Below are 72,089 nucleotides of genomic sequence, written 5' to 3' on the forward strand. Positions count from 1 at the left end.
CTGGAGCACTGCCTAATGTTTGGCTGTGGATTGCTGCATCTGCTTCCATCTGTTGATGTATCTGGTCTGATGTTGAGGTCTTTGATCCATTTGGACTTTAGTTTTGCATTATTTTACATGTAGTAATCCAATTAGACCACCACCATCTGTTGAAGATGATTTCTTTTTTTTCCCTTGTATATTTCTGTCTTCTTTCTCAAAAATCTAGCTTTGCAGATTGACATTTGGGTCTTCAATTCAGTTTGATTAACCAACCTCTCTGTTTTAAAATCAATACATTATGGATTTTATTACTATAGCTCTGCCATACAGCTTGAAATCAAGGATGGTGATACTTCTGGAAGTCTGCTTATTTTTCAATATTGTTTTAGCTATCCTGGTTTTTTTTTTCCACATGAAGTTGAGTATTGTTCTTTCAAGGTATATAAAGAATTGTGTTGGATTTTGAAGGAGATTTCATGGAATTTGTAGATTGCTTTTTGTACCATGGCCATATTTACTATGTTGGTTTTACTAATTTCTGAGTATCGGAGATGTTTTTAACTTCTGATATTGATTTCAGTTTCCTTCTTTAAAAACTTGAAGTTATTGACATACAAGTCTTTCATTTACTTGGTTAGAGTTATTCCAAAGCTATTTTATATTATTTGTGACTATTGTGAAGGTTGTTGTATCTCTAATTTCTTTCTTAGCCTGTTTGTCATTTGTATATATAAAGGCTACTGATTGTTTTTAGATAATTTTGTATTTTGCCACTTAGCTGAAGGTATCTTTTGGCTATAGGAGTTCCCTGGTAGAATATTTTTGTATTGTTTTTGTATACTATAATTTCATTTGCAAATGATGATACTTTGACTTCTTTTTAATTTGTATCTACTGGATTTCATTCAGGTCTGTCATTACTGGAGCTAGAATTTGAAGTACTAAATAGCATACATACAGAGAAAGTGGATAGCCTTGTGTTTTTCCTGATTTTCTTGGAATTAGAGTTTAGAGTTTCACTCCTTTTAGTTTGATATTGACTATAGGCTTTCTGTATATTGCTTTTGTTATATTTAAGTACATTCCTTGTATCCCTAATATTCCTTTGCCATAAAGCTACATTAAATTTTTTTCAAAGGCTTTTTCAGCATCTAATGAGGAAATTATGTGTTTTTTTTTTCCTTTCAGGTTGTATACTATAGATTACATTGATAAATTTTCATATGTTGAAACAGCCCTACATCTCTGTGATGGAGCCTACATGATCATGGTGGATGATCTTTTTGATGTGTTCTTGGATGAATATTCTGAGTATTTATTTGAATAATTTGCAACAATTTTCATGAGGGAAATTGGTCTGTAATTGTATTTTTATGGTATCTTTGTGTAGTTTGAGTACTAGGGTGACTGTGGACTCATTAAATAAGGTATTGTTGCTTCTGTTTCTAGGAATAATTTATGGAATATTGGCATTAGCTCTCCTTAAATCTGGAAGAATTCTTCTCTAGAATCTATTGGCCCTGTACTTTTATCTTCGGGAAAAATTCATTGACAGCTTCTGTTTCCTTGGAGGTTATAGGTCTATTTAAATTGCTTATCTGATCTTGATCCTACTTTGGAAAGTGGTAGCTATTGAGAAAAATTTCCATTTCATTTAGATTTTCCAATTTTGTATTAGAGGTTCTTAAAGTATGCCCTGACTATGCTTTTGGTATATTTGGTGTCTATTGTTATGTCCCACTTTCATTTCTGATTTTGTTAATTCGATATTCTCTCCCTGCCTTTTAGTTAGTTTGGATAAGGCAGTGTCCATACTGTTGATTTTCTTAAAGAACCAACTCTTGGTTTTATTGATTCTTTATATTGCTCTCTTTGTTTCTCCTTTATTGATTTCAGCCCTCAGTTAGATTATTTCCTACTGTTTTTGATGTGTTTGTTTTATTCTGTTCTAGATCTCTCAGGTGTGCTGTTAAGTTACTAATATGAGACCTCTTCAATTTATTTATGTAGGCAGTTAGTGTTATGAACTTTTCTCTTAGCATTGATCTCATTGTGTCCCATAAGTTTGTGTATGTCGTACATTCATTTTCATTGAATTCTATAAAGCCTTTACTTTCTTATTTCTGTCTTGATCCAATTTTCATTCAGTAGAGGATTCTTAAGTCTCCATGATTTTGTAGGCTGTCTTTTGTTTCTGTTTCCTAGAATTCCAGCTTCAATCTGTAGTAGTCTGATATGATACAGGGATAATTTCTATTTTCTTGTATATGTTGAGACTTGCTCTGAGATCTACCTCCACAGCAACTCACTTCCTCCAACAAGACATCTACCTCAACAAGGCCACTCCTCCTAATAGTCCCACTCCCTCTGAGGCCATTGCCTTTCAAATCACCATAGAAGTTTATTTTGTTAGATATTAGAATGGCTAAACCAGCTTGATTCTTGTATCTATTTGCTTAGAAATTCTTTTTCCACTGCTTTACTATGAGGTGATTAGGTAATGTTTATCTTTGATGTTAAGGGTATTTCTTGTATACAACAGAAGGATGGGTCCTGTTTTTATACCATTCTGATAGTCTGGGTGTTTTTATTAGATTGAGTCTATTGATATTGAAAAATATTAATGACCAATGATTGTTAATTCCTGTTATTTTGGTGGTGGTAGTGATCTGCTCTCTCTCTCTCCTCTCTCTCTCTCTCTCTCTCTCTCTCTCTCTCTCTCTCTCTCTCTCTCTCTCTCCTCTCTTTCTTCCTTTCTTTGGTTTTTCGAGACAGGGTTTCTCTCTGTAGTTTTGGTGCCTGTCCTGGATCTCACTCTGTAGACCAAGCTGGCCTCAAACTCACAGCGATCCACCTGGCTCTGCCTTCCAAGTGCTGGGATTAAAGTCATGAGCCACCACTGCTCTGCTTCTCCTCCCTTTTTTTCTCTGCATGTGTGTGGGTGGGTGGGCACAACATGAACATGGATGTTCTTCCATTGTTTGCTTTTATTAGTATGAGATTATTTATTTTCTATTTTTTCATGGGTGTAGTTAATCTCACTAGGTTGAAGTTGTCTTTCTACTATCTGCTGGAGGGCTGGATCTGTAGATAGATATTGTTTGAATTTGACTTTATCATGGAATACCTTGTTTTCCCATCTATGGTGATTGAAGGCTTTACTGGATGGTAGGACAAGAAGGGGAGGCAGTTGAAATGGCCTACTCTGGCAATCAGATTGGTGAATACCCTAAATGTCATCCTAGAACCCTCATCCAGTAACTGGTGGAAGCAGATGCAGAGATCCACGCATGGGCACCAATCTGAGCTCTAGGGGTCCAGTCAATGAGAGAGAGGAGAGATTCTATGAGTGAGGGACATCAAAATCATGTTAGAAAAACATACAGAAATGTCCAGGTCAAACTAGTGGGAACTCATGACCAATAGCTGTGGAGCCCCAAGGCACTGTACTTGGCTCTCTGCTTAGCTGAGACAGTTGTTTAGCTTGAACTGTTTAGGGGGCACCCCTAGCAGTGAGATCTAGATCTGTCCCTGGTGTATGAGCAGGTTTTTTGAAGACCAGTGCCTATGGTGGGACACCCTGCAGAGACTTGGTACAGGGAGCTGGGCTTAGGCCTGCCTCAACTGAATGTAGCAGGCTCTGCTGACTCCCTATGGGAGGCCTTGCCTTGGAGGAGGTGGGAATGTGGGGTGGTTGAGGGGAAGGCTGGGGAGCTGAAGGAGGAAGGACAGGGTGATCTGTGGTTGGTATGTAAAATGAATAGAAAATTTCTTAACAGGAAAAAAAGAAAAAAGAAGGAGAGGCAGCATACTGAGTCTATGGAAGCTGAACCTACTGAGTTGGAGAGTTACACATGCTATCTGTTCTTCATGCTTGTGTGACCTTCACCTGATCTTCTGACTGTTCTGGACTATCCATGGGCAGTAGATATCTACCCAGGTTTTGTTGGTGGTTTCTTATACTTCTGTAACTTAATTCAAAACACTCTGGGAATTATTCATCATGGGATTTATAGGTCTCCCTTTCTTTTTTGTTTTCTTCTTAAGCCTCACCATTGTTCTGTGTAATGTTTTACTTTTCTGATTTTAATGCTTATGCTCTTACACCTGGGTGCCTGTGCACTAATAATGAACTCCTCTGTCATTTATAGGAGTTCACTGTTGGTAAACAGACCTTTCCTATTTAGTATAACTAGGGCCATTAGTCAGGTCAACTAGTTGCAACCATGGACAGACTGCAGTTGGTGTCAGCTTCTGTAGTTTAGCTGGGATCCTTCCTGTATTTTGAAATCAGATGCTGTTCCTGGATGTACTTTCTGGTTCTTTAAGAGCCCTGAAAACACTCTACAATCAGGGACAGTTTCTGGACAGGGTCTATGATGGCTCCTGGCTGGTCAGTGTTGCAAGATGTCTACCATGGATGACTGGAAGTATAGCTTGGAGTCTACCTGGTCTTCACTACAGAGACTAGCTGTTGTTTCATTCCTCAGTAATATCAACCAGGTAGATACATATCAATGACAAACATTCATGTACTGGTCATCATGAGTCCAAATCCATTCTAAATACAAGTAAACAGGTTGTTGAGTTATGCTGTACTGCAAATGCTTCACATACAAGGAGCCGTGAAATGATGGGGAAACTATATGTTGGCCTCTAACTTATCACCTTTAGTACAGAAACATGAGCCTGTATAACCTCTGTAAAGGAAGATCTTCATGAAAGTACATAAGGAGAAAAGTAGTTCAAAAGACTCATTCCCCCGACTTGTTATAGATATTCTCAATTCTGTGGTCCTGGGGGCGATCTCTCCATTGTCCATGAGTTTTGGAATATTCACAATGTACTTCTCATCTGAATATTGTTATATTTCTAGATTGCTGAATCAAGAGCAGTTTTTTTCTGCTACCTTGGTTGAATCAATTCTGATCTATCATCTCACTCATAATAACATTTCCTTCTACACTTCTGGTGTAATTTCTTCTTAGATTACAATGTTCATGATGAAAATTACTTCTTTATTCAATACTCAAAATTCCAAGCTTGGATCTTAGCATGAAAGATATATAATATATATGTGGTAGTTGGAGCATACTTACAGTCTTTTACTTAAGGCTTCCGTTGCTGTGAAGAGACACCATGACCATGGCCATTCTAATAAAGGAAAACATTGGATTGGGGCTGACTTATAGTTCCAAGTTTTAGTCAATTATCATCATGGTAGGAAACCTGGCAGTGTGCAAGCAGACATGATAATGGAGAAGGAGAAGAAAGTTCTTCATCTTGATCCACTGGCAGAAGAAGGATACTATTTCACACTGGTAAAAGTTTGAGCATGGGAGACCTCAAAGCCCGCCTCCAGAGTGACACACTTCCTCCAACAAGGCCACACCTACTCCAATGAGGCCATGTCTCCTATTAGTGGCATTCCATATGTACCATGCATTCAAACAGGTGAGTCTACGGGGACCATAGCTATTCAAGCCACCACAATCTTTTGCAGCCAACACTTCAAAATGACCCTATTAAGTCTGAAACTTTCTTTGCAGAAATAAAACACATACAAATCTACTCAGCTCATAAATGAAACCCCTGACAGACAAAACAAAGATTGCACCAAAGCACAACTTGGTGACTCCATGGGTTTACTGATGTTATCAGTAACAGTGTAGTTTAGGGGTATCTTACAGAAGCAAGGGGTGACTCAAACCTGTACTAAAAGCACAAGTCTATATAGGTGCTTCTCATGAAAGCCAAAACCCTGGAGCTCTGTGCACAACTTGCAGACAACTGAACAGGTCTTAGAAATCTTAGTTATAGACCTCAGCTGGCCAAGTAGCTTACTTTTTCTATAGAGTTGGAAAGGGTCACTGGTGAATCTTGGATGCTTCAGCCTCCCAGGGCATATAAAGATTGTTTGCTTTCTGATTATCCCAAGCCTCTCAACCTCTCATATTAAAACAGGGATATTTCAATTCAGAGAAAATTGTCATACAGAAGATCCCAACACAAGTAAAAATTGGAAGCTCAGCTCTCAGGGATAAAGGAAAATCATTAAATTTTTTACACTGTGCATCTCTTTGCAGGTGATCAAGACAAGCCTTTACTCTCTGTTTGGCCAAGCCATGTTGTTCCTCAGGGACATCATGTGGAATTTCAGTGTGACTATCATAGTGACTATGACACATTCAAGTTGTACAAAGAACATGGTAATCCTATTCCTCAAATGCATGGAAGCTCATCCACAGGGAAATTTGTCTTGGGTCCTGTGACAACAACATATGCAGGAACATACAGATGCTATGGTTTTAATTACCAATCCCCTGATGAAACTTCAGCATACAGTGACCCTCTGAAGATCATAATTTCAGGTCAGAGATGACATTTGTTGTATCTTTTCATTCCCCAAAATCTCTCAACCCTGTAATTGTCTGAAAAAGTATTAGTCAGAGGCTTGGATTTATAAGGAATATTCAACACAGAGAAATATATAATGTTCTGGGCATAATATGATACACAAGGTCATGCATTTTTCTAGTCCCTAAGGCTTCCTGTGTGTTAAACAAGTGAAGCAAAATTTGGGCTTTAAGATGGAACTCAAATCTTAATAAGTTGACAACAGGATGGGAGAATATCCTGAATTATCCTGGGTCTATAGCACTACAAGTATTGATATAACAAAATAAGGAAAAATTCAGCTGTAGGCAAAACAAATCATCATGAGGGAGACCCCCTGCCACAAACTCTGAACATGGAGGAAGGATCCAAGTGCCAAGGAATGCATGAGGCTCTAGAAGCTGGAAGGCAAAAAAATGGACACTTTCCTAGGGATCAGTAGTTACTATCCCTGAAGATACTTGATTTATGCCATTTGGGCTTTTCAGAATTCTTATCTCCACAACACTTATATTCTTTTTAAGAATCAAATTTGTGGTATTTGTTATGTTAGCATTTGGAAAATAATATGGGAACCCATGTCAAGGGAAAATTAAGAAGCATGGAAGGGATGTTCTGAGAGCAGTAAGTCAGGATGCTAAATCTTCAACATGTTGAAAGGAAACACTGTTCATGATTCTGGATCAGGAATGCCTTACAGAGGTTTGAACCACAGAGAGGGCTGAAGTGTTTCCGTAATTACTGTGGTCAACACTAATTCCTTTATCCTACCAAGGATTATATCTTATCCAAAGTAGCATCAAAAGGACACATAAAGCAGCCTGATTTGAAGATTGCCATGTTTCCTACACTCTCCAATCTTAGAAAAAGACAATAATGTCTATGGAAGAAGGGTTCAAAAGACACATTCTCACAACAAGCCAGTGGGAAAATATTGTGCTAATTCTAGGGTCAAAGAAGTGGGAAATGGACACAAAGATGGAGGAGTCTGTGTCCAGAGTTGAAACAGACAAGAACAAGTGCACTGGAGCACTCACAGGGAGCACAGACCAAATGAGGGGAACCATAGGTCTTCAAGGACACAGAGATTTTGATCAGGTTCATACAATTTTTTTATTCTTAGGCATCTACAGGAAGCCTTTCCTCTTGGCCTTACAACCTCCCCTGGTGGATTTAGGAGAGAAGGTGACACTGGAGTGTCGATCAGAGATTATGTTTGACACCTTCATTTTGACTTCACACAAAAATGGAACAATCAAGGACTCTCTCCAGATTTCTGGTGAAAATCATCTTGGGAGGTCCCAGGCTAACTTCAAAATAGGTTCTGTGACACCTGACCATGCTGGGATTTACACATGCTATGGTTCTTATAATCCCTCACCATATGAGTGGTCAGACTCTAGTGACCCCATTGACATAAAGATCACAGGTAAGAGGGTGCATACACACTTTTCATTCTCTTTGTGATACAGAAAAATATTCTCCACACTAAGAGCTGTGGGAGGTCACAAGGAAAATGAGTGTGGGAAACTTACATGAAGCCAACCTTGGTGAGTCTTTTACTGACATAGAGAATGAAAAAAATACACAAGAACAGACCATTGGTTATAACATAAAGCACAGATACAGGGAGATGCAAAGGAGTCATAAGTAGAGATAAACAGAAAATCACGATTGGGTGAGCATGATATGAACCAGAGAGAATGAAGTCTTTCTACTAACATTTAGAAAATTTTTAACTTCTACCTTTACAAGAAGTCTACCAAGAGAACCAGACATATAATGTGTTATGACCTGAGTCCAAATACTTAGTTGGGCTGGTTCTTAATGAATCCTTATGCCTTCACACAGGTGGTACCCAGGAACTGTTGGGAATTAGTAAACATGGAATTTGTGCTAAGAGAAAAACTACAAAAAGACAGAATCAATCCTGAATGGAAACTTTGAAAATGGAGATGGAAAAAATATAGCAGATATTAAATATTTCAAGACAGAGCTTGTCAGATACATAATATATCTGACTTTCTTGGTAGAATTCTTATAGACATAGAACCCCAAAACAAATTCTAAACCAAATGTTTGGGAGGCAAACAATAGATCACACTTGAGCAGTACACACACTGAGAGGAACAAGAGAGGAAAGATCACCATGGCCACTGTTCAAGAGAAATACAAATGTTTATGAGTTATTCTGTACTTTGAAGTGAGATTAATTAGTGGAAATTGATGGACAATTGAGAATAATAGCATTATTATGATTAATATTCTACATATATAAATATATGTAACAATTTCTATAAACAATTTAAGCACATGAAATGATATAACTTATTTCAATTTCAAAAACTATGAAATATTTCTTAAAAAGTATAAATATATATTATGTATATTGAATGCACATGAATATTTCATAATGATATCAATTGCTAGATAAAATTTATTATGTTATAAAAACATATTTTAAATCACAGATGGAATGAACCAATGAAAATAGAGGCAGAAAATGTAAAAAAGCAAAAACTGTCATAAAATATTTGAGTAAGAAGTGATGTCATAGACTAAATATGATAACATAGAATGGAAGAGAGAAAAGGAGAGAGAAGAGAGGGAGATGGTGAGAGGCAGGAAGATCACAGAAATGGAATCATGAAGAGCGAACACTGAGCAGTGAATAAACACTAGTAAGACACTCTCTCTATAACTGTCTCTGGCTCTTTTCTTCCAGGTTTATATAAGAAACCTTCTCTGTCAGCCCTGATGGGCCCTGTGGTGATATCAGGAGAGAACATGACCTTGTCATGCATCTCTGACCATCAGTTTGACATGTTCCATCTGTCCGGGGAAGGGGTGCCTCTGGGGCAGGGGCTGCCTGCAGTGCAGAGCCACAATGGGACATTCAAGGCCAAATTCCTTCTTGGTCCTGTAATCCAGAAAGGCAACTATAGATGCTATGGCTCTTTCAGTAACTCTTCCCATGTGTGGTCATCCCCAAGTGACCCATGGTACCTTCCTGTCACAGGTAAGAAAGCCTCATATAGATCACATGTCTTGTGACTAATGAAATACTAAAACCATGTCTGGGAACCATCCAATTGATAATATAGAGAAAGTATCATGGGAAACTACAGTGAAGGATTGCTGTGCATGCTAGTGTCATATGTATATGTGTGTGTGTGTGTGTGTGTGTGTGTGTGTAAGATATTTATATACCTACATATGTGTACATATGTAAAAAATATGTATATAGGTATATATGTGTATGTATATATCTGACACATATATATATATGTAAATATGCATATCTGTAGACATACATGTACCAATAATTATCAGAAAAAAGAAGCTATCAACTTAAGAGTGGTATGGGGATATATAAAAGCTTGGTGGAAAGGTAAATGAAAGGGCCTGGAGACAGGAAATAGAGAAAGAAATGGACACACTTATATTTCAGTTGAAAACCTTTTATAAAAGACATGAAACTTGAGATATGATATCAGATTACAAAATGATAGACAAGGATCCTCCCAAACACTCCTTATATGACTGCACCCACAGTGGGAGATCTGTGTGTCCAGGCAGATATAGAAAGAGGTCAGGACAGACTCATTAGGGATGAGGTTCACATCAGTTTGGAAAGAGCAGAGATGGAGCAGCCCTCCTGAAATCTCACTCACCCAGATCTCCCCACAGCATTTCACTTGTATCATAACAAGCCATGATACTTTCTCTCTATTATCAATCCAAAGAGAGAGTCTACACCTAGAGGAAAACCACACAATGGTACCCTGTGACTCTAAAGGTTCAACACTAAGTGGTTTTGTGGTTTCTGGTCACTGTCCAAATTTAAAAATAAAAAAAAAAACATTCCATAGAGGAAGGCAGACAGGCTCTTGATGAAGTGTCTTGTAAACTCATCAAGAAAGTGCACTTCTTGTATAGAATTGGATTCCACAACTAGTGAGTAATTGGTCCCTCTTCTCTACTGTGGAAACTTAGGAACCAAAATCTCCTTGGCTCATTTTTTTTCCTCAGATCCATCCTGGCTCATTAATCTTGACATTGTCATCTATGCTCTCTGATTCTTGAACCCTGCGACATTTGAAGTTGTTTAAGAACAGTATGAGAAATATAAGGACTATCTGTCTCGAATTTTTGTACCTAGGACATTCTGCAAGTGAAAAATAGAGTAAATTTTACTCCCTTCTCATAATCAATGAAGTTCTTCTAGCTCTGTTCCTCATAGAGAGGAGGTGATGGTGCCTGCAAAAGGAATCAAGCAAGCAGAATAGAAGATTTTATATAAAAATACTACTTCTGACAGAATAGCCTTGACTTCCCTTTTTCCCTACAAGTGAATTCAATGTCTAGTTCAAGGTGTTGTAGAAGTAGAAGTTGCAAAGCAGCTTAGCTGAGCACTGGTGTCAATCTCAGATGGAGAAACTGAACACTTGATTTACACATAGGGTCCTGCAGGTTTCTGCCAATGGCAAACTGTAAATATATTCCTGGATTGTGGTCTTCTCCTGGGCCATAGTCAATTTACGAGTAACAACACTCCTAACACTGACTCTCTTCTGAATAGTTATCAGTTGTCTACAGTACCTTGATAGGAGTAGGACTTCATGTTCACCTCCACTGTCTATGCTGGGATTTTCTCTACCTTGAGCTTGCACTGTTCTTGGGGATGCAGCAACATCCTCTTGTGGAGTTCATCTATGCATCCACCCTACTGTGTCCAGAGACACTTCCTCTGTAGTTATCCGTAGACTCTTTTTGGAATTTCTTCTTCCATCTCTTTCACAATGATCCCTGAACACATGGAGATGTGATGTAATGGTCTCATTTATGGACAAGAATCATAAAATCTCTTATTCTGTGCAGCTTGTCCAGTAGTGGCTATCTGTATAATTACCATCTACCATAAATATAAGTTTCTGTACTAAGAGTAGAGAAATGTGTGAATATATGGGTCTAATGATAAGTCATTATGAGTCAGTATAATACTGTGTCCATTTAGCAAAATAACAGGAGTAGGTTCTCTATCAAGACTCCGGTCCTGTAGAAACATTATAGTAATTATCCATCAATAAATAAAAATTAAGAAATCTATCAAATTGGAATCCCAAGATGTTCCTCTTATGGGTTTCACATATTCCTCCAGATAACCACTGGAACCTGCATATTCTGATTGGGTTGTAGGTGACCATGATCCTTGTCCTCATCATCATCCTCCACTGTTATTGTTGTTCTGGCATAAAAAGAAAGTCTCAGGAACAAGCTAGTGAACATCATCTGAGTAGTGTGAGAAACCAAGACCAGAGAAATACAGGTATGTGTTCTTTGTTTACCAAAGGATACTTTCACCAAGACAAGAGGACTGAGGCAGGGTTTTCTAGAGAGGAACCAGAGCCTTGGCTCTTTCCCTCAACTCTCAGAACACTGAGAAATTTCTGAATGAAAATTCAGCATTTTCACATCAATTGCATACACTGATATCTAGGACAAGGTTTTACGAGAGAGATGGGGGAAAGAGAGATAGAAGAAGAGAGATAATGTTGAAAAGGGAATTATTAAGGTAGATCATGGGTGGGGTGGGACTGTGAATATAGAGAGGCAGAACACATGACTCAGCTTTGAGGAAAGTGAGGAACCTTGTGTTTTAAAATACATCTAACTAGTACATGGGATATGGAATGAAAGGGCATTGCTTATTATGTGAGTTTAATTACATCTGTCACCTAAAATTGCAGCCATCATGGACCAAGACTCTGAAGTGAGAGCAACACTGAACAGACAGGTAGGTTCTCCTGAGTCTGCTCTCTTCCACACAGTCTAATATTCCTCTATTCACTGCAAGTTTGTGTTCGCTGCAAACAATATCACTTGATGTTTACCTCTTCCTAGGACCCTGAAAGACAAGAAGTTCAGGAGGTGACATACTTAAAATTTGATCAGATGATCTTCAAACAAATATTGGCCACTCCCAATTCCCAGATTCATAAGGAATTTTCTACTAATCCAAGTTTGTACATAGAAGTCAGAAAATGATAAATTGAAATCAAAGATTGTCTGTACCCCCATGAGTTCTCCAAGATCTGAGGAAGTTTTCTGTGGAGTCCACAGCCCTTTCTCCAGGAAAGACTTATAGATGTAGTGAAATAACAGCTGAAATCTGAGACAGAGGTCTCTAACTTTGGGACCATCCTTCATTATTCTCATATGTTTCTCAAGATGGACTTCCTTTACTTACAAAGTTTATGGCCCTCACAAACCACTCAACAGAAATCAAACTCTAGTGTTTAGTCCATGGATCTCTATTTCATTTCATGCTGGAGACCTCTGAAACCTGAGTAGCTATAAATTCTAAACTTACTTGAAGCTGTAACCATGTTGGGTATTTCACAATTCCCAATCAACAAAACTCACTCTTTTGTAAGTATATATGAGCAATATATTATAACTTTATACAAAATAATGGGTCTTATCACAGTTTCTTTTATGTATGTGTATTTTGATCATGTTCATACCTAATTACCCTACACTGACTTTCTTCCACACCTACTGATATCCTTCAAGAAGGCTACTCTTCATATTGCGCCTTAACATATGTTGTTTTTTGTATTCCAGATACGCTTTGTTAATGTTTTTTTTTCTCATCAGGAGCATGATGTATTTGTTTCTTTAATATTTCAGTGTAGACTTCCCCTCAATTAAAACATTTTCTAAGATGTGGTTAAAGTAAGACACATCCTCTTTCTCACATCTTTCCATTACTATGCTGCTGAAAACTTTGTGCCACTGAATTAGAGCATTGCTTTTTGGAAGAAGACTCACTAATTCTCAAGAAATAAACAACACTTCACATGTCTCAGGAGGACCATGAAACATGCAAGACTCACAGATTCAAAATCATGTTCAATAATGTTATAGGAGTAATAATAATAATACCTGAGGAGAGGAGATCCTCCAATTAACCAAGCTGCCTGCAAGTCATGCAGAAACATCCAGGAATGAAGTTTTCATAAGTTATCACTCGCAATAGTGTGCAAATTTGTTGGTGCAGCGTTGAGTCACCCATGATCCCATATTTACCCCCTGATCCATGATCCTGTAAGTAATCCTAAACCTTGTTAGTTCAATTTAAACATATCTGGGTGGATCATTTCTTGGATCTGTCATTAGTGCCTGTCTGTGATCAACAGATGTTTTCTCATATCTCCAAACAAAGAGTCACTCAACACATTAACAATCTTAGATATGGTTTCTAGAGCTGTAATTAAAAAACATGACCAAAGATAATTGAAGGACAGGGTTTCTTGGCTTACATACCTCACATGTCTGAGGTCGTGGTCCAATGAGGGGAGGCAAAGCAGGAACCTGGAGATAGGAATCGAAGCAGATGCCTTGGAAGTTCATCATAGGTTGGATTTTTTCTTATAGTTTACAAAGCATAAGATGGCCTGCCCCAGAATGGCACCACCCGGGGGGGGGTAGGCCTAGCTACATCATTTGAGAATCAAGAAAATGCCCAAAGGATTTGCCTATAGGCCAAGCTTGTGAGAGTATTTTTTTAAATGAATAGATCTTGTGTCAAGATGACAAAAAAAAAACAACTAGGACATTGCCCATATATAAGGCTCTCTTTTACTGTAGGGAAAGAGAGGCAGAGTGGATCTAGGAAAGAAAGGAACCTAAGTTAGGCTGAACAGCATTGAGGGAGGAGAAATTGGACTTGGTACAAATTGTATGAGAAAAGAATACATGAAAATTATTTAAAAAATCTTGCCTGGACTATGAGATGAATCTTTGTTTTTGTCTGTTGTTTTTGAAACAGGGGGGTTGCCAGCTGACCTCTGACTAGTGGTCTTACTGTCTCAGTCTCCCGAGAGTTAAGATTACAAGGACTGTGGGCATCCTGAAGATTAATTTTACATCTCTTTAACACAAGTTCCCTTCCAAGAATGCAGCACAGAAGTAAATTTGGGGGATATGTATGATATAAAAGTTTCAGGGGTCCCTACAAATGCTATGGCTGTCAGAGAAACCCACCGTAGGAGGCAAGAATGAGACTTGGTTCAGTATTACTTAGTAATCCTGGCTAGTTTAAACTTCTAGAGCATATTTAAACACAATACAATTTGGAAAAAAAAAGATGTTTCCTGGTGTAATGCAGTAGTCAGTGCACAAAATTAAACTCAATGTACATGTTATAACTTCCAAGAAGATGGGCTCTAGAGATTGTCTGTATTAGTTTAAGGGTCTGAGGAAGGATCTGAAGTGGTCACAGTCATAAAAATAGCTTGCAAGCTTAACATTCTTAGTTTTCTTGATGATTTGTAGGTGCAAGGATTTTTTTTTTTTTGCTCACGAAATCTCCTCCTTTCTAATATTTAAAGAAAAATAGTGTCTATAATAGAGTCCAAGGTTGCATTCATTACCTCTATGACATGTTTAATTAATTTAGGTAACCATAAGAGAATTATAAGAAATTCTAACAGAGCCCTCCCACAAAAAAGAGAGGACAGCCATCTTAACCATGATGGCCATTCATAGGTCATTTGAGAATGTTGTCTATCTCTACACAAATCATTATTTTGCCCATCAACTGGATTGGAAATCTGACACATTAAAGCATGTAAAAATGCTAGAAAATCTATTTAGTTCTATTTTTATTGTGGTCCTCAATTCATACATCTCTTGATTTATTTCTGCTATTTTTGCTGCAATATTAGTAGTTTCAATAATCATACAAACCATCTTTGAGACTTCTGTATTCCAGTTTGTATTTCTGGGATTGACAATAAAGGAGCCACTACATGATAGAGTATTACAAAGCAATTAACATGATATCACAAAATTGGAACTAAAAAAAAAATTCATCCTAAGAGAGGTAATTCAGACCCAGAAAGAAAAAAAAAAACATGTTATGAACTCACTTTTAAGTGAATATTTGCTGTTTAGTAAATAATAGTGGCCCTGGCCAGATGTAAGCTAATGAAGAATAAACACAGCTGGAGAAAGTTATCCAACTACCCCAAATGTACGGGGGAAGCTGTGCCCATAAGATTACATGTATACATTACATGGGAATGCATGGTAAGTGGGGAGAATCATAGCTGTTATTGCACAAGAAGTTTACAACAAGAAACAGCCAATTCATTCTAAAGGCAGTAATTCCATAACGCCTTGCATGATGGTTTCCTCTAACAGAACCCTTAGTTCTGATAGGTTGACCTTCTGAACTCTAGTTGTCACCCACTGTATACTCCCATGGTCTTTTGCTACCAGCAGCTATTAATAACCCATCATATAAAGAGAAACAAAAACCACATGCTCATCTCATTAGATGCATAAAAGACCCTTGGCAACGTCCAACATCCTTTCATCATAAAAGTTCTTGGGAGTTTAGAAATTCAAGGGTCATACTCCAACATACTAAGGAGAATTTACAACAACCCCACAGCCAACATGAACTTAACTGGAAAGAAACTAAAAACCATTCCACTTAAATCTTAGGAACAAGACAAACCTGTTCACTCTCTCAATACCTGATGTGGGATGTTCTGTATGGCAAATGTGTTGCTCTGATTGGTTAGTAAATAAAACACTGATTGGCCAGTAGTCAGGCAGGAGGAAGTATAGGTGGAACAAGGAGGAGAAGAATTCTGGGAAGTAGAAGGCTGAGTCAGAGACACTGCCAGCCACCACCATGACAAGCTGCATGTGAAGATGCCAGTAAGCCACGGGCCACATGGCAAGGTATACATTTATAGAAATGGGTTAATTTAATCTATAAGAACAGTTAGCAAGAAGCCTGCCACGGCCATACAGTTTGTAAGCAATATAAGTCTCTGTGTTTACATGGTTGGGTCTGAGTGGCTGTGGGACTGGCAGGTGAGAGAGATTTGTCCTGACTGTAGGCCAGGCAGGAAAACTCTAGCTACAAACACCTATTCAAAATAGTACTTGAAGTCTTAGCTAGACTAATAAAAAAACTAAGGAACTTCAAGGGGAAACAAATGGAAAAGAAGAAGCCTCTGTATTCACAAGTGATAGGATAGAATACATACCTGAACTGAAAATTTCCACAGGGAAATAACTACAGTTGAATTACAAAAATTTCCCCAAATAGCTGGATACAAAACTAACTCACAAAAATCAATAGCCTGCCGCGGGGGGGGGGGGCAGGGGAGAGGTTGTGTCACATGCCTTTAATGCCAGCATTTAGGAAGGCAGAGGCAAGTGGATCACTGTGAGTTCAGAGCTAGCCTGGTCTACAGAATGAGTTAAAGAACAGCCAGAGCTACACAGAGAAACTCTGTCTGGAAAAAAAAAATAGCCCTCCAATACACAAGTGACAAAAGTACTGAAAAAGAAATCCAGGTACCACACCCTTCTCAGTAGCCTCAAAAATATGAAATGTCCTAGAGAATCTCTAACCAAGAAAGTGAAAGACTTGTATGATAAGAAACATCTAGACATTAAAGAAAGAAGCCAAAGAATATAATAAAAGAAGGAAAGATCTCCCATGCTCATGAATTAGTAGGAATAGCAGTAAAAGTGGCCACCTTACCAAAAGTAATCTACATTCCATCAAAATTCCAACAGAATTCTACACAGATCTTTTTTTTGGGGGGGGAGGGGAAGGTTTATTTCATCTTACAGGTTATATATAGTACCTCAGCGAGGGAAGCCTCAGCAGGTGCTAAAGCAGGAACTTAGAGCAGAAACTAGGGAGGAATGCTGCTTACTGGCTTGATTCCAGTCTCACTTTCAGTTTTACCTTTCTTACAGAAAACAGGCACAGGAATCGGGATCTGTCCCTGGTGCATGGGCAGGCTTTTGGGAGCCCGGTGCCTGTGGTGTGAATCCTTAGTGCAGTGGAGAGGGATTTGGACCTGCCTAGGCTCAGTGTGCAGGGCTCTGCTGACTCCCCATGGGAGGCCTTGATTTGGGGGATGTGGGAATGTGGTGTGGATTGGGAGGGAGGGCTGGGGGGTTAGGAGGAGGGAGGAGGGAGGAGGTGGGAATTTGGGTGGTATGAATTCTACACAGATCTTAAAATGACATTTCACCTTCATATGGAAAAAACAAAAAAAATCAGATTAGCTAAAACAATCATGAACAATAAAAGAACTGGTGGAGGTCTCACTATTACCAATTTCAAGTTGTGCTGCAGAGCTATTGTGGTGAAAAAACATGGTATTGGTATAAAAACAGGCATGTTGGACAATAGAATTAAGTTTAACAGCCAGAAATATCTCCACACAGCTGTGAATATCTGATCTTTGCTAAAGAATCCAAAAACACACACTGGGGAAAAGACACCATCTTCAACAAATGGTACTGGCCAGTCTGGATGGCTACATGTTGAAGGATGGAAATAAATCCATACATATTGTGCTGCAAAAAAAACTAAACATGAAATGGTTTTAATTCCTAAACAAACAAACAAAAAAAACTGTAGGTACACTGGAACTGATAGAAGAGAATGTGTGGAAGAGTCTTGAACTCACCTGCAGAGGAAAAAACTTTCTGAAGATAATGATGTTAGCACAGGAACTAAGATCAACCATTAAAAAATGAGACCTCATGAAACTGAGAAACTTCTAGACGACAAAGCAAACCATCATTCATACAAAGTGGCAGTGTACAGAATGGGAGAAGATTTTTACCACCACCACATATGATAGAAGATAAATGTCTAAACTACAGAAAAATAAATTAAAAAAAAACAACATGGGAAAAAAAGAATTGAAAAAACTGCATATCAAGAAATCATTTTAAGATGGGGTACAGATATAAACAGAGTTCTCTAAAGATTTAATTCCAATAGCTGAAAGCAGATAATGGAATATTCAATAACCTAGCCATCAAGAAAATGCAAATTAAAACTACACTGAGATTTCATCTTACACCTGTCAGAATGGCTAAGGTCAATAAAAAGGAAACAGTTGATACTGGCAAGGATGTGGATCAAAGAGAACCTCATGTATAGCAAGTGGGAGTAAAAACTTGTACAGCCACTATGAAAATCAGTGCAGTGGTCCCTAAAGAAGATGGGAATCAATATACAATTCAAAACATAATATCTCTTTTGAGTGTATACTCAAAGGATGCTTCACCCTAACACAGAGACATTTGCTCAACCATGTCCAATGCTGTTTTATTCAAAAACACTCGAAACAACCTAGATGTAACTCAACATAAAAATGAACACAGAAAATATGGTACATTTATACAATTGAGTACTAATGGGCCATTTAAAAATGAGGTCATTTTAATATTTGCAGGCAAATGGATGGAACTAGAGAAAATAATCCTGATTAAGGGAGAACAGAACCAGAAAGAACAATATGGTATGTATTCATTTATATGAAGATATTTCCTGTTAAATCAATGATAACCAAGCTACATTTTGTAGATCACAGAGGTTAGGTATAGACTATAGGACTAGTGGAAGAGATCTATCTGGTTAGGAATTGAAAATAGAATATAGTTATGGAGGGACAGCAATAGGAGAAGGTGTGCAAAGGGTGGACAAGGGAGGACTATGGGGAGAGATAGCTAAAATTAGGGACTTTTTAAGGGGTAGTATGGAAGCTTCCTAAATATAGACATATATGAAGCCAATATAACTTGAACTGCCAAACAATGGGAAAGACAGAGTCCCAACAGGACATCTCTTATCCCAAACTGAAGCTTCCAGTAGCAGAAATGTGTTACATCTAACTGAGATGTTGGATAAAGTGGTCCCATGAGAATCTCCAAATTACATAGCCTGTTGCCAAGACTAAAGGTTGCTCTCAAAACATTGACAGCAAGGCCATATTACTGAAGGAAGTACATGACTCATTGAACATAGAGAAGTCAAGATGGCGAGTAAATAGGGCCTTCACTCCTATGTACCAGCACCTTTGCCATAGGAATGTACTCTACATACTACCAAAAGAAAAATATAAACATCAACCCAGCCACAAAACCTTTGATTTACATTGGTGTCATGCCTACAAGATAAGCTACGGCAATATTGGCATAAAACTTGCAGGAGTATCAATATCTTGTTTGACTTAAGGCCCACCCCATGTGATGGAACATATAGCTGACACTACTTGGAGGACCAAGAACCTGAGACTAGATAGTTCAGAGTTCAAAAAAAGAAAAAGAAAAAACAATATAATGAGTTCTAATGACAATCTGAGATCAGTGCCTTGCTCAACCATCGTTAGGAAAGCATCCTCCTAAAAACAGATGGGAACAAACAGAGAGACCCACAGCCAGATATTATGCAGAGAGTGAGAGGCCTTGGAACACTCAGAACTAGATGGGATGTCTCCATAAAAACCCTCCCCTTGGAGCTCAGTGAACACAGAGGGAGAGGAGACAGAAAGGGTGTAAGGACCAGAGGGGATGGTGGACACAAAATAACAGGATACTCTAAATCATGTTCAAAGCTCATATGAACTCACAGAGACTGGAGCACAGGTCTTGCACGAGTCTTCTGGCTATCTATTACAGGTTTCAACTTACAGTTTGTATGAGACTCCTGAGTGTGCAGACAAGTGAGTCTCCAGTTCTTGGGCCTCTCCTTAGGATCTTTTACATTTGTTTCTTTGTCTTGTCCAATTCTGATGTGATAGTTTTTGTTTTCTCATTATATTTTATTTTGTTGTATTTTCTTATTATTCCTTAGAAATCTGTTTGTACTCTGAGACAGAAAGGAGTATATATGGATGGGAGAAAATGTGTGGAGAAACTAGGAGGAGTAGAGGGAAGGAAAACCATAATCAGGAAATATGTGAGAAAAAAATCTATTTTCAAGAAAAAGAAAAAGAATGCTAAAATTTCAAATGTTATTGTCATAAGGAGGTTCACCTCCCCTTGACATCTTGAAGCAACCTTGGAGCTACTGAAATATATAATCTGTGTTCTACATAATTTATATATTTATTACTACTGGGGGAGTATGGCGAGGGAAGGGGTAGGGTAGTGGTAGAGTGCTTGCCACAACACGTGGGTGTAGGTCAGTGGACCATTTTGTGGAGTCAGTTCATGTCCTCCAGCTTAAGTGGATTCCTGGGATGGATCTTGTGTTACCAGAGTTTACATGTCAAGTGTTTCAATCACTGAACTGTCTCACCAATATCCAAGTAATTATTTTTAAAACTAGTATTGTGGACACACTGGACCATTTCTCTTCAAGAAGCATTACAAGAAAGCTGTTGCTGATGCTTCAGTGTTTCTTAAGATGAAGGTTTCAGACCTTGTTTACTTCCTTCATGACTAGTGTGACACAATAATCCTACGAGTGCAATAGTGGCACACATATCTAAGTGGTAGATAATAGTTGTCTAGTTGAACTTAAGGTCTACTCAAACACAAGGAACCATTGTCTGGTTCTGGAAATCTAATAAATATCCAGGGCTATTGAGATCATTGACCTTGGAGTAATCTACAACTGCCACTTTACTAAATAAACATAATTCAGAATATTCTGAAAAGAGTTTAGTCACAATCCTATCAGGACAAAAGGAATGTGTCCAAACAACTTTGATAAAGGAATATTCAACACAGTGAATTGTATACTAAGGTGGGCATGAAATTATCCCCTGAGGACATGCATTTTCTAGTCTGTGAGTCCTCTTGAATGTTAAATAAATCAACAAAAACTTGGGTTCATGATGGAATTCAGGTAGTGAAAAGTTGACAGAATGGGACACTATCCTGAATTTCCCTAGGTCTATAGAACGTAAAGTTTCATATAACAAAATTAGGAAATATACAGTAATGTTCAGTACAAAGCATTATGACAATGACAACCTACTGAAATCATTACAATGAAGGAAGTGACTAAGACCAAGAAATTTGTGATGCCCCCAGAAGCTTGAAGGCAAGAAATGGGTTCTCTAGAAATTTGAGCAGTAACATATCCCTGAAGACACCTGACATTCCATTTGAGCTTTTCAGAATTCTGATCTCCACATCACTTGTGTTATTTTAATAATCACAATTGTGATAATTTGTTATGGTAGTATTTGGAAAGAAATACAAAAATCCACAGAAAAGACAAATTAAAAAAAACAGGAAAAGGTTTGGCAGACAGGAGTAGAATCATGATGTGGATTCGCCAACATATTTGGAGGGGACAACGTCCATGATTCTGAATCAGGTCTGCCTTATAGAAATTTGAAACTTAGAGAAGACAAGAAGATATTTCCTGTTACCCACACTTATTACTAATTCTCTTATCCTGTCAAGGATTATACATGTTGCAAAATATCATAAAATGAATTCATAAAAGAGCATGTTGTTAAGGTTGTCATGGTGTTTCATTTCAGCAATAGAAACCCTAATAAGACAGAAATTGTTACTTGCATAGTGGGATATTGTTGTAATAGACCTGACCCTGTCTTTGGAAGGATTGTGGAAAGACTTTGGAACTTTGGGTTAGAAAAGCCATTGAGTAGTGAGTCTTAAGTAGAATGTTCTGTGAGAACTTGGAAGGTGAGAATGTTAAGTTTGAGGCTTGGCTTACAAAGTTTCAGAGGGAAGTTTAAAGACTATCAGGGCCATTTGTGATTTTAAATTAAGGTCCTATGGTTCTGGTTAGCTGGGCCTCAAGAATTTGCTGTGATTAACAAGATACCAGACATACTACAGTGAAATCTTTATATTACTTAGACAATTGATGCTGGTTAGCTTAAGCTAAGAAATTAGAAGTGATTAGGAAGAGACCAGCATCACTAGTGAAAACTTCTGGGAAGTGTTTCCTGAAAGTAAAGAGGTGGCCAAGGTTGTACCTCCTGCTGTCAGCCAGACTTGGTAATGTGTAAGTCACCCAGGTGGTATTGGTTTTGAAGGCATGAAGGGGGCACAGAGAACAGCTGAGGCTTGGCACTGTGAGAGCCCAGGAGAGGCCATTGGTGAAAGATGCAGCCTCAGGGACAGTTGAGGGCCCAGGACTGAAGGGGCCACACAAAAAAATTGAGGTTTGGCACTATGAGGAGAGCCTATGAGAGGCTATTGGTACAGCCCAGTAGCAGCAGAAGACCCCAAAGTTTTGGGGATGCCAGTACCATGGGAAGATCATTGAGAACAGCAGTCTAGCAACACAGTGGAGCCAGCCAGAGCCTAGAAGATGAGCTGTGTGTATTGCAGAGGGCAGAGCCAGAGAAATTGACCCAAGCCCTTTGAAAGAGACCAGAAGATAATGCGTGATTGGAATTTTGTCTTGCTTTGATTTGATTATGACTGTGCCCTGATTCTTCCTTCTTGAAGTAAGAATGTATTTAACTGGAGGCCACAGTTGAAATACTTTGAAATTTAAAAGACTTTGGATTTTAAGAGATTGGATATTTTAAAGGAACTGAATGGGTTTGAATTTGTTAATACTGTAGGACTTTTAAAGTTATTTAAGATCATGGGGGTGAGTAAGAAAGGAAGGGTTGTGGCTTCATGGTGACATGTTTGAGTGTCAAGTTGACAAGAGGTCGGTTTTATTGGGTGGTTTTGTGTGTCAACATGACACAAGCTATAGAGTCATCAGAAAGGAAGGATCCTCAGCTGTGGAATGCCTCTTTGAGATGCAGCTGTAAGGCATTTTCTCATTTAGTGATCAATGGAGGATGGCCCAGCCCATGGTATGTGGTAACATTCCTGGGCTGCTGGTCGTGGGTTCTGTAAGAAGATAGGATGAACAAGACATTGGGATGAAGCCAGGAAGCAGCACCCCTCCATGACCTCTGCATAAGCTTCTGCCTCCAGAGTCCGGGCCTGTTTGAGTTCCTGTCCTGACTTCCTTCAGTGATGAATAGCAGTGCTGAAGCACAAGCCAAATAAACCCTTTCCTTCCCAATTTGCTTTTTGATCATGGTGTTTCATTGCAGCAGTAGAAACCCCAAAGTCCACTCACACAGGGACACATATTCTGCAACAAAGCTATACCTACTCCAACAAAGCCAAATCTCCTAATAGTGCCACACCCTATGAGCTTATGAGGGCCAATGGCATACATTCAAACTATTACATTAGTGATTAATAAAATCCTAAAACTATGATGGAGAGAAGGAATTGGGGAGCTATAGAGAAGTAATTCTAGAATTCCTTTTGTAATATATATAATCATGTATATATATACACACACAAACTGTAGCAACTGATTCAGTAAGGTACATACATGTGTATGTAAACATATACCTATAATATTAATGATCAATGAAAAAGAGACTATCAACTTAAGGGGTGTGATAAGGCTTGAAAGTTGGAGGAAGTGTATCTGGGAGAGGGTGGAGATATGAAATGGAGCGGAAAAGAGATATAATTATAGTTAATTAATTAAAAAACTTTATTTGAAGTGATGGAGTTTGAGAATGGGTGTCAGATTACAAAATGATAGACAAGAAGCCTCACAAACTATCCTTATCTTGCTTGGCCAGCCATACTGGAACATCTTTGTATTCACACAGATACAGAAAACAAGTCAGGAAAGACTCATTAGGAATGTGGTTGGGATTATTTGGGGCAGAGCAGAGATGGAGCAGCCCTCCTGATCTCTTACTCACAGTTCTCTCTATAATATGCCTTTTGTCACATCACAATGTGAAATCCATGGAAAGTGCCATCTCCTCCAAGTAAACCACATAATGGCATCCCATAATACTAAAGGCTCAGAACTAAGGTGTGAAGTGTGTGCTGGTCAATGATCAAATTCAAAGACTTTTTCCGTAAGAGAAAGACAGATAGCATCACTGACCAGCTCTTGCTCACCCTACTGCTGTGTTCTCTAGTATATTTATCAAGAACCTGCCCTTCCTACACAGAACCAGACTCCAACACTAGTGAGTAAATGATTTCTCTTCTCTATTGTGGAAACTTGGGGACCAAAAACTCATGGGTCTATGTTTTATGTCAGCTGCATCACAGCTTTGTAGTCTTAGGGTCATTTCTCCACTCTCAGTCACAAAATCTGCAATATCAGAAGTTTTTTAAGTGAAGTTTGGGACCTGGAGTGATTATTCTTTTCTAATTTTTGTACCTAAAACTCCTGCAAGTAAACAGTATAGGACATTTGAATCCCATCCAAGGGAAAATGAAGTGCTACTTCTAGCTCTGTTCCTCCTGGAGAAGGGGTGGTGAGGCCTGAAAAAGGAAGAAAAACAGATGGGAAGCTTTTGTAGAAACACTATCTATAAAGTAATGGCCTTGACTTTAATTTTTCACTTTGGGGGTATTTACTGCTTTATTAAAAGGTGTAGAAGTTGCAGAGCAGATTAACTGAGCAGTGGTGTTAATCTCAGGTTAAGACACTGAACATATGACCTGCACCTCATGTCCTGCAGTTTTTTGCAAATGGCATAAGGCTGATGAGGTGAAACACTCATGTATAACTCACATGAACTAACAATTATTGACAATTTAACTGTAAGAGATAAAAGTTGAGGATTCATGGTTTCCCCATATGCCAAGTATAAGAAATGCTGCAGCATGATAATGGAGTTACATCAGTACCTGACCTCAACCTTCCCTGCTCAGTAACCCATAGGATATGAAGGACTGCCCGTCCTTAATTTTATATGCTGAGGTCATAAGGGCACATAGGCAAAGCATAAGGCAAATTCTAGTACAAACAGTAACAGAGCCTAGGGCATCTGAACAGATCTTGATTTCCACCATTCATTGTGTGCATGACACATCTTATATATTTTTTTCTTTTTATTTATCCCTCTCTTTTTATTTATACCTCACCTCCCTACTTACTTCCAAGACCCCACCATCACCACCTACCCAAGATCCATTTTCTTCAGAAAACTGCAGGCCTCTCATTGATGTCAACTGAGCAAGGCTTAACAAGATGCAATAAGACTTGGCAAAAATCCTCATATCAAGCCTGGATGCGGCAACCCAGGAGGAGGGTCCCACTAGCAGACAAAAGAGTCAGCGATGCATCTATTTTTCCCACTGTCAGAATGCCAACAAAACCCCAAGCTAAATAACAACAGCATTATGCAGAGGGTCTAGCTCACATCCAGGCTTGTTGGTGGTCACTTCAGTCTCTGTGAGCCCCTATGAGTACTGCTTAGTTCATTCTGTGGGCTGTGTTCTCCTGGTGCCCTGGTCCCCTCAGGCCCCTACAATCCTACGTCCCTATCATCTGTTTGGTTCCCTTGCTCAACTTAGAATTTGGCTGTATTTTTTCCCATCAGCTGCTGTAGGAAGACTCTCTGATGATAATTGGGATAGGGACTAAGTAAAGTAAAATATCATAAGGAATCATTTCATTGACATTTTTGTCAGTTATATTTGGGTATACCCTAGGTCTCTGAACCTTTCATCCAAGCTTTGTCAAGCATGGGCTCCCTCTAGTGGCTTGGCTGCATTGACCCATGAGGTTGGAGGGAACAGAAGCAAGGAGCAAAGTTCAAGATGGCTGTGGGAACCACGGAGACAGCTCTCTGAGATACTGCTTTCAGTGAAACAGCTCAGATTTATTTCAGAGTTTAAGTGATATATAGTATTGGGGAGCCTGGTGACAAACCCTAATTTGCATTAAGTGGAATGCTCCTACCACAGGCTTCATATGTGGTAGTAGAGTCCTATAGCAGAGTTTTGAGAATAACTCCTCAAGCAGGAAATCTGTGACAAGGTTCAGGCTAAAGACAAATCAGATATCTGGTGTAGAGACAGCTTTCACATAAGGTCAGTCCTCCAGGCCCAGAGACATTCTCCAAATAAGGGCAGATAGAGGCAGGAAGTTTCACTGGGGAGGGAGGGAGTTTCCTTTTTGGAAAAAGCTGCCAGGCCATGAGAGACTGCAACCTCGACCAGCCAGCAGTGCCTTCCAACAATGAGGAGAATGCAGCATGAGCAGTAAGGAGAGATAAGGTAACAAGACGTGAATGAATGAGGATTAAAATTAATGGGTAATTTAAGTTTTAAGAACTAATGGGACAAGACTAAGCTAAGGCCAAACTTTCATAATTAGACATAAGTCTCTGTGTCATTATTTGGGAGCTCATGGTACAAAGAAAGACTTGCTACAATATGTATTATCTCTGGGCATAGGGAAGAATCTGGCATGGTCTCAGTCATACAGATAGCCATTGGGCTATTAGCCACCTCTGTTCCTGGTTTGGGAAGCATGGGAAACCCAGGATATATAGATAATCTAAGTGTCATCTGGACCATTAAGTATTTCTGGTCCTGCTTGTAGGAGGTTGATATGGCTTGGCCCATCAGATAACATAGATCACCATGCTGTTAATCATCTCCCAGGTCCCAACCTTTTAGGTGGAAATATAGGCTATGCATCTCTCTATTTGAAAAGACAACCCTGCATGCTTAACATTCTTGGTTATCCTAGTGATCTGTGGGCATATGGGGAGCTTAATGCTTCCAATATCCCCTCCTTTCCAATTTTTGAAAGAGAAATAATGGTTGAAATAGAGGTCAAAGTTGAATACATTAATTCTATGACTGGTCTAAATAATATAGGTAAGTATAGGAGAATTATAAGAATATCTAATGGAGGAACAAGGAAAGGGGAAAGACATCTTAACGATAATGGCCATTCAAAGGTCCCTTGAGAGATATTGTCTTTCGCTTTATGTAAATAATTATTTTGACCATCAATATTATGAGAAAATCTGACATATTTAAGTAACATTTGCTGGGAGGTTAGATAATCAAGATTATGCTTTAGCAACAAATGATCTATTAATGCTCTATTTTTTAGTTGTGGTCTTCAATTTACCCATCTCTTGATTAATTTTTGCATTTTTTTGCTATAATATTAGTAGTTTTACTAATCATACAGTCAATCTTTGAGAACTCTCTTTGTATTCCAGTAACCATTCCTCAGATTGGCAGTAAAAGTGCTATTGTGGCTGCAACCATTACAGGATCCAACAAATACAAACAATCATCACAGTTTTGGGGGGAGAGGTCTCTTAATTTTATTGATCAATTGCAAAGATTTACTTAATTAGCCAGGCTGGATGAGAATTCTGGAGTCTGACCCCAAGCAGGTAATTTCAAGCATATTTAAACACAGTACAATTTTTTGAGGGTGGGTTCTTGATATGATACCATCTCCAGTGCAAAATGAAGTATAATGACATTGAAACTCAACTCAATGTACGTGTCATTTCTCCCAAGAGTGTAGGCCCTAGAGATAAGCTGTCTCTAATAGTCTAAGGGCCTAAGGAAGGAGCTAGAATAGTCTCAGTCATAAAAATAGCTTAGAGGTCATTTGGGCTATTAGCCAACCCTGCTCTGGGTTGTGGGAGCCTGAGGAAGTTCCTGGCTCTATAAAAAATGTAAGGGTCATCTAGACTATTAAGTGTTTGCAAGTCTCATTGTGGGAACTTAGTATGACCTGGGCTTTCAGATAATACAGAGATGATAGAGACTGTTAGCTAACTCTGGCCCTGTAGTAGGAGAGTCATATGATCTGACCCTTCAGATAACAAAGATCATCATTCTATTAATCATACCTAATTCTCAGACTTTGGGGAGGAAAAATAAGTTAACCATCTGTTTCTTAGAAGAGATAATCATGGATAGTTAACTTTCCTGGTTTCTTTTGTGGTTGCTGAGAACAAGGACCATTGTGCTCCCAACATGCAATCATAAAAAAATTTAAATAAAACATTTGCAAGAAAATGGATACAACTGGAAACTGGTATTCAGAAAGGTAAATCCTACATACTTCAATATATGAAAGCTAGATTAAAAATTATGTTTCTATATTTTTAATTTTTATTAACTTTTAAGGTCAGGTAACATATTTATCAAATATTTACACATATGTGTCATTCTCTGTGTGTGTATGTATGAGAGAGAGGAGAGAGAGAGAGAAAGAGAGAGAGAGAGAGAGAGAGAGAGAGAGAGAGAGAGAGAGAGAGAGAGAGAACTAGTTCTGTATTTTTTATGATGATCCCTGGAACTTGTAGAGACATATGTGATATAGAGAAGAAAGAAGAATAAGGATGGTGGAGAATAATGAATGGTGGGTGACAGAATTCATATACTACCTAAACAGAAGAGAGAACAAACTAGGAGAAGAATGGAAACCAGCGAGAGCAGGGGGAGACTGTGATCTAAAGTCTTCCAAGAACAAATTCAGTCATTTCTCAGACTCTTCAGCCCAAGGGATCTTAAACAATATACAGAGATGAACAGCCATCTTGGAACATCTACAGAAACCCATTTCAAGACTTAGGGATGATCACAAAAGAGGGACAATGGAAGAACATAAGAGACAGAGGGTGTGAAGGAGTACTGTGAAAGTCTAGTTTCTAAACATGACGTGACTATTATTAAAATAAACACAGCAGTTGTGATTACCTAGGGGATCAATAAACATGAATATGCAACTGTATCTATGGTGTGCTGATGACTAACAGTCCTTCTGGTATATTCTCAAGATTAGTTCCTAGAGCTAGATGAAGTGGTGACACTTGTTTTTAAAATTTATAGGCAATCGTAAATGTGAGTGTTATCTTGGTTTTTCTGCTACTGTGATTTTTAATTTAAAATGTCAACTTGCCACAATTTATACTCACTTCAAGATAAAGTCTGAGAGTTTGTCTAAATCACAAGAGTTGGCCTGTGGGCACATCTGGGGTGGAATTTTACTGTTTAGTTGGTGTGAGAAAACTTGCCCACTATTTAGGGAGTAGCAACATTACCTTGGCAAGATATCCTTAAATGTTTCAAAGTGAAGAAAACAAGCTAAGAATAAGCATGAGTTCCTTAAGCTCTGATTTTTAACTATAGATACAATGTGGTCAATTTTCTTTCTCAAGTGACTCTCTCTGTGACTCCACCAAAATGATGGCTCTCTAATTGAAATGAACCTTTTATATTTTAAAAATGGTGAAATAGAAAAATGGTAATGCACTCATGTGTTACCAGCATTGAGAAGGCTAGAAGAGAAGGAATTCAAGTTTGAGGCCAGTCTGTTCTTCATAAGTGAATTCCGTTATACGCTGGGCTGCATAATAAGTCCTACCAGAAAAAATAAATAAAAAGAAATTTAAGGTCAAAATAGAGGCAGAAAATTTAGCACCACTCTAAATTTTCTGAGGAAAACCATCCTACATGGCAGAAAAATAAATAGAAGAATTCTTGATCTCTTCTAATTGTCTATACAAGAGTAACTGAGAATTAAGTATTTAAAGAACAAAGTGTTCATTTTGCCTTTGAAGTAACACATATAGAAATATGTGGTCAGGAACTCAGACCTCATACATCCTGTAGGTTAATCTACTTATCAGAATTATTGGTTGTTGTGAACACACACGGACAGGAAGCTAACTGGGCTGAGTCTGTATCAGAATAATGGCCACACAGGACACCACCATCCTGTTCTCACTAACTGCTCAAATGAAAGTGGGCTACCAAGGAAGAACAGACTCCCACAAAAGCTAGACCCACTCTTTACACAAAGATGAGTTGACGCCTGTGGTAACCAAGGATAGTCTATTCTCCTTAGCATTCTGCTGAGGGAGCTGTAATCGGTCTCAAGGTGTGGAGCTTGGCTGCCTCTGTTCGATACTTATCATACTGTTTGGGTTTCATGATGACTGTTGAGCTTCTGGCAACGAGAGACTGAACAACTGATACTTAAAAGGGACCCTCAAGACTGCTCATTTTGAAAAAATGTTTTATTGATATATAGACATACAAATAATAGCTAGAGCTATTTTAAAAAAGACAGGCAGAGAGACAAACAAATGAAAATGGAGGAAAGATGGGTGATAAAGAAATTATTAAAAGTAGATAAATAAATCACATATACATACATGATTGACTGACAGATTGGTTGATTGATAGAATGAAGAGGCTAGATAAAAGATGATCAAATAATAGATTATAGCTATATACATATAATGGATAGAGAGAAGACAAATGACAGACAGACAGACAGATAATAGCTGATAGATACAACATGACTATAGATCACAGAGATATAAATAATTGGCATATCAAACTAATGGGACACATTGAAGTTGTTCATAGCACTAAGTACCTAAATAAAAATATTGTAGAGATATAATACCAGAAACTTAACAGCACATTGAAAATTATAGAACAGCAAAAAAGTGGAGGGCAAAAATAACCAAACCCATGGCAGAATTTAATTAAATAGAAACAAAATAAATAAAAAGAATCAATATAACAAGAAGTTTCTTAATTGAGAAAATCAATAAGATTGACAAACACAATTCCAAGTTAGATAAAACACAAAGAGAGAATATCCAAATTAACAAATTAGACCTGAATATAGGAAAATAACAACAGACACTGAGTAAATTCAGAAAATCATAAAGACATAGTTTAAAAACTTGTATTGTACCAAATTGAAAAGATAAAAGAAATGGGTAATTTACTCAATATATACCACTTACAAAGTTAAGTAAAGATTAGATAAGCAATTTAAACAGACCTATAACTCCTAGTAAAATAGAAGCAGTCATTAAAAATTTCCCAACAGCAACAAAATGCCTGACAGCAGATGAATTTAGCACAGCATTCTAACAGAAGTTCAAAGAAGATCTAATTCCAATAATCTTCAATTATTCCACAATATAATATAAACAAAAGTAACATTGTGCAATTCATTTCTGAGACTACATTCGCCATGATACACAAACCACATAAATTCCCAATTAAAACAGAATTGCAGACCAATTTCACTAAGAAAATTGGGTATAAAAATACATAATAAAATACTTGCAAACTGAATCCAAGAACAGATTAAAAAAGTTAATACACTATGATCATATAGGCTCCATCCCAGGGATGCTTCAACATATGTAAATTGGTAATTGTGATCCACCATATAAACAAAGAAAAAAAACACAAGATCATCTCATTCAGTGAAGAAAAGGCCCTAGGCAAACTCCAACTAAGTTTTATAATAATGTCTTGGAGATTTGGGGGCTACAACGGTCATACTTTAACACAATAAAGTCAATCTACAGCAAGCCCATAGAAAACATCAACTTAAATGGAGAGAAATGAAAAGTAATTCCAGTAAAATCAGGAAAAAGACAAACTTGTCCACTCTCTCAATACCTTTTCAATATACTGCTTAAAGTCCTAACTAGATCACTAAGACAAATGAAGGAGATCAAGGGGATACAAAAATGAAGAGAGAAGTTAATGCATCTATATTTGCAGATGATAGGATAGTATACAAATGTGACCTGGAAAATTCCACATAGAAAAGACTACATGTGTTATAATTTTCAGCAAAATAGTTTGATACGAAATTAACTCATAAACATCAGAAGTCCTATTATATACAAGTGACAAGTGGACATTACTGAGAAAGAACTACGGGAAATAACAACTTTCACATTAGACTCAAGTAATATAAAATAACTTCGAGTATCTCTAACCACGCAATAGAAACACTTGTAGAATAAAATCCATCAAGTCATTGAAGAAAGACAGAATCTTCAACAAATGGTTCTAGTCAAACTTGATGACTGAATATAGAAGAACTTAAATAGACCCATACTTATCACCTTACACAAAACTAACTCCAAATATGTAGCATGATCATATTCAACAAATGGTGCTGGCACAGCTGGGTGTCAACATGCAGAAGATTGCAAATAGATCCATATCTGTCGCCATGCACAAAAGTCAAGTCCAAGTGGATCAAAGACGTCAGCATAAATCCAGCTACACTGAACTTGATAGAAGAGAAAGTTGGAAGTAGTCTGAAACACATTGGCACAGGAGACCACTTCCTAAATATAACACCAGTAGCACAGACACTGAGAACAACAATTAATAAATGGGACCTCCTGAAACTAAGAAGCTTTTGTAGAGCAAAGGACACAGTCAATAAGACAAAACAACAGCCTACAGAATGAGAAAAGATATTCACCAATCCCACATCTGACAGAGGGCTGATCTCCAAAATATATAAAGAACTCAAAAAGCTAGACTTCAAAATACTAAACAATCCAATTAAAAAGTGGGCTACAGAGCTTAACAGAGATTTCTCAACAGAAGAATCTCAAACGCCTGAAAGACAATTAAGGAATTGCTCAACATCCTTAGTCATCAGGGAAATGTAAATCAAAACAACTCCAAGATACCATCTTACACCTGTCAGAATGGCTAAGATCAAAAACACTGCAGACAGCTTATATTGGAGAGGATGTGAAGCAAGGGGAACACTCCTCCACTGTAGGTGGGAATGCAAACTTGTATAGCCACTCTGGAAATCAGTATGGTGGTTTCTCAGAAAATTGGGAATAAGTCTCCCTCAAGACCCATCTACACCACTCTTGGGCACATACCTAAAGAATGCTCAATCTTACCACAAGGACATATGCTGAACTATGTTCATATCAGCATAATTCGTAATAGCCAGAACCTGGAAACAACCTAGATGCCCTTCAACTGAAGAATGGGTAAAGAAAATGTGGCACATATACACAATGGAGTACTATTCAGCAGTAAAGAAAAATGATATCATGAAATTTGCAGGCAAATACATAGAACTAGAAAATATCATCCTGAGTGAGGTAACCCAGACTCAGAAGGACAAACATAGTATCTACTCACTCATAAGTGGATACTAGATGGGAGGGAAGGGATGGCCAGACTGCAACCCACAACTCCATAGAGGCTAACTAACAGGGAAAGACCCTAGGAGGGACACATGGATGAGCATGTGAAGGAGAAGTGGATGAGATCTACATGAGTAGACGGGGAGGGGGGGCGTGGCAGGCAAGGAGTGGGGGATGAGAACATAAGGAAATGGGAGAATTGAGCTGGAACAGGGACAGAGTGGGAGGGCAGGGAGGGAGTTACCATGATAGATGAGGACATCATGGAAATTGGAAGAGGCAGGGTACTGGGGAGGCTCTCAGGAATCCACAAGGATGACCCCACCTTGGACTGCTGGCAGTGGTCTAGAGGGTGCCTGGACCGGTCTACTCTGGTGACCGATCTAGCAACTACCCTAACTGTCATCTAAGAGCCTTTATCCAGTGAAGGATGGAAGCAGATGCAGAGATCCACGGCCAGCCTCCAGGCTGAGCTCTGGGAATCCAATTGATGAGAGAAATGAGGGATTCTGCAGGCAGGGGACATCAAGATCATGATGGGAGGACGTTCAGAGATGACCGGCCACACTAGAGGAAGCCCATGAACTGTAGACTGGTGGCTGTGGAGCCCTCATTTGACTGCACTAGGCCCTCTGGATATGGAAGATGGTTGTCTGGCTGGAACTGTTTGGGGGGCACACAGGCAGGGGGATCGAGATCCATCCCTGGTGCATGGGCAGGTTTTTTGGGAATCCAGTGCCTGTGGTGTGATGCCTTGCACAGCCTTGGTGCAGTGGGGTAGGGGCTTGGACCTGCCTAGGCTCAGTGTGCCAGGCTGTGCTGACTCCCCATTGGAGACTTTGATTTGGGAGATGTGTGGATGTGGGGTGGCTTGGGAAAGAGGCTTGGGGGGTGGGAGGAGGGAGGAGACAGGATCTGTGGGTGGTATGTAGAGTGAGTAGAAATATTCTTAATAAAGTAAAATGAAAAAAAAAATTAAAAAATTAAAACTAGGAGTTAAATATCAGGGTAATAACCTGAAAGATCAGAGAAGCAAAAGAGCAGCCACCAGTGACTTCTTACATCTATGCATCCTCTGACTAAATAGTGGTTGAGATCCTGTACCCACTTGCCTTATATTCCTGTTTCCACCTCCCTAGTGCTGGGATTAAAGGTGTTCACCTACACTGCCCATCTGTTTCTCTTTTAGACTGGTTCAATCTTGTGTAGCCCAGGATGGCCTTGAACTCATGATCTTCTTGCCTCCTCCTCCCAAATGCTGGGATTAAAGGTGTGTGTCACCACTGACTTGGCCTCTATGGTTAACTATCGGCTAGCTCCACCTTCTGCTTTCTAGGCAAGCTTTTTTTTTGTCAGAACACAAACAAAATATCATATAATACAAAGGTTCAAAGACCTCAATTAAAAAAAAAAGATATATTGAACCTGAAAGAAGAGAAGCTGGGTAATACATTTGGACACATTGGCATAGGAAATGACTTTCTGAACAGAAATGCCCTACGAACAACAATTGATAAGTAGGATCTCTTGAGATTGAGAACCTTCAACAAAACAAAGGGTACCATCATTCAGACAAGGCAGCAGCCTAGAGAATGGGAAAGGACATTTTCCAACTCCACATCTAATAGAAGACTAGTATCCAAAATACATAATAAACTCAAAAAAACTAGATATCAACAAAACAAATCACCCTATTTTAAGATAAGTCATAGATATAAACAGAGAATTCTCAAAAGAGTTATCAAAAATACCTGAAAATCACATAAAGTGATGTTCAAAATGATTAGCTATTAGCGATATGAAAATCAAAATTACTTTAAGATTCCATCTTACAACTGTTAGAATGACTAAAATCAATAAAACAAGTAACAGTTCATGTTGATAAGGAAATGAATCAAAGAAAAAACTCATCTATTGCTGATGGGAGTGCAAACTTGTACAGCTACTGTGAAAATCAGAGTGTTAGTACTTCAGGGAGGTGTGAATCAATATAAATCAAGGTACAGCTATATTAAACTTTGCCAAGGACAATTTTAAGAGCCATGCCATATTGCCTGCCTGTGTTAAGTTTCTGTTGTCCAGTATTGAGCCACTAACCAGAAACTTTTGACATGCCTGAACAAGTCCAGAGTTATGAGAAAGTAACTTAACATTTCCTTATTTTTCGGGTACACTGACCATTAGTAACAATGTTTTGTGGTTGGGTTGCTTGGCAACTCAAGAGTCCCCTGATCTTTTCCCAAAGAAAGCTTCCTGGTCTGCTTACTATAAAACCCACCTGAGAAAAATAAAATTTTGCAGCTTGATCAGAATACTGTCTTGCTGTCAACTCTTTGTGTCTCTTGACCCTTTCATTCGCCATTCTCCCTTCTAGGGTCTCTGCTAAAGATCCTGCTGGCCAGGACAAAACTTAGGCATATATCCAAAGATATTCTATCCTACCAAAGAGATGCTGGCTCAGATATATTCATTGCTGCTCTATTTATGATAGATAGTATCTGTAATCAACATAGATGTTCCTCAACAGAAGAATGGATGAGAAAAATATGGTATATTTAAACAATGAAGTATTACTTGGCCATTAAATACAGGGGCCATCACAAAATTCATAGGTGAATAGATGGAACTAGAGAAAAACCATTCTCAGTGAAATATCCCAGACACAGAAAGACAATATGGTATATGTTTGCTTGTATGTGGATATTAGCTAGTAAGGCAATGCTAACTAAGCTGCAATCCATGGATCCAGAGATTAAGTATAGACTGGGGGACTGGAGGTAGAGACACAGTGGGAAAGGGCAATGGAATAGATAGTAATGGACAAATGACAGGGGCCCTAGAATAGGATGATCAAGTGGGGATGGAGAATGAAGGGAGAATAAAGGAGGGAAGGTGGGGAGAGGCAGCTAAAATTAAGGGCCATTTGAGGGGTAGTAATACCTAATACAGTAGAAGCTTCCTAAAATATATACATATATAAAGGCAATCTAAATAAAATTGTCTACAAATAAATGGAAGAAACAGAGTTCTAACAGGATATCTCTTGTCACCAAAAGACTCTTCCAGTACTATAAATGGGCCAAAAGGGTCTCATGGCAATCCAAACAACCCAAGCTGTAATGAACACAAACTGACAGCAAGGCCCTAGTGCAAAAGACATCACAACTCATTGAACATGGACAAGTTGATTTGGTACCTACATAGAGCACAAAGGTACACAAAGATACTCTGCCCACTACTACGCACAAACACCAACACAGCCACTAACCCTTTGATATATATTGTTGTCATGACTACAGGCTATGCTAGAGCTTTGGCAACAGAAGGTTGTTAGAGTAACCAACCAATGTCTGGTTTCACTTATGACCTGGTTCACAAGATGGAACCGGTACTGAACACTGTTCAGGAGACCAAGAACCAGAGACCAGATAGCTCAGAGACCTGGGGTATAAGAAACACTACTGCTCTTTTTAAAAAGGTAGCAATAAAATGACTTTTAATGATATTCCACCACACTCAGTTGAGTACCTGAACACTCAGTTCTAAATAGATGCATCTACAAACTCCTCTTAGAGCTCAATGAACCTAGAGAAAGAGGAAGCAGAAAAAGTATAAGTCAAAGAGGATGGAGGACACCAAGTGAGCAAGACCCTCTAAATCAGTGGATCTCAACCTTCCTAATGCTGCAACATGTTCCTTATGTGGTTACGACAAACCATAAAATTATTTTTGTTACTAGTACATAACTCTAATTTTGATGCTGCTAAGAATTTTAATTTAAATATATTATATGCAAGATATCTAATATGCAACACAAGTGAAAGGGTCATTTGACTATAAAGGGGTCCTGTCCCACAGGTTGAGAACTTCTGCTTTAAAGCACAGTGATCAAAGCTCATATGAACTCACAGACTGGAGAGCAGCATTCACAGGGCCCACAAGTGTCCTCTGAATATATATTATGGCTTCCAACTTAGAGTTTTCAATGGGATTCCTGAGTGTGCAAATGAGTGGGTCTCTGATTCTTGTGACTTAGGCACCTTTCCTCCTGTTTCTTTGTCTTGTCAAGTTCTGATGTGATAGTTTTTCGTTTTCTCTTACTATATTTTATTTTGTCATATTTAATTGTTATCCCTTAGAAGCCTGTGAATTTGCTAAGAAGAGACAGGAAGGGAGTGGATCTATATTAGAGTGGAGGTGTGGAGGAACTTGTAGGGGGTAGAGCAAATGAAAACCATAACCATAATCAAGATGTATTATATGAAAAACAAATCCATTTTTAATAAGAAGAAAAATAAAACTAAAAATGCAAGTTATTTTCACTCACCTACTGCTGGCTTCTTGAAGGAACAATGGAGCTACTGGAATATTGCAATTTGTGTCCTATGTAATCTACTTATTTATTAATAACAGTGGGTACTGATAAGGAGGGGTAGGGAAAGGGTAGGGTGCTTTCTATCATTCGTGTGGAGGTCAGTGACCACATGTGGAATCAGTACTTGTCCTACAGCTTTAAATGGATTCTTGGAATAGATTCCATGTCACCAGACTTACATAGCAGGTCTATCCCTCATTGAGCCATCTTTCCCATAAACAAGTAATTATTTTTAAAGTTAGTCCTGTGGACACATTGGATCATTTATCTTCAAGAACCATTAACAGGAAGCTATTGCTGATTATTCAGAATTTCTGAAGATGAAAGGTTGAAGCCTTGCTTAATCTCTTCAAGACCAGTATGGCACAATGACACTAAGGCTCCAATAGTGGCCCATACATCTTAGAGGTAGATAGTAGCTGTTTAATTGGACTTAAGTTTTGCTCAAATACAAGGAAATATTGTCTGGTTCTGAAAATTTAATTAACTATTAAGGGCTAGTGTGGTTACTGACTTTGAAAAAAAACTAAAAATACAACTTTACTAAATAAGCATAATTCCTGATTACAATCTAAATATCTAAATATTTATCCTTGTACCCACAGATAGATATAGCTCTTACATCTCATCAAAAGCAAACTTCTATTAGCCTCAGCCAAACACCATTACAAAAACAGAAACTAATAAAAAAATATGGATAACAGGTGATTGCATCATACCCAGCTTACCTGATCTATCTACAACAGAACTCCTACAGCCTACAGCTCAGGGGACGTCACACAAAATGGAGAAGAAAGGTCTTAAGAACCAGGGGAACGGGAAGTTTACTGTGAGATTGCATCTCCTAGAAATATAGTCAGCCTGGAAATAATATGCATAACATTATACAGATTACCAGGTTCCATTTAGATACTTAAGAATCTAAATATATAAGTGTGTCTCCGTGTGTTTGCAGATATATAAAGGTAATTAAAGATGAAGATGAATTAACAAAAGAGTTATGTATGAGAAACTGAGGGGAGTAAGGAAAGGAGATGTGGTATGATTATAATACATTTGAAAAATCTGTTAGCAAAATTTTAACTATAGAAATATAGAGTAATACATAAAAAGAACAGTTTAACAATGTAACAAACTACAGCATACAATAAATACTGTAAATACATACCACAATCCCAAGTTTTGTGTGGCCTTGTCAGTCTCTTCAAATATTCCCAGTTTTTTGCAGTCTCTTGCAGATTTTTGTCCTTTGACAGATTGTACTAAAAATACAATAAGAATATTGAAGTTTTTGTTTAATGCTGTGGATATCGCTCTGTATGCTGAAAATGTGTTGCTCTGATTTGGTTGATAAATAAAATGTTGATTGCCCAGTAACCAGGCAGGAAGTACAGTATAGGCAGGACAAAGAGAAAGGAAAATTCCGCGAACAGGAAGGCTGAGTCAGGAGATGCTGCCAGCCACCACCATGAGAAGCAAGTTGTAAAGATACCAATAACCCACAAGCCACATGTCAAGGTATAGATTTATAGAAATAGGTTAATTTAAGGTGTAAGATCTAGCTAGCAAGAAGCCTGAGCCATTAAGCCATACAATTTTAATTAATATAAACCTCTTTGTGTTTACATGGGTCCAAGCAGCCACAGGACCATGGGAGCTAGGTAGGAACAGGAAAACTTCAGCTACAATTTAGATTCATTGTCATTTATTTAACATGTCCTACTGAAGTAAAGAACAAGTGCTATAGAGTCAGGGATGAGCCCTCTAAAATAAAACTGTTTGAAAAAAATGCAGAAACAACTTGTCAAATTGAGCATATTGGATAATCTCAGATGTCTATGTCAACCATTCAACAATGAAGTGAAACAACACAACATAATAAGTATATATCTGGGACTTGGGGTAAAGAATGATAAGTGTTTAGAGCTGAACAGATCTCTCAGAGGTGAACAATGTGTTCTGCACTTGCAGAGAACCCAACTTCAGTTTCCAATGCTCACAGCAAGAATCTTACAACAGCCTGAGATCCAGTTCCAGGGGATCCAATCAATGCCCTCTTCTAGCCTAACAAGAAACCAGCAATCACATGTACATTGTGGTGGTATTGTGTTCCCCAAAATATTGTGTACCCTAATAAACTTATCTGGGGTCAGAGAACAGAACAGCCACTAGATACAAAGGCTAGAAAATGGTGGCACTCACACCTTTAATCCTAGCATTCCAGAGGCAGAAATCCCTCTGGATCTCTGTGAGTTCATGGCCACACTGGAAACAGCCAGTTATGGTGACACACACTTTTAATCCCAGAAAGCAAGTCTTTAATCCCAGGGAGTACTGGTAGAAAGCAGAAAGGTGTATAAGGCGTGAGGTCCAGAAACTAGAAGCATTTGTCCTGGTTAAGGATTCAGGCTTTTGAGCAGCAATTCAGCTGTGACCCATTCTGGATATGAGGACTCAGAAGCCTCCAGTCTGAGGAAACAAGACCAGCTGAGGATCCAGCAAGGTGAGGTAGCCTAGGCTTGTTCTGGATCGCTGATTTTCCAGTGTTCACCCCAATAACTGGCCTCAGGTTTGATTTTATTAATAAGGACTTTTAAGATTCATGCTACATCTGGCACCCAATGTTTGTGGTACGAATTCTCAAAAAATCTACTTGCCTGTGGGCCTTGTGGGCCCCAGCTCAGGCCTGAGCTACACTTGGCCGGTTGTGGTGGTGCATGCCAGTAGCATTTGCTGAAGGAGGCAGAGGCAGGAGGATCCTGAGTTTGAGGCTGGCCTAGGAAGCTTGCTAAGGAGAAGCTTTGGCTGGGGGCCCAGCCACAAACGGTGGCAGTGGGACCATGGAGGCAGTGGCTGCTGCTCAAAGTTGCTGGCTGCTTCTCATCATGTTGGTCACTGCGGTGATGCTGCTACCTGGGATGAAGGGTTTACTGCTGCTTGTTCAGAAAACAATTGCCAGTACCATTGTGTTACAAGAAAGCATCGACAAAGGTCAATTTGGAAAAGTTTGGCAAGACAAATGGTGGGGAGAAATTGCTGTGAAGATTTTCTCTTTTAGGGAAGAACATTCATGGTTCCAAGAGACAGACATTTATCAGACTGTGATTGCCCCAAACTACAGAGGAGTTGCAAAAAAAAATCTGCAGGGAATCATGAACACACCTAACAGCAACTTTGAAAAAGGATGATGGAACCCCACAAAGATGATTCCACATGGGCTATGGTAATGCCATTAAGCTTATTAAACACCAAGGAAATATTGACTTTGGACTACAAACTGTTCAGGACAATTTCGAGATGATTAGCTGAGATGATCCACCCTGACAGACTACTCAAAGAAGGACTTGTGAAAAGCCCTGAACTTTCCTATTATGCAGAGACTGGACAAATGATACAGGACTTGACAATTAACCCAAAAATTTTCTTTTCAGGATTCCTTAAAGATGTCTTCACCACTAGAAAGCAGGAAGTAATTTTAAGAAAACGACACCCACATTCACAAAAGGTGGGATGAGAGGTTTTTGGTTGTTTAATGAGTTTTGGATATTGCCATTGTTTATGACAGTTAGTTACAAGTTAATTGTTAATGGTCAAGAAAAAAGCTGAACATGGAGATTAGATTCAGAGGTTTTTGTTTAAAAATAAAGGAAAAAGAAAGATAAAGAAATAATAGGATAAATGGGTAGATCACAAAATCTACTCTAAAAAGGAAAAGGGTAAGATATAAAAATGACAAAAGGTAGATTACTGAATCTATTATGAAAGGAAAAATACTTTAAAAAAGGAACTACTTGTTTTAAATAAGATGAGTAATGAAAATTTTTTTGTCTGAGTTTATCAAATGTTACTGGACTAGACATTGTTAATATATATAATGGAGTTTTTCTACTGAATCTGTCAAATGTTAACGGACTAGACATTGTTAATGTAATCTTGACTGTGTATATTGTATATACTTAATGGATATAATTTGTCTTGTATTAGTTATAAGCTTTTTTAAATTTTAGACAAAAAGAGAGGAAATGTGGTGGTATTGTGTTCCCCAGAATATTGTATACCTAATAAACTTATCTGGGGTCAGAGAACAGAACAGCCACTAGATACAAAGGCTAGAAAATGGTGGCACTCACACCTTTAATCCTAGCATTCCAGAGGCAGAAATCCCTCTGGATCTCTGTGACTTCATGGCCACACTAGAAACAGCCAGGCATTGTGACACACGCCTTTAATTCCAGGGAGTGGTGGTAGAAAGCAGAAAGGTATATAAGGTGTGAGGACCAGAAACTAGAAGCATTTGGCTGGTTAAGCTTTTAGGTTTTGAGAAGCACAGTTCAGCTGAGAACCATTCGGATATGAGGACACAGAGGCTTCCAGTCTGAGGAAACAAGATCAGCTGAGAAGTTGGCTAGGCAAGGTTAATTGTGGCTTGTTCTGTCTCTCTGATCTTCCAGAGTTCACCCCAATAACTAGCTTCAGGTTTGATTTTATTAATAAGACTCTCTAAGATTCATGCTACAGTACATAATCAAACAGACATGTACATATTCACACATAATTTAAAATGAAACTTTTAAAGATTCTAAACACTAGGTATTAAAATAAATTTCAGTTAAAGCAAAAACATACTTGCTTTATTTCTTTGATTTTTGAAAATATGTACAATTTTATTATTCTAGAGAAACCACACAATTAATCAAATAAGAAACTGAACAAGTATAACCTGACCCTTGATTATTACCAGCATAATCATTTTGATTGACATATTGTGATTGCTGTTATAACATGAATCCTCAATGCACATGTTGCAAAGAACACAAGAGGATGCAATGAGTCTCAGATTTAAAAAGTAACAACATGCAAATATTTAGGACCTTAACCAAATTTGATTATTTGGAATAAAATGTGTTGGGTCCAGAATACAAAACACAGTTGTAGTCATGGTAAATGCCGTGGCTGAAGAGCTGAAATCTGAACAATTTCCAAGACGCTGTGGTCCCCTAAAGCCATAGTAAAAGGAGGGAGCACTTTTGATGTCTGGGATGGGGACACACACCTTCAATCCAAGCCCATGGGAGGCCCTCTAGGGTAGATCTTTGAATTCAGGCCAGCCTGGACTATCTACAAGTACATTCTAGGACATCCAGAACTACAGAGAAACCCTGTGTGGAAAAAAGTCAATAAATGTAAGGGTGAGGGCGGATGTGCTCTGTTGGTAATCTTTTCGTGCTGTGGTCAGGTAGATGCGTCAAGCCTCTCAGAGCATCCTGTAAGGTTTTTTCTGGCTCTGCTTTTTGTCAGCTAAAGCAGCACCATGATGTACAGACAGCTCATGAACCTTGTGTGTACTGGTGAGTCCTGCTGGGAATGGGGGGGTGTGTCCTGGGAAATACTGTCCTTGGAGGCTGGATCGACCCACAGCAGAAACACTGGCATCCATGGTGGATTTTGGTGCATGAGTTTATCTTAACTAAATGGTCCCTGAATCTACTGTACAGAGGCCCAACAAGGAAAGGTAGGTCAGATCACCAGGCTATTGGAAAGGGATAGATGATCCATCATGAGTTTTTCTTTCCAGGCTTCTTCCTAATCCTGAGGACCTTGGTACAAGCAGGTGAGTCTTATAACATTTCGATACTACCCTTCCCAATAGATAAGTTTCATTCTGACAGGAGAAAAAGCATCACAGAATGTTGGCTGGTGGATCTTGTGAGTGACTCCTTGGTGAGTTTCCTGAACTTCAAAGGTAAGACCTTAGAAACCTGCCTCTCAGTTCTCTCCCAGAAACTCTCAGAAACTGCCCCTGGCTGAGTTAGGCATCAACTTTGACCAGATAAATTTTTGTGGTCTTTCTTTATTTATTATTAATAATTTTTTATTCATTTTACATACCAACCACAGATTCCCCCTCTCATCCTTCCTCCTGTTCCCCAGTCTCTCCCCTGGAAAACCCACCCCTCATTCCCTCCTCTGACAAGGTAAGGCATCCCATGGGGAGTCAGCAGAGCCTGGTACATTCAGTTGAGTCGGGTCCAAGCCCCTCCCCCTGCATCAAAGCTGTGCAAGGTGTCCCAGCATAGGTAGTAAGCTCCAAAAAGCCAGCTCATGCACCAGGGATGGATCCTGATCCTACTGCCAGGGGGCTCCTTAAGCATATCAAGCTGCAAAACTGTCTTGCTTATGCAGAGGGCCTAGTCCAGTCCCATGGAGGCTCCTTGAGCCAGGGTTTTGCTGTGGAGCACTGCTGTCCTAGAAGTTACTTTGTACAACAGGCTGCCCATGAATTCAGATATTGCCCTGCCTCAGACACCCAAGTGCTATGATTAAAAGAGTGGTCTATAACACCGGGAGGATAATCAATATTTTCAAATAAAAAATAATCTTCCCTATTGCTACACTATCACATGACCACCCCCACATATTTCGAGATTTTGATGTTATAATTTATGACTTTTTGAATATGTGTGTCACTTGACAAACCACTGAAGTTATTATTTTTCTTCAAACATCTGTGCTACAGATAGAATTTGTATACCACCAGCACACTATTGCAAACTCTTATATTGGCTTGCATTTACTGAGCTACTTTTGCTTTTTCTACATGAATATGTTTTCAGGTAACTCATTAGCAGCCATTTCTTTCAGCTTAACTTCATAGCATTTCCTGTGCTTATTGTGATGAACTCTGTCTGCTACTATTTTTCTAAGAAATTAATTTTCCCCATTTCTGAAGATCAGTGTTGCTGACATTTATAGGCAGTGTCTCTTTGTTTTTTCAACTTACCTTATTGAATATATCATCCTGAACCTCTTGAGGCTTGTAGGTCTTTGCCATGAGCTGTATTGGAAGTCCCACGTGTGTTCTTTGCTTCTTTTATCATTCTGATTTCAGGATCTCTTATTATAATTATATGCTCTCTGGTCGTTATTATTTGGGTTGAATTTCTTTTGTGTCACTTGATCTTTTTTGTTCCTGACCATGTAAGTTTTACTCCATATTCAAGAATGCTCTATACTTTCTTCTCTACATTTTTTTCTGTTTATTTTTATTAGTGCTGTTATTTCTTCTTTTAACATTTTATTATTTTTTGAGAACACAATGTATATTAGTTATATTCATCTCCTGCCTAAACTCATCCTAGTTCCATCCCCTCCCCTCCACATCCAAGGAAACCTCTCTATTTCTTTACACATTCTTGATTTTTATTACTGATAATTTGGCATTTGGGTAGTATCAAAAAATCCTGTCATTCTTCTTCATTATGTTTTAATTCAGTTTCTATATTTATCCATCAGGTTGCATAATGTCTGATGTAAGCTCACTCATTCTCCTATTGAATCAAGTGTATTATTGAAACACTATTAACTTTTTTAAATTTTGCATTTACTTGAGACACTCCCATGTGCACCTACATGAATGTGTTTTCATGTGTGAGTGTGTGTGTGTGTGTGTGTGTGTGTGTGTGTGTGTGTGCTATTGTACATACATGGAGTTTTGCACAAGTGTGGAGGTCAAAGAACAACCTTCTTGAATCAGTTATCTATCTCCTCTCACCACATGAGTCCCAGCGATGGATTCCAGAGAGTCAGGCATGGTAGCAAGAACCTTTCCTACTTAGACATCAGGCTAGCCCACACATTTTCCTATTCAGTAGTTGTATTGTTTACCTAAAAGGGATGTTACCAAATTTTATGTTGTTCAATGATTCATTTCCAAATATTATAAAATATTCTAACAGTTTCTCTTCTACATAGTTAGAACATGGCTATTGTTTTATAAAATACTTTTCTTTTTAAGTTTAATTTCTTGAGACTTTCATACATGAAAACTATCTTTGCATCATTTCTACCCATTGGCATATATCCAAATAACCTGACAGACTAAGGCATGGATGCTTTTTCAGTTTTGTTCTTTGCTGCTCTATTCTCAACAGCTAGGAGAAGGAAACAACTTAATGTTTTTCAGCAGTTGAATGGATAACAAAAATATATTACATGTTCACTTAGAATAGTAGTCAGTGGTAAGTAACAGTGACCATGAAGATCTGAGAAAAATAAATGAAACTATAAAATATTATATTGAGTGAGGCAACCCAGTTCCAGAAAAAAAACTGCAACATTTTTTCCCTCATTTGTGCTTCATAGCTCCAAATCTTTAGTCATGGTTTCTTATAATTCTGTCATTTCATTAAAGATAAAACACTACTGTGAATTATTTATTATGGGCTCCATAGGTCTTTGTTTCCTCTGTGCTCACTACCAGAACCTTACCATTGTTCTCTGTTAATGTTTGACGTCTCTGATTCATATTTAAGTTCTGACACAAACACACCTGCGTATTGAAGAGAAGCACCTCCTCTGCCACATGCAGAAGTTCTTTGGTTGGAAATAGACCTTTGCTATATAGTCTAACCTGAGAACGAAGTTGAGCAAATTGGTTGCAATCTTGTACCAGATGACCTTGGTGTCAATGTCTGCTGTTTGACTAGCTTGCATCCTTTGTTTTGAGATCAGATGTTGTTGCTACTTGGGCTGCTGGTTCAGTAAGATCACTGACCACACTCCACAATCAGGGACAGTTTCTCACTGGGTCCACAATCACCTCTACCAGGGCAGTGTTGCAAGATGCCATCACTGTCTGGAGTCCATACTGTCTTCACTGTAGTGTTTTGCTATTGTCTCTTTCCTCAGGAACATCCACCATGTGGATACAGAACATGGACCAAGATGCATGGGCTGTCAATCATGAGTCCAAATCCTTTTCATCACCAAGTGATCCAAGTAGCAGAACAATACTATATTTTCAATTTTTATCATGCCAGGAGCTTTGAAAAGGTGGAAAAAAATATATATCTGCCTCTAACTTACCACTCTTAGTGTAGAAAAATGAGCCAGTATAACCTCTGTGAATGAAACTCTATGCAAGAATGCCTTAGGGACACTGTACTTCCAAGGACTCTTCCCTCCTATTTTTGTGGATTTTCTCAATTCTGTGGTCCTATGGGCTGGCTCATCCTCATCACTTAGGTCTAGAAAAATCACAATGTAATTCTAATCTGAGTATTGTGACATATCTAGATTAGTGATGGTAAATCAAGGGCATTCCTTTTCTGCCATATTAGTGGCCACAACTCCTATCTGTCATATCACAAATGAATCTTTTCCTCTAACCATCTGATATGATTTCTTTTGAGATTACATTTTCTATGACCAAATCTACTTTGTTATTTAATACTTAAGCAAAAATCTTAGGTAACGTATCTTAGAATAATAGAAAGATATACCATATGAAATGTTTTAGTTGGGGGAGCACTCACTACAGGAAAATTATCTTATTGTATTGGGTAGTTTCCTTGGAAAGATGTGATACATACAAGTCTGCTCACCCCATAAAGGAAACCTATGACAGAGCAAACAATAATTGCACCAGATTCCAAATATGTGAATCTGTGGATTTACCAAGAGTACTAATAGTAGTATGAGTAACAGGGTTATTTTCAGAAGCAAGGGATGACTCAAAGCTTTACTTAAAGCACACCTCACTATGTGTAATTATCATGAAAACCAAAACCCTGTAGATCTCTGCACAATTTGAATACAACTCAGCAGGTCTTAGATATTAACAAGGAGAGCTCAGCTGGCCCAGTAGTTTACTCTTTCTATAGAGCTGGGAAGGGCCACTGGTGAATATTGCAAGTTTCTACTTTCCAGTCCATACAATATTTGTTTATCCCCTGAACATCTCAGCCTCTCATATTGAAACAGGGGTGTTTCAATTCAGAAAAAATGTTATATGTAGGACCCCAAAGCCATGAAAATTTGAGGCTCAGTTCTTGAGGATGAATGGGCATCACTACATTTTTTACTCTGTCCATCTTTCTGCAGGAAGTCATGACAAGCCTTCACTGTCTGCCTTACCAAGCCATGTTGTTGCTCAGGGACAAAATGTGACTCTTATCTGTGACACTCATAATGAGTCTTTGACATTCAAGCTGTACAAAGAATTTGGGGCTGCTGTACCTCAGTTACATGAAGAAATATTCCAAAAGAACTATGTCTTGGGTCCTATGACTCCAGAATATTCTGGAACATACAGATGCTATTGTAACAGTCATCAATACACTAATGAACTGTCATCACACAATGACCCTCTGAAGATCATAATTTCAGGTGAGAGTCTATATTTTGAGTGTCCCTTCATTCACCCCAAACCACCCAACCTTAGAATTTCCAAGGAATATTAGGCAGAGTCTCATCATTATAAAGAATATTTAACACAGGGAATTGGGTACTGCTATGGCCATAACATAAACCCAAGGACATGCACTTTCTTGTCCCTAACACTTCCTAAGTGTTAAACAAATCAAGGAAAATTGGGGTTAAATATGGAATTCAAGGACTAGCAAGTTGACATCAGGACGAGAGAATGTCCTGAATTATCCTGACCCTGTAGAACAAAAAGAATACTTTTAACAAAATAAGAAAAATGCAGTTGTAGGCAAAACAAATCAGTATGAAGGACACAATTTATTGCTAACTCTGACAGTGGAGGAGGGTCCAAGTGCTAAGGATTACATAAGACCTCTGGAAGCTGAAAGGCAAAAATAATGGATACTTCCCTAGTGATTTCAGCAGTATCATATTCCTGCATATAACTGATTTATGCTATTTGGGATTGTTTCATAATTCTGATCTTCAAAACACTTGTGTTCTTTTTAAGAATCATGTTTGTATAATTTGTTATGGTAGTGACTGGAAAATAATACAGGAATTCAATCAAGGGCAAATAAAAACTCAGCAGGAAAGTGTAGCAGTCAATAAAGTCAGGAAGGTAATATTTTGGGAGGAAATAATGCTCATGATGTCAGATTTGGAATGCCTTACAGAAGTTTGATCTGTAGAGAAGGCCAGAAGAGATTCCCTGATACCAACCTTTACTATTAACTCTCTTATCTTGCCAATGATTATACTTAGTCCAAAGTAGCATCTAAAGGACGCATTACGGAACCTGGCAGGAAGCTTGCCATGTTTTGTGCCTTCCCAGAACTTAGAAAGGGACAATAGTGGCTAGGGTAGACAGGTTCAGCAGATACACTCTCACAAGAAGCCAAGGGAAAATGTTGTGCTGCTACAAGAGTCATAGAAGTGGGAAATGTTCAGAGAATGATGGAGGAGTCTGTTTACAAAGTTAACATAAACAGAGACAAGGACACCGGGACACAGACAGGAAAAACAGCTGAAGGAGGGAAAACCATAGGTTTTCTGGGATTCATAGATTGGTGTCAGGTTCATACTCACAATCTCTTTATTTCTAGGAATCTACAGGAAGCCTTTCTTCTTGGCCCTGCCAACTCTCCTGGTAAATTCAGGAGAGAAGGTGAACCTGGAGTGTCATTCAGAGATTATGTTTGACAACTTCATTTTGACTCTACACAAAAATAAGATAACCAAGGACTCTATCTAGCTTTCTGCAGAATCTCATCTTGGGGGGTCCCATGCCAACTTCTCAATAGGTCCTGTGACACCTGACCATGCTGGGACTTACACATGCTATGGTTCTTACAATCAAACACCATATGAGTGGTCCGAATCCAGTGACCCTGTTGACATAAAGATCACAGGTACGAGGGTGTTATCTACCCTTCATCCTCTCTGTGGTGCAAAGAAATTATTCTAGACTGCAAGTCCTGGGATGTCATGAGTAATATGAGGGTGTCAAAGTTAGAGAAAGGCAGCCTTGATGAGTTTATTACTGACATGAACAATGAAAACAGAGATACAAAAACAGACCACTGGTTACAATGGAAGGCACAGCTACAGGGAAATCAAAGGAGTTATAACTGGGAGTAAGGAGAAAGAGGCAGCTTGATGAGCTTGATATGAATAAAAGACAATGAAGTCCTTTTCCTAATGTCCAAAGGCCTTGAAAGTGCAGGATTTTGATTGCCTTCTACAGACACAGGACATCTGCAAGAATACATAGACATATTATAAGTCTGACCTGAGTTCATGTGAAGGGTGGGGCTGGTTCTTCATGAGTCCTGAAGTCTTGGTACAGATGGCACCCTTAGAATTTCTGTCTAGACTGTCATGATTCCTTTCTTGTGGTTGACCCATTATTCATCCCAGAAGAGCATTACCTTGGGTAACTGAGTAGATCACCAATCACTGTCTGTTCTCCATACCACCAAACTTTTGTCAGTTCATGTTCTAAGTTATTCAGACATTTGAGGATGGCTGAAGGAAAAAATCTGATGGGGTGCCTGCTGGGATAAGCAGACACTTGTAAAACAGAGACATGGAAATATATGCACACAGTAACTCAGACAGGGCCTGAGAGAAAGATTCAAAGATGGAAAGGGCTGAGGAAATAATAAGCATGGCATGGGAAGAGAAAACCTATAAAAGTCTTAAGCTTGAATGGAAGACTTGAAAGTAGAGGTGAAGAAATAATGGCAAATGCTTTAAGTTTCCAGACAAAACTAGGGAGGCAGATGGTAGATCACACTTGAACAGTACACATGCTAAGAGAAACAAAAGAAGGAAGATCATCTTGTCCCCTGACCAAGGGAAACAAACACATTTCATAGAACATCCTGTGCTTTGAAAAGAGAGACTAATTAAAATGGATTGCAAAAAGAGACCAGATAGAATATGAAAAACATAGAATGAAGTCAGATTCTGGATTATCGGCATACATAGGATGAAGGAGTTATAGGTTATGAAATCAGAAACTAACCATGAGGAGGGAGGAGATTTACAAGCAGGGATGGGGAAAGAGGTGGAATACACATGCCATGGAAGAGTAAATGGGGGGAAAGGACCAGCAAAGGTGGTACAAGTGAGGGAACCAGGAAGAACTCTCTGAGGATGACTTAAGGAAATCCATTACACTGCACTCTAATTAAAACAAAATAACCTGTGCCTCTAATTAAAAGAATTGATTGACAAAACATTTGGAAAAACTGAAAGGACAAAATATAACATAATGGAATCAGTGGAAGTTTGTGGACAAGAGTGAATAACAGCATAAATATGATCCACATTACATATATAAATATATATGAGACATCACTTAAAGAAAAAGAGGCCAGAAAATTTTTAATTATATTTTAATTTCAAGTTTTTATTGAAAATAAATACACTAATACATTACATATACAAGAAAATTTCATAAGGCATTCAATAGCTATATAAAGTTAACATGTTAATGAAAACAAACTTAAAAACACAGATGGTATGAACCAATTCATATAGAGGCAGACACTGGCAAAAAGCAAAAAGTGGGGTACAATGTATGATTACAGGATTGAATTCAGAGCCTCAATAAAACAATATAGGAGGTAAGAGGGAGAGGGGAAAATCATGAAGTAGAAAAAAGGAGAGATATAGGCGGGACAGAGACAGACAGACAGACAGACAGACAGAGATCAGAGACCAGGAAGGAGGAGAGAGAAATGAGGAGGAAATAAACACTGGTAAAGAACAGCCCCTCTAAATGTCTCTGCCTCCTTTCTTCCAGGTTTATACAAGAAACCTTCTCTGTCAGCCCTTATAGACCCTGTGGTGATGTCAGGAGAGAACATGACCTTGTCCTGTGTGTCTGACCATCAGTTTGATATGTTCCATCTCTCCAGAGAAGGAGTGCCTCAGGGACATGGGCTGCCTGTAGTTAAGAGCCACAATGAGACATTTCAGGCCAATTTCTATCTTGGCTATGTGATCCAGGCAGGGACCTATAGATGTTATGGCTCATTCCGTAACTCTTCCAACGTGTGGTCATCCTCAAGTGACCCATTGTACATTCCTGTCACAGGTATGAAAGCCATACAAATATGACTAATGAAATACTAAAGGCATATCTGAGAATCATTGTACTGATGATAGAGAGAAAGTTCTTAGGCAGCTACAGAAAAGGGTTACTGGGAGTTATTTTATATATATATATATAAACAATGGACTCAGTAAGATACACATTTACATATGTACATATATATTTGTGTGTGTCTAAGCACATGTAACAATATTAATCAAAGAAAAATAGGCTTTCAACTTAAGGGGTGTGTGGAAAAGTTTGGAGAAAGTTTACCTGGGAGGGGATGGAGAGATGAAAGTGAGATAGTTGTATTTCATTTAAGAACTTTTTTTAAAAAAGACATGGAATTTGAGAATGGCTATCAAATTATGAAATAATATACAAGGGGCCTCCCAAACAGTGCTTATGCTGCTTGGCCAGTCACACTGGGATGTGTATGTATTCAGGGAGAATAAAAAAAAGTCAGGACAGACTCATTAGAGATACGATTGGCATCAATTTGGGCAGATCAGAGATGGTACAGTCCTCCTGATCTCTTCCTCACATACATTCCCTATTGTCTCATCACAATTTGAAATCCAAGGAGAAAATCCACAAAGAAAACTACATAGTAGGAATCCTGTAAGAGACAGAGTGGGTGCTGGTTACTGTCCAAATTTAAAAAAACTTTCCTTAAGGGGAAGGCAGACAGCCTCTGATGAACTCTCTCCCTCTCTTGTCCCCTTCTCTAGTTAACTCAACAAGAAACTGCACTTCATGCACAGAACCAGACTCCAAAACTAGTGAGTAAATGATACATCTTCTCCATTGTGGAAACTTAGGGAACAAAAAATCTGGGATTCCTGTTTTGGCTCAGCTCTGATTATGAAGTTGTGGTATCTGTATTAATCAGTATCTATCACAAATATAAACTACCTTGATGAGAATTGAGAAAGGAATTAATATATGGGTGTAATGATAAGTCATTAGGAGTCAGTTTAATATTCTTTCCATTAAGCAGAACATTATTGGTGGGTTCTCCATCAAGACTCTTGTCCTAAAGCAGCATTGTATCAATTATCCATCAATCAATAAATATTATGCAATTTGTCAAAATGTGGACATTAAGATTTGCCTCTTATTAGGTTCATGTCTTCTTCCAGATATTCACAGGAACATGCATATTCTGATTGGCCTGTCAGTGACCATGATCCTTCTCTTCCTCATCATCCTCCTTTACTCTTGTTACTTGGCCAAAAAGAGCAAATCTCAGGAAAAAGCCAGTGAGTGTCAACTGAGTAACATGAGGAACCAAGACTGGAGAAATACAGGTGTGTTTTCTTCATTTACAAATGATACTTGGGCAAAGACAGGGAAACTGAGGCAGGGATTTCTAGAGAGAAATAGAGTCCTTGCTCTTCCCCTCAGCTCTCAGACCACTGACTAATTCTTCAATGAGTCTTCTGCATCTTCACATCCATAGCTAATATTGAAGAGAAGGTTTTACAAAAGAGAGTAAGGGGGAGAGAGAATATGCTAAAGAAAGAATTATTAGGGTACACCATGTGTGGGATGTGACTGTGAATATAGAGCAGCAGAAAATCTGATTCTAATATGCCTCAGGTGAGCAAACTTGGTTTTTTCCATACATCTCACTAGCACTTTGGATTTAAAATGAGAGTGCAGAAGTCCTTTATTATGTGTGTTTGATTACTTCTGTGTCCTAACAATGCAGCCATCATGGACCAGGACTCTGACATGAGAACAACACTGAACAGACAGGTAGGTCCTCCTGAGTCTGCCCTCTTCCATACAGTTTAATATTCTTTCATTCTCTGCAAGAATGTGTGCACACAACATCACTTGAAATTTACCTATTCCTAGGATCCTGAAAGACAAGAAGTGTAGGATGTGGAATACTTAGAATTTGATCAGATGATCTTCAAACAAAAATTGACCACTCCCAATTCCCAGATTCCCAAAGACTTTTCCACAGATCCCAGTGTGTACATGGAAGTCAGGAAATGTTACGCTGAGATGAAAGATCTTCTTCATCCCATGAGCTCTTAAAGAAAGCTCTGAGGAAGTCCTCTGTGGGGACCACAGTCCTTTCTCCAGTAAAGACTGATAGATGCAGTGAAACAACAGCTGGAATGTGAAGACAGAGGTCTATAATTTTTTGACCATCCTTTATTATTCTCATATGGTTCTCAAAGTGACTTTCCTTTACTTATGAAGGTATGGTCCTCATTAACTCCTCCAAAGTAATCAAACTCTTTTTCTTAGTACTTAGGTATGTATTTCATTTCACTCTGGCAGACCACTACAAACGTTCTACCTGTACATTGTTGACCTACTTGAAGTTATAACCACATTAAGTATCTTACAATTGCAGATCAACAGGAGGCTCACTCTGTATTGCTAATATGTAATAATGTTATACAAAATAATGGTTTTTAAGGCAAATTTGTATATGAATAAAATCTATGTTGATCACAATTCATACCCAGTTACCCTATATTGACTTTCCAGCATTCCTGCTGATATCATTCACCAAGCCCACTCTTAACATTGGGTTTTATATTTTGCTGTACTGTGTACCCTAAATGCTGTGAGTCAAAGTCTTCTCTCACCAGTAGAATCTTCATATTTCTTTAATATTTCAATGTAGACTTCCCCAATATTGAAACATTTTCTAAGATGTGGTTGAAATAAACACCTCCTACTCTCATCATTCAATTACCTTCCTATTGAAAAGTTAGTTTCTCAGTCCTTGGATGGGGTTTCTGGTACAACTATTAGGGTGTTTGGCCATCCCATCACCAGAGTAGGTCAGTCCCGGCTGTCTCTCGGCCATTGCGAGCAGTCTTTTGTGGGGGTATTTTTGTGGATTTCTGTGGGCCTCTTTAGCACTTTGTTTCTTCCTTTTCTCATGTGGTCTTCATTTACCATGGTCTCCTATTCCTTGTTCTCCCTCTCTGTTCTTGATTCAGCTGGGATCTCCTGCTCTCTTTCCCTCAACCCTTGCCCTTCATTACTCCCATTCATGTCCAGGTTGTTCATGTAGATCTCATCCATTTCTCCATCATTGGGCGATCCTCGTGTCTTTCTTGGGGTCCTATTTTCCAGGTAGCCTCACTGGTGATGTGAGTAGCAGTCCAGTCATCTTTGTTCCACATCTAGTATCCTCCTATGAGTAAGTACATACCATATTTGTCTTTCTGAGTCTGGGTCACCTCACTCAGGAAGATTTTTTCTAGATTCATCCATTTGCCTGCAAACCTCATGATGTCATTGCTTTTCTCTGCTGAGTAGTATTCCGTGGTGTATATATGCCACAATTTATTTATCCATTCTTCAGTTGAAGGGCATCTAGGTTGTTTCCAGGTTCTGGATGCAGACATCCATGGCTAGGCCCTGGGTGGAGCACAGGGAGTCTAATTAGTGAGAAAGAGGAGGGTTTATATGAGCAAGAATTGTTGGAACCAAGGTTGGATAAAACACAGGGACAAATAGCCAAATGAATGGAAACACATGAACTATGCACCAAAGGCTGAGGGGCCCCCAACTGGATCAGGCCCTCTGAATAGGTGAGACATTTGATTGGCTTGATCTGTTTGGGAGGCATCTAGGCAGTGGTACCAGGCCCTGGGCTCATTGCATGAGTTAGCTGTTTGAAACCTGGGACTTATACAGGGATGCTCGGCTCAATCTGGAAGGAGGGGACTGATCCTTCCTGGACTGAGTCTATCAGGTTTATCTCAGTCCTCAGGGGAGGCCTTGCTCTGGAGGAGGTGGGAATGTGGGGTGGGCTCGGGGGAAGGGGAGGGGGCAGGAAGGGGGAGAACAAAGGAATCTGTGGCTGTTATGTAGAACTGAATAGTATTGTAAAATAAAATAAAATAAATATATAAAAAAAGAAAAGTTAGTTTCTCTGAATTGAAATATTACCTTTTGGAGGAGAAATCATTAAGACACCAGAAGTAAACTAAACTTCAAAAGACTCAGGAAGATCCTGAGACATACACAATTCACAGGGGTCCTCCCTAATTTTGCATGAGTAATAACAAAATCAGAGGAGACCCTCAAGTTTACCAAGCTGCACAATATGTCAGGAGCTGCAGGGATTCAGGTTTCCTGTAGCATCACCCATGTTGGCATTGGCTTTTGGGGGTGCATCAAATTCTGTTTCACTCATGCTCCCATAATTATCTCCTCATGCATTGGGATGTCTAAAGTTACATTGATGGCTAAGTATATGTTGAAAGTTGGAAGTTTCTGTAATTAAAAGAACTAGATATAAAAATTGAATTTGCACATGATAAAGTCTGCTTAGTTTTTATTTTTAATTGCCTGGTGTGTTATAAATATAACAATTCTTTTTCTGTTTCTCCAAATAAAAGGTTTCTTTGTACCAGATGATACTTTCTTTGCACATAGACGGAATGTTTACTTTAGGTACTTGGCCTTTAAAATCACCTGACTGAGGTGTCTGGGTGCTGCATTCAGGAATCCCAACTCCCAGATATGTACGTGGTGCCACTATATGAATAAGAATCCCTTCTTTGTTAAACTTTATAAATGGTGTTTTCTCCTGAGTTTGTCATTGTTGGATGGGTGTTTTGTTCCTTGGCTTCTTTTTTCTCTCAGATTTTCTGACCTAAGTGGCCAGTGGTTCTGGTGACTAGAAAGTCTTCAGATCCAGGAGGGTACCTCCCCTGGGTATTGTGTAGCCTGTGAGACATCTGTGAGTTTTGGGTGCAAAAGTTGCTCTGAGGTTCCAAGAGCCCGTGTGGCCTCTGGGGCTCAGGATACCCGCTTAGTCTCTGGGATTCCTAATATATTGTGGCCTCCAGTAAAGTAGAAGTTTTCTGCCAAAATTGTGGGCTGGGATATGGAGCTTGGGGAAGAAGGAGCAGTTGGGGACTGTTGGGGCCAGGTTTATGGAGTCCAAGCTGGCAGTGGGTAGTTTCTTTCCTTGGGTCCTAAGAACCAGCCTGGCTTTGTTTTCTGCTCAAGTTGTGGGTTGGAATATGGAGCCTAGGGGAAGGGGTACTGACGGGAGCTGTTGGGTGGGCTTTAGGGAGTGTTAGTGGGCAGTGGGCAGTGTTTTACCTTGGGTACCTAGAACCAGCCTGGCCTCCCGTAAATCAGAAGTCTTCTGCTGAATTTGTAGGCTGGAAAATGGAACCCAGGATAAAGGGTGCAATCTGAGGCTTTGGGGCATGGTGTAAGGTGTGCTAGCAGGCAATTGATGGTGTATTATCTTGGGTTATTAGAAACAGCCTGACCTCCAGTAAAACATCAAGAGTTGTGGCAAACTCAGGAACCAGCATGTAGACTTATGATCATCCAAAAACCCGATGCCAAAATGCCAGTATAAGGACACAATGAACATCAGAAAGGGCAACATGGTACCACTGGAGCCCAGCTATCTTACAATAGCAAGACCTAAACATTCCAAGCCAGGGGAAGCATAAGAAAATGACCTCAAAATCAAATTTATGAAGATGACAGCAGTCGCTAAAGAGGAACTTTTTAAAAATCCCTTAAGTAAATTGAAGAAAAGACAAATAAAAATTGGATGAAATAAATAAATCTCATAAATAATGCCAAGAAAATTAACAAAAAAACCCAGATGAATGAAACCATTCAAGAAATGAAAATGGAAATAGAATCAAAAGAGAAAACACAACAGCAGGGAAATCTGGAAATAGAAAATCTGGGGAAGTAAATAGGAACTACATATGTAAGCATCACAAACAGAATATAAGAGATGGAAGAGAGAATCTCAGACATAGAGGAAATAATAGAGGAAATAGATTAATCAGTCAGTCAAGAAAATGTTAAATCTAAAACATTCTGAACACAAAACATACAGGAAATCTGGGGAACTATGAAAGTGCCAAACCTAAGAATCATACAGTTGAATATCCTGCCCTGCACAGCATACACAATGAAAATGGTAGCTACAAAAACTACTGAGAGTAGGGCTAATGAAATGGCTCATGAGTTAAGGGTGCTTGTGATGTAGAAGAGGACCTGTGTTCAGTTCCTGTCACCCATGTGTGGTTGCTCACAACCAACTTTAATTCCAGTTCCAGGGGATCTAATGCATATGTGAACATACAAATATACATGCACATTGATATAATTAAAATTGATATGTTAAAATTTTTCTGAAAATAAAAACCTGATCTGAGAAGGAAAAAAATGATGTAGTAAAGATCAGTAATAACTCCTTGGTGTGTACCTAAAGGTATCTAATACTGAACGCTGATAGTACTTGCACACACATGTCAATTGCCACTGTGTTCACAGTATCCAAGACAGGGAACCAGGCTAGATGCCTGTCAACAGATGAGTTCGAGTTAAGAAATGTGGTATACATATCTCAAATGGATTTTTATGCAGCCATAAAGAATAATGAAGTGATGCCATTTGAAGGATAGTGGATAGCACTGGGGGTCATCAAGAAAAATAAAATAAGTTAGGAAAAGAAAGATAAATATGACAATTTCTTCCATATGCATAATCTAGATTTAAATGTGAGTGGATGTTTGTGTGTATGTGTGACATAAAATGTATATTTACTTTCTATGGTGAATTCACCCAATCTGTCTTTATGTGTTTTGTTATAAAAGCAGAAGAAATGGGAGAAGTTTGGGGATAGGAACTGATTTCTGAGGTAAGAAAGAGGAGCAGAGAAGATAGTAGGGGAGGAGATATAAGCAAGGGACAGTATGTATGTATGAAAATATCGTGGTGCCATTATTTTATACACTAAAAATACCTTAATGTCAAAAAAGAAAAATTAAGCTGTATAAAACACACACAACAGAAAGACAGAAATTGTCAAAATCTTACTGTATTAAACAAATCTAAAAATAAGTAGCAATATTTTTTATTCCAAAAAAGCAATACTTTGTGGAACAAAAAAGTATAAATGCTCAAACTGGTGAAGCTCTAAACAAAACCAGGCCAATAAGACCATAATTCTGTAAGTAATTCTAATAAATACAGTATTTCAGCAAAATAGACCTAAAAGGATCATTTATTTGACCTGTCATTGGTACCATATTGGGATCAACAGATGAATGCACTTATCTTCTGAAAAGGAGTCACACAACTTATGTACACACTAACAATCTTATATATGGTTTCCATTTACTGTGATAAAACCCCATGACCAAAAGCTCATTGAGGTAAGAGCTTATTTGGATGACATATCTTACATATCCCTGGTCACAATCCCCTGAGGGAAGCCAAGCCAGGAATTTGAAGACAGGAATAGCAGCAGATGCAATGAAAATTCACCACATACTGGATTGTTCCCCATGCCTTGCTCAACCTACTTACTTTCACAATTTAGGATGACCTGCTGAGGAGTGGTGCTACCCACAGTAGTCTAGGCCTTCCTACATCAACCATGAATTAAGACAATGGCCAACAGACTTGCCTAGGAGTAATGATGTGGAAGAGTTTTCTCAGTTGAGTGAACCACTTCCCAAATGGCTATAGCTTGTTTCAAACTGAAAAACCCAAAACCAAAACAAAACAAAGCACAAGTAGGATACTATGCCATATGTTCTTTTTGCATTTTCATACTGTGACTGTGAGATACATCTTGGTGTGTGTGTGTGTGTGTGTGTGTGTGTGTGTGTGTGTGTGTGTGTACCTGCCTTCCTGTCTGTCTATTATTTGATAAAGGGACTAAGTATCCTCTAACTTGTGCACATACCGCTTCAGCTTCAATGTCCCAAGCGTTAAAGATACAGGAACTGTGAGAATCTGAAGATGGAATTTTATTTGAAGTCTCTTTAATCCAAGTGGCCTTCCATGAAAGCAGCAGAGAGGTGTTTTCAAAGGCCATGGGACTTAAAAATTTTATGCACTATAAATCAAATGCAAGAATATGGATGCAACATGAAATCATTATATGTTTAGCAAAATAAGTCAGATTCAGAAAGGTAAATACTGCATATTTTATATGTGTAAAATATAATTAAAAGTAATATTTTAGATTTTTATTAAATTTTTAATTAGCATACTGTGTATTGTGTTTCATTATGACATCTGTACACATATGTGTCAATCTGTATATATCTGTAAGAGAGAGTAAGGGATGATATGTGTGTTTTGTTTTATGTGTGTGTGTGTGTGTGTGTGTGTGTGTGTGTAAGAGAGAGAGAAAACTAGAAAAATGTCATTGGAAGGAAAGTAGAAATCTTCTTAATATAAGAATTTTTAATTGGAAAGAAATTTTATCTATGTGTACATTGTATTTGGGTCATATTCAATGCTCCCTCATTTACCTAACCTCTCAGGAGAACTGTAACCTTGAAACATCTACATAAACCTCTTCCAGGACTCAGAAAACAACACAAAAGAGGACGCAGTGAAAAGAATGTAAGATCCAGACTATGGGAAAGAGTGTTGTGAAAGTCTGGTTTCTAAACATGACATGACTATTATGCAAATAAACTCACAATGGCTGTGATTACCTAGTAGATCAATAAACATGAATATGCAACTGTATCCATGGTGTGCTGAAGACTAACAGTCCTTTTTCACATGTATTCTCATGATTGGTTGGTATAGTTAGATAAAGTGGTAAGAATTGGGTCTAAATATTTTAGGCAATTGTAAATGGTAGTGTTATCTTAATTTTCTGCTATTGTTATATATATCTTAAAAGTCAACTTGCCATAATCCAGAATCACTTCAAAATAGAGTCTGACAGAGAATTGGTCTAAATCACAAAGATTTGGTCTATGAGCATGTCTGGGGAAATTTTACCTGTTTAGTTTAATTGGTGTGAGAAGACCTGCCCACTATTTAAAGAATAAGAGAATTCCCTAAGTGGGATATCCTGAACTGTTTAAAAGTGAAGAAAACAAGCTGAACATAAGCATGAACTCATTAGTCTCTGTTTTTTAACTGTGGATGCAATGTGACCAATTGCCTGTCTCTAGGGAATATCTCTGTGACTCACTCACAATGATGGAACTGTGAGTCAAATAAACATTGTTTTAATTAAAAATAAAGTAAAAGTGGTTAAATAAAAGTGTGGTGATGTGCACGAATATTCCCAGCATTTGGCAGGCTGAAGGGGAAGAAACTTGAGTGTAAGGCCAGTCTGTGCTTAATAAACTGGATGTAAACTGAACTGCATAATAAAGCCTACCAGAAAAAAAAATTAAAAAGAAATTTAAGGTGAAAAAGAATCAGAAATTTGAGCACTGAAAGACATGCTTTGAGGAAAACCTTCATAAATGTCAGAAATATAAACAGGACTCTTCTGTCTCCCCTAAGACTCCAGTCAGGATCAATTGAGAGCTAAATATTTCAAGAAGGAACTGTTCTTTTGCCTTTGGATTAACAGATATAGAAATATGGGGTCAGGTTATCAGAACTCACCATCCTGTGCATTCTACTCTACCACAAATATCTGTTGTTTGAACACACAGACAGGAAGCTAAGTGGACTGAGGCCATATTAACATCATGGTCACACAGGACACCACACTCCTGCCTCTCAGTGAGTCCTGAAATGAAAGTAAGTTAGCAAGTAAAACAGGGCTCCCACAAAAGCTAGATCTGCTATTAACACCAACACTAGCTAATTGTAGTAGCATCCAAGGATACTATAATCTCCTTAGTGTTCTGCTGTGGTTGCTGAACCTGGGTCTTGAGCGGTGGGGTTTGGTTGTCTCTATTCAACCTATGACATACCGTCTGGGTTTCATAGTGACCACTGGGATTCTGGAAAGAAAGTACTGAGAGCAAAAAACTTAAGAGTGGTTCTCAAGACTGTGCTTATTTTGGAAATAAATGCTGATGGATATACAGATCAATATGAGAGCTAGACCTAGATAAAAAAAAAGGATACACAGACAAAAATAGATGACCTATAGAAGAAAGATAACTGATAAATAAATAATGGAAAGATTGATAAATAAATACATAAATGAATGAATGGCAGGTTTGTTGATAGACTGAAGATAATTGATAAAACATGATCAATTAATAAATAGCTATATAGGTAGGTAGACAGAGACCATAGATGGACAGTGTTTCAATCCATAAGCCATCTCCCTAATATCCAAGTAATTACTTTTAAAACTAGTCACTGTGGACACACTGAGCCATTTATGGTCAAGAAGCAATACCAGGAAGCTATTGCTGATGTTTCGGCATTTCTAAAGGTAAAGGATGGAAACTGTGTTTAGTTTCTTCATGACCACCATGGCACAGTGACCTTAAGTGTGCAACAGTGACACACATATCTTAGTGGGAGATCACAGCTGTCTAACTGGACTCAAGTTCTGCTCAAACACAAGGGAATGTGGCCTGGTTCTGGAAATCTACCCAACTATCTGGAGCTAGTGAGGCCTTTGACCTTGGAAAAATCTACGACTGCCACTTTACTAAATAAGCTAATTCCTAATTGCATTCCGAATATCTTAATATTTTTCTTTATACCCACAGATAAATCTAGCTCCAACTCAAAAAAAAACCTTTGATTAGTCTCAAAAAACATCATTATAAAAGTAGAAATAAATACAAATATAGAGAACATGCGATTGTATGTTGTACACCTCCAGCAGATCCATTTATAACAGATTTCATGCAACTAAGGCCGAGTGAACATCATGTAGGAAGGAGTGGATGGATTGTGAGAACCAGAGGAAAAGGAAGAAATGAAGTTTGCTGTGAGATTGCACTTCCTAGGAATGTGTTCAACACTAAAATTATATACACATAAGTAACATCATGCAGGTTAATCAGATTATGGTTTAGATTTAGGAATATGTGTGTGCATGTGTGTGTGTGCAGATACATAGACATAATTAAAGATAAAACTATATTTGAGAAAACAAAATAGCTATACAGGAAAGACTGAGAGCAGTAAAAGCAAGAGAAATTATACAATTATAATTTATTTGGAATAAACTGTCAACAAAAATTTTAAATTTGAAAATGTAGAGAAATATATAAAAAGCATAACAATGTAATAAAATATAGAAGATAATTAATATTACATATACATAGTACATTCCCAGAGTGAGTGTAGTGAGTTATTCCTGTTTCAAAATCCCATTTCCTTGCAATGCCTTTCAGGTTCTTGTCCTCTGACAGATTCTTCTAGAAATACATCACTACAATATTGATGTTTCTCATCTAGGTTCACTGTTGTGTATTTAATATGTCCTATGGAATTGGAGAATAAGTGCTATGGGATGCCTTTCGGTATGCATTGAATATGTGGAGTCTCCCATTGGATAATAAATAAAGCTCTTGGCCACTGGCAAGAAAGCTTACAGTCGGGTGGGAAATCCATGCAAAGACACAAAGAGAAGAAGGGCCGAATCGGGGGAGGTGGGGAGAGACAACAGCCTGTTGCCCAATGAGCAACAAGATGCCAGCAGTCCACTAATGCCATGGCCGTGTGGCAACATGTAGATTAATAGGAATGGGTAAATTTAAGATGAAAGAGTAAGCTAGCGAGAAGCCTGACCCATAGGCCATATAGTTTGTAAATAATATAAGCCTCTGTGTTATTACTTGGGACCAAGAGGCTGCAGGACATGGGTGGGAGAGATGTGTCCGAACTGTGAGGCTTGGCAGGACTGGAGAAACTTTCAGCTACATTTGTCACCCAACATGGTAGCAAGAATTTCTACCTAAACCCTGAGAAAGCTTTTTTAAAAAGATTCTAAAACAGAGCTAAAAGCAGCTTCCTAGTTGTATCTCTCAGGCAAGCCATGATACAGAGATGCTGCAGCTTGCAGGCTTGAGCTACAGAATTGTGGGTTCTCCATGTGTGGGCTTAACCTACAGCATGGCACATTCCTGCTGCAGTACAGAGGGGTGTTTCCAAGCCATGCAGTGTACTACATAGTGGTTTTAGCTTTTGCTAGTACAGAAAAAAGGTTCCTGGGCTACATGCTGCTGGAAAGAGGCATAGACCCACTGCTTCCCAGAGTCAGCAGTGAGCATGGTTCCCCCAGAGCTGGCATTAAACATACCTGTCCCATGTTAAGAAACTGAGATGGGTGGAGCCAGCAGCCAGCTCCCACTTCAGTCCTAGCCACACTCCAGTTTAAACCAATGGTCAAAAATTATTACAGATTCACAATAAGACAGATGCAGATGGAATAAAACTCTAAACAGTTTACAGTATGTGTAGAAATGTATGTAGGCTTGGAAGAGTGAGGAAAAAGAATATAGAGAGTTATATAATGAAATAGTTTTAAAAAATAAAATCTTTAAAGAAACAATCAGAATAATATGAAAGTTAAGCCACATAAAGTTGGAAATTACACAAAGAATCTGGATAAAACATTATTATATTGTTTTGGGGATTTTTAACTAGAGAGAGATATTTGATTGTAAAGGCTACTCAGTTAAACCCATATGTATATTTTAAAGATATATTGACTTCAATATTCATATCTAAGAATACGTTGCTTTGGAAAAGAGGTTCTGATTTTGTCTCCACAGAAGATGACAACTATGAATTACTTCCAGGCTAAAATACTTTGATCAAACAAGACCCCTTGAAAGGTTGATACAGCCTCACAGACTACTATAGCCAAGATTTAACTATAATTTTTTGTTGGAGACCGACTCTGGACAGCGGTGTCTTGAACCTTGTGTTACCTGCCACGATTTATCAAGCCTCGTGTAAATAGGAGGCTTTTAGTCTAACCTAGGAATGTAGGATTAAATAAACCTCTTTAAATCAGCTAGCTGTAGGGGCCTGGGACCAAAGCGACCTCCTGCTGACCCTCCTTAGGAATTTTCTTTGTCCTCTCCTCACTCCTGCTCCCCCTCCCTACCTGAAGCCCTGTTTATAAGCTCTAACACCAGTCAATAAACCAAGGCCTTGACGCAACTCAGACTGCTTTGTCTTTCTTCATGCGCTTGGTCTCCTTTCCCTCTCGCCCCCCATTGATTCACAGGTGGTCCCTCCTCGAGACCCTCTAATAACCTGGCCTGCTGGACGCTGGACGGGTCAATTTTTAAGTATTTCAGGATCCCCATAAGATTGCCAACTCCCCCAACCAGCAGCAAGTAGTATGAGAAGCTATGCCTAAATTCACAAAATACTGTTCATAAATGTTTATTTTTATTTAAAGGGGGTTGATTTTAATGCAGTCTCTTTCTAAAGAAAAAGAAGAGGATATAGATATGATAGGATGAAAGGGTAGATTTTTCAATCTACTTTTAAAGAGCAAACACTTATTTGAAATGTTTTACATTGCTATGGATTTTGGTTTATTGATACAAATTTAAAGTTGACTTTGTTATACTATCGACATATTTTACTCTTGTTTAAGGTGTTATGTTTATGCAACTCATTTAAAATTGTAATCTATAATTAAAAGTACAGAATAATTAGTCATTTATGATAACAAAACTTACAATCATGTTAGTTAAGTTTTCTAGATATATAGAGATATATTATCAATTAGGTAGATAATATTCAAAAACTTCAAAGACCTACAGAATATGGCATTTAATATGTTTTAAGAACTTAGACTTTTCTGGACAGTGAGAAACATCTGCTACTGGAAGCACCAATTACCTCAAAGAAAACCATGGGCACCAAAGAAACTAATTATGTATGGAGTTTGCTTTCTTTGTGGCAAAAGTTATTCACTGGGCAAAAAATTCTCTTTCATTGACTGCTTGACAGGATGATATATAAACTGGACATGCAGGACACATAGGAAGGTGACCACTGAACTTTGCAAGTTAAGATTCCTGCTTTCAAACTTTCCCAGAATGGGCACAACAGTCATTAAAATTTCTTGTTTCACTGGAAGATATGCCAGAGACTCTAGGACTATAGGATGAAAATAGATGCCCCAACATTACAGAGGAACTTTGGATGACTGTCAAGGCAGCCAGATGTCTCTGTCATTTCTAGATTTTGGAAGTTGCTGACAATGCACTTCCTGTTTTCTTAGGTAATATATCCTTCTGGGGTCTTTGATGGAGTTGAAGATTAGAAAGTTATAATTATAGTTTTCCTTAGTCATGTTAAAAGATAAATTACATATGAAACTTTAGACTCACAAAAATAGGATAGATGATAGAATATTTTCTTTAATTTTGCCAAATACAAATAGACTAGATATTGTAACTGTAATTCTTGCCTGTTAACTGTTTTGTTATATGTAATTTTACTATGTTAAAGTTAAAAACTTCCTTTTTGATTAGACAGAAAAGAAGAAGCTTCATGAGGTCTTTCTGTGTGCTGTGAATATATGTAGCTCCCATTGGATAATAAATAAAGCTGTTTTGGTCTATGGTAAAAAAGCTTGCAGCCAGGTAGGAAATCCAAGCAGAGATACAGAGAGATGAAGGGTGGAGTGGGGGTAGATACCAGACTGCTGCCCAAGGAACAATAAGATGCCAGCAGACCAGTAATGTCACTGCCATGTGGCAACATGTAGATTAATCAAAATGGGTTCATTTAAGATGAGAGAGTTAACTAACCAGAAGCATGACCATAGCCCATACAGTTGGTAATAATATAAGTCTCTCTGTGTTTACTTGTAACCAAGTAGCTATAGGACACAGGTGGGAGAGATTTGTCCTGACCACAGGGCCAGGCAGGACTGGAGAATCTTCCAGTTACAAATAAGTCCTACAGAGTCAGGAACCAACCTTGTAATATAATAATGCCTGAGAATGCAAAGCAACACGTCAAATTGTACATATTAAACATTCTAAGGTATTTCTATGTCAACCATTCAACATTGAAGTGAAAAAACACAGCACAAGAAACATGTATCTACGGATTTGGGCTAAATAATGGCAAGAAGGATCACTCAGAGATCAAAAATATCTTCTGCACTTGCAGAGGACTCAATGTTGGTTTCTAATGTCTACACAAGAGGCTCACAACTATCTGTGACTACAGCTCTGGGTCATTCAAACAATGGCCACTTCTGGCCTTACAATGTATCAGCACTAACATGCACATACTCAAACAGACATGTTCATGTTCACACATAATTTAAAAATGAAAAAAAATTTAAAGAAAGTGAATGCTAGTTCTTAAAACAAATTTCAGTTAACACAAAAATATACTTGTTTTTTTTTTCATTGATTTTTAAAATTAAGTGGAATTTCAGAAATCCATAAAGATATCCCCACAAACGACTGCTGGCAATGGCCGAGAGACAGCCAGGACTGACCTACTCTGGTGATGGGATGGCCAAACACCCTAATAGTTGTGCCAGAAACCCCATCCAAGGACTGAGGAATCTGGATGCAGACATTCACGGCTAGGCCCCAGGTGGAGCGCCGGAAGTCTAATTAGCAAGAAAGAGGAGGGTTTATATGAACAAGAATTGTTGAAACCAAGGTTGGATAAAGCACAGGGACAAACAGCCAAACAAATGGAAACACATGAACTATGAACCAAAGACTGAGGGGCCCCCAACTGGATCAGGCCCTCTGAATAGGTGAGACAGTTGATTGGCTTGATCTGTTTGGGAGTCATCTAGGCCGTAGTACCAGGTCCTGGGCTCATTGCATGAGTTAGCTGTTTGAAACCTGGAACTTATGCAGGGACGTTTGGCTCAATCTGGGAGGAGGGGACTGGACATGCCTGGACTGAGTCTATCAAATCGATCTCAGTCCTTGGGGGAGGCCTTGCTCTGGAAGAGGTGGGAATGGGGGGGATGCTGGGGGGAAGGGGAGGGGGGCAGGAAGGGGGAGAACAAGGGAATCTGTGGCTGTTATGTAGAACTGAATAGTATTGTAAAAATAAAATAAAATAATAAAAAAGTAAAAAAAAAATAAATAAGTGGAATTTTATTATTCAAAAAAATTACAGAGTCAATTAAGAAATTGAATAGTCATAACCTGACAACAGGTTACTACCAGCATAATCATTTTGATTGACACATAAAGATTGATGTTATAACAAGAATAATTTTCATTGGATATGTTGCACAGAACACCAGAGGAGGCATTGACTCTCAGAAGTAAAAAACACCAGCAGACAAACCTGTAGTACAATAATCAAATTTGATTATTTGGAATAAAGGATGTTGGGTTTAACCCAGTTGTGGTCAAGGTAAATGCTGTGTGTGGATGAAGAGTTGAAGTGTGAAAAATTTCCAAGAACCTATGGTCCTCCAAGGCCATGGTAAAAGGTTGAACAATTATGAACCCTCATATGTGAACATACACCATTAATCCAAGCAACTGGGAGATACTATCAGGTAAACTTTGGAATTCAAAGACAACCTGGCCTACAAAGTGCATTTCAGGATAGCCAGGGTTGCACAGAAACACTTTTGGAAAAATATCAATAAACATGGGGGTGAGGACGGATGTGCTCTGTTGGTAAGCTTTCCTTGCTGTGGTCAGGTAAATTCTTCAAGCCTCTCACAACATCCTGTACGTTTTATTCTGGCTCTGCCTCTTGTCAGCTGAAGGAATACCATGTTGTCTGCTCTCCTAATCCTTGTGTGCACTGGTGAGTAATGCTGGGAATGAAGGGTGTGGAATAACAAGGTAGAGATATCATCCTAGAAGGCCGGATCTACCTACAGCAGAAACACTGACATCCATGTTTTATAATAGAACATGAGTTCATCTTAACTACGTAAACTCTGATTCTAATGTACAGAGGTCCAACAGAAATAAGGATGTCAGATGGCCAGGCTACTGAAAAAGAAAGATGAGTTAATCATGAGTTTTCCTTTCCAGGCCTCTTCCTAGTCCTCAGGACATTGACACAAGCAGGTGAGTCCATCTTTAAACATTGAGATACTATCCTTTGCAATAGATAGGTTTCATTCTAACAGGAGAGCAGGCATCACAGGGTGTTGGCTGGTGGCTTCTGTGAGTGACTTGTTGGTGAGCTTTCTGAATTATGAAATTAGGACTCTGAACCCTGTCCATCAGCTCTCTCCTAGATTGTCCCAGACACAGCCCTTGGCTGAGTCAGGCATCAACGTATATTGGATAAACTTTTAATTTCTGGTTTTTCAACACAGGGTTTCTCTGTGTTGCCCTGACTCTCCTAGGATTTACTTTGTAGACCAGGCTACCCATGAACTCAGATATTCACGTGCCTCTGCCTCTCAAGTGGTGCAGTTAAAAGTGTAGACCACAACAACTGGTGGATAATTAATTTTTGAAATAAAAAATATCTTCCTTTATTACAATCTCACCTGACCACCTTAAAATGTATTGAGATTTTGATGTTATAATTTATGACTTCTTACATATATGTGTCACCAGACAAATCATTTAGGTTTTTTTTTGTCTTTAGACATCTACACTACAGATAATATTTGTGTACTACCAGCAAACTATTGTAATATCTTATTTTGGATTGCTTTTAGCAAGCTACTTTTACTTTTTCTATATGAAGATATTTTTCATGTAACTCATAACTAGCCTTTTCTTTCAGCTTGAGGAATTCCACAGCCTTTCCTGAGCTTATTGTGATGAACATCTGTCTGCTGCAGTTTCTCTGAGAAAAATCTTTATATACTTCATCTCTGAAGGAGATTGTTGTAAACATTTATAGACAGAGTTATTTATTTCCACTCATCTGGTCATCCTGGTCTCCTGTGTCTTGTAGGTATTTGCTCAGAAGCCTGACATTAGCTGTCCTGGAAGTCAACCATGTTCTTTCCCTCTTTCATCATTCTGATGTCAGGATCTCTTACGCTAATTATATGCTCAGTGATCTTTATGATTTGATTTGAATTTGTTTCATGTCATCTAACCATCATGTACCTGACCATTTTCAATTTTTTCATGTCTTAAGAGTGTTGTACAATATTTTCTCTAAATAAGTTTTTTTCTCCTTACTTTTCTAAGCTTTTTTTTCTGTCTTTTTGTAAATATTTTACAATTTTTGTGAATTTCATAAAATATTTAATATTATTCATCATGCTCCCTAAACTCAATGTTCTTTCCCCTTTCTTGAATTTTAATAACTTATAATTTGGTATTAGTATGGTTTCAAATTTTCTGTTCATTCATATTCTTAGCTTTGCAAATTGATATTTTGGGTCTTAAATTTGATTCTATTTATCACCCTTTCTGTTTTTAAGCCAATACAGTTTGGATTTTCTTACTATAGTTATGTAGTACAGCTTGAAATCAAGTATAGTGATACCTCTAGAAGTTATTTTATTGTTCAATATTGTTTTCACTATCCTGGTTTATTATTTTTTCCATATGAAGTTGACTTTCAAGGTATGTAAAGAATTTTGTTGGAATTTTGAAGGGAATTACAAGGAATTTGTAGATTGTTTTTGGTACTGTGGCCATATTTAACATGTAAATCCTACTGATTTGTGAGTATGGGAGATTATTCCATACTCAATATCAAATGATATTTATTTGTTTCCTTATAAAAAGACTTGAAGTTATTGACATACAAGACCTTCACTTACTTGGTTGGAGTTATTCAAAAGATAAATTATATTATTTGTGGCTATTGTGAAGTTTATTGTGTCTCTGATTTCTTTCTCAGCCAGTTTATCATTTGTATATATGAGCACCACTGACTTTTTTAAAAAATAATCTTGTATTTTGACATTTAGCTGAAGGTATCTTTTGGGTATAGGTGTTTCCTGGTAGAATAGTTTGGAATTGGTTTTGTATACTATAATTTCATCTGCCAATGAGGATACTTTGACTTCTTCCTTTCCAGTTTGTATACACTAGATCTCCTTCAGTTCTCTTATTCCTGCACTCAGAACTTGAAGTACTAAATTGCATAAATACAGAGAAAGTGGACAGCTTTGTGTTTTTCCTGATTTTAGTGCAATTGCTTTGGGTTTCTCACCTTATAATTTGATGTTGACTAAAGGCCTTCTGCATACTGCTTTTGTTATATTTAAGTATATTACTTGAATCCCTGATATCTCTTTAACATGAAGCTATGCTAGATTATTTTCAAAGGCTTTTTCATCATCTAATTAGAAAATTATGTGGGTTTCTTTTTCTTTCAGATGGTATACGGTGCATTACATTGACAGACTTTCATATGTTGAAACACCCGTACATCTCTGTGATGGAGCCTATTTTATCATGGTGGATGATCTTTTTGATGTGTCCTTGGATGCATTTTGCAAGTCTTTAATTGAATATTTTTGCATTGATATTCATGAGGGAGATTGGTCTGTAATTGTATTTTTATTGAATCTGTGTTTGGTTTGGGTATCAGAGTGACTGTGGCCTCATAAAACGTTTCTAGAAATAATTTGAAGAATATTGGCATTAGCTCTTCATAAGTCTGGAAGAATTCTTCCATAGAGTCAACTGGCTCTATAATTTCTTCTTTGGGAAACTTTCATTCACAGCTTCTGTTTCCTTAGTGGTTATAGTGTTATTTAAATTGTTTGTCTAGTCTTAATTTAAATTTGGAAAGTGGTAGCTATTGAGAAAATTTTCCATTTCTTTTAGATTTTCCAATTTTGTGGATTACAGGTTTTGATTTTTCTCTTTTTTAAAGGAATTTTTTATTCACTTTACATATAAACCACTGATCCCCCTTCTCTTCCCTCCTCCCACCCCTCCACAATTCCCCTCTAATCTACCCCCATTTCCTCCTCCAACAAGGTATGGCTTCCCATGGGGAGTCATTAGAGCTTTCTACATACATATAGTAGAGGCAGGTCCAAGCCCCTCCCCCTGCATCAAGGCTGTACAAGGTGTCCCACCATAGGTAGTTGGCTATAAAAAGCCAGCTAAGACAGTTGTGGAGCTTGATCCATCCCTAGATTACAGGTCTTTAAAGTATGGCCTAGTGATGCTTTTGGTATCTTTGGTGTCTGTTGTTATGTCCTACTTTTCATTTCTGAATATGTTAATTTGGATATTCTCTCTCTGCCTTTTAGTTAGTTTGAATAAGGCATTGTCCACCCTGTTGATTGTCTCAAAGAACTAACTCTTTGTTTTATTGATTCTTTATATTGTTCTCTTTGTTTCTCTTTTATTGATTTCTGCCCTCAGTTTGATTATTTCCTCCTGCCTTGGGTGTGTTTGCTTCTTTTTGTTCTAAAGCTTTCAGGTGTGCTGTTAAGTTGCTAATATGAGATCATTTCAATTTATTTATGTAGGCATTTAGTGTTATGAACTTTTAGCACTGATCTCATTGTGTCCCATAAGTTTTGGTATGTTGTGCATTAATTTTCAATGAATTCTATAATGTTATTAATTTCTTTCTTATTTCTGTCTTAACCCAGTTTTCATTCAGTAGAGTGTTCTTAAGTTTTGATGATTTTAGGCCTTCTTTTGTTTCTGTTTCCTAGAATTCCAGCTTCAATCTGTAGTGGTCTGTTATGATATAGGGGTTATTTCAATTTTCTTGTATCTGGTGAGACTTGTTCTGTGACTGTGTATGTGGTCAATTTTAGAAAAAAATTTCATGAGGTACTGAGAAGAAGGTATAATCTTCTGCATTTGGGTGATATGTTTTGTAGATAGCTATTAGTTTCATTTGGGATGTCATGTCTGTTAGCTCCAGTAATTTTCTGTTGATTTTTTTCTAGATGACCTATTGGTAAGAGTGGAGAATTGAAATCTCCAGCTATTAATGTGTTTGGGCCCATATGTGATGTAAGCTTTAGTAATGTTTCTTTTGAAAATGTAGTCGCCCTTGTGTTTGGGTCATAGATGTAAAGAATTGAAACTTTATCTTCATCGATTTTTCCATTGGTTATTTTTGTGGTTGTAGTGGTAGTGTTTCTCTCTCTCTCTCTTTCTCTGCGTATGTGTATGGATGGGCATCTATATGAGCATGCATGTTCTTCCATTATTTGCTTTTGCTAGTGTGAGATTATTTATTTCCTGTTTTTACAAGGGTATAGTTGATCTCATTGGGTTGGAGCTGTCTTTCTAGTGTCTGCTGAAAGACTGGATCTGTAGACAGATATTGTTTGAATTTGACTTTA

The 72,089-nt window shown here is 38.3% G+C and overlaps 2 pseudogenes; both read left to right on the top strand.

Annotated features, from left to right (window-relative positions):
* Positions 1–5,390: 5,390 nt before the first annotated feature.
* On the top strand, positions 5,391–11,832 carry LOC102904112 (killer cell immunoglobulin-like receptor 3DL1; annotated as a pseudogene).
* A 301-nt stretch (positions 11,833–12,133) lies between these two features.
* LOC143266792 (killer cell immunoglobulin-like receptor 3DL1) lies at positions 12,134–52,988 on the top strand (annotated as a pseudogene).
* The last annotated feature ends 19,101 nt before the right edge of the window (positions 52,989–72,089 follow it).

This window comes from Peromyscus maniculatus, chromosome 1, assembly GCF_049852395.1.
Source record: "Peromyscus maniculatus bairdii isolate BWxNUB_F1_BW_parent chromosome 1, HU_Pman_BW_mat_3.1, whole genome shotgun sequence".
Classification (NCBI taxonomy): domain Eukaryota; kingdom Metazoa; phylum Chordata; class Mammalia; order Rodentia; family Cricetidae; genus Peromyscus; species Peromyscus maniculatus.